This window comes from Scardinius erythrophthalmus, assembly GCF_964197995.2.
Source record: "Scardinius erythrophthalmus genome assembly, chromosome: 5".
Taxonomy (NCBI): domain Eukaryota; kingdom Metazoa; phylum Chordata; class Actinopteri; order Cypriniformes; family Leuciscidae; genus Scardinius; species Scardinius erythrophthalmus.
This window is the reverse complement of record NC_138225.1, coordinates 51,233,842-51,297,485: the sequence shown is the minus strand read 5'-3', so window position 1 is coordinate 51,297,485 and position 63,644 is coordinate 51,233,842. Positions and strand designations below refer to the sequence as shown.

General features: G+C 38.1%; 3 protein-coding genes across 11 annotated transcripts; 2 read left to right on the top strand and 1 right to left on the bottom strand.

The window, feature by feature from the left end:
* Nucleotides 1–13,179: 13,179 nt before the first annotated feature.
* Nucleotides 13,180–22,235, top strand: LOC308690239 (cytochrome P450 2J2-like). The gene is made up of 9 exons (XM_081364595.1): nucleotides 13,180–13,457; nucleotides 14,916–15,078; nucleotides 15,262–15,411; nucleotides 16,470–16,627; nucleotides 16,814–16,990; nucleotides 19,831–19,972; nucleotides 20,136–20,323; nucleotides 21,472–21,613; nucleotides 21,707–22,235. Exons 1-9 carry the CDS (start codon nucleotides 13,275–13,277, stop codon nucleotides 21,880–21,882), a joined length of 1,479 nt encoding a protein of 492 aa, XP_081220721.1. The 5' UTR covers nucleotides 13,180–13,274; the 3' UTR covers nucleotides 21,883–22,235.
* Nucleotides 22,236–22,582: 347 nt separating this feature from the next.
* Nucleotides 22,583–35,265, top strand: slc25a45 (solute carrier family 25 member 45). 2 transcript variants are annotated; one of them, XM_081367280.1, is made up of 7 exons: nucleotides 22,583–22,656; nucleotides 23,084–23,131; nucleotides 23,540–23,583; nucleotides 23,683–23,754; nucleotides 32,145–32,333; nucleotides 32,431–32,677; nucleotides 33,946–35,265. In XM_081367280.1, the coding sequence occupies exons 2-7, from the start codon at nucleotides 23,095–23,097 to the stop codon at nucleotides 34,227–34,229; spliced, it is 873 nt and encodes a 290-aa protein (XP_081223406.1). In that variant the 5' UTR covers nucleotides 22,583–22,656; nucleotides 23,084–23,094; the 3' UTR covers nucleotides 34,230–35,265. The 2 variants fall into 2 exon arrangements, with proteins under 2 accessions (XP_081223406.1, XP_081223407.1); XM_081367281.1 differs by lacking the exon at nucleotides 23,540–23,583 and having other exon boundaries at nucleotides 22,586–22,656; nucleotides 32,198–32,333.
* A 1,975-nt stretch (nucleotides 35,266–37,240) lies between these two features.
* Nucleotides 37,241–63,216, bottom strand: ganaba (glucosidase II alpha subunit a). 8 transcript variants are annotated; one of them, XM_081367273.1, is made up of 26 exons: nucleotides 62,950–62,990; nucleotides 62,723–62,785; nucleotides 62,542–62,628; nucleotides 60,328–60,436; nucleotides 58,780–58,907; nucleotides 57,430–57,609; nucleotides 54,680–54,745; nucleotides 52,599–52,656; nucleotides 51,429–51,510; nucleotides 51,207–51,303; nucleotides 48,936–49,116; nucleotides 48,578–48,731; nucleotides 47,715–47,950; nucleotides 46,660–46,786; nucleotides 46,500–46,579; nucleotides 45,906–46,046; nucleotides 43,848–43,944; nucleotides 43,656–43,757; nucleotides 42,310–42,553; nucleotides 41,150–41,214; nucleotides 40,990–41,066; nucleotides 40,645–40,719; nucleotides 39,904–40,017; nucleotides 38,994–39,106; nucleotides 38,293–38,393; nucleotides 37,241–37,792 (listed from the first exon to the last, which is right to left on the bottom strand). In XM_081367273.1, exons 1-26 carry the CDS (start codon nucleotides 62,967–62,969, stop codon nucleotides 37,683–37,685), a joined length of 2,907 nt encoding a protein of 968 aa, XP_081223399.1. In that variant the 5' UTR covers nucleotides 62,970–62,990; the 3' UTR covers nucleotides 37,241–37,682. The 8 variants fall into 8 exon arrangements, with proteins under 8 accessions (XP_081223399.1, XP_081223404.1, XP_081223402.1 ...); XM_081367278.1 differs by lacking the exon at nucleotides 62,723–62,785 and adding an exon at nucleotides 61,463–61,559 and having other exon boundaries at nucleotides 62,950–62,982; XM_081367276.1 differs by lacking the exon at nucleotides 54,680–54,745 and having other exon boundaries at nucleotides 62,950–62,999.
* Between the last annotated feature and the right edge of the window lie 428 nt (nucleotides 63,217–63,644).

The window sequence follows — 63,644 nt, the reverse complement described above, 5'->3', positions numbered from 1 at the left end:
ATTTTTCGAGACAGTCTTACAGTTTTTCTCAGTCGCTTTGGTGCATTTCTCACATCACTATTTACATTTGCACAACAGTTAGTTCAACCTCCACAACATTTAGTCATTTGTGCACATCATAGTAGCAGTTTCTCATTCCTTCCAACAAATTGCAAATGCTTTTGGGCATGCATCAATTGCTTTCATACAACTCTCTGCTGTTTTATAACATTAGCATTTGCTTATGTCATGTCAGTCAAAATTAACTATACTTGTAAATGATGAATAGTCATTCCATATAAAACTAATAGTCCTCATTTCATTGCTTGAGTCATTACATACAAAAATGTTGAACTAGTTGTCAAAATCTGTCATTTAAAAAATAAAACAACAACAAAAAATCCTGAAAAAGTCTCCTAAATTGAACAATTTGCAATTGAGCAAGAGATGATATTCGCTGGGATGTAGATTAAATTATGTGACCAGACAGAGAGGAACGTCTGGATGTGCATGAATGATTACAGTCCTATGTATGTTGTATGTTCAGTTCCAATACAGTATATAGGCCTACTGCAATATTGCGTACAGTTGTGCACAGCTCTACCCAAAGGGAGTTTATGTTTGTTGTAAATAATGGTGTATTTTTTCTTTTGCACAATGCTGTGAACAAATTAGAATTGCAAAGAGCATATGCAGTAAAAATGTGAAACATACATATTCAGTGTCTTGTACTCAGTTACCTCATAAATACAGTAATGTGTAACTTTACTGTATCTTTTCAAATGGCTGTGCAAATAGTATTTAGTGCTGTCTTGAGCATTTTCAGGTAGTCACTGTGTCACCAAGATCTGACTTTTATCATTGGAAAACATTTACAGAGTAAACTGTCATAATGAAAACATGCCAAAGCCATTTGACTATCTTGTTCATAAACGATGGTGTCAGGACTTTTCATCTTGATGACACTGACACTTTCATTGACATAAATACTTGCTTTTGAGGAGTGAACTATCCATTTTGAGCAAGTGACACGCTTTTGCAGGTTATCAACTAGGTTTTGCAGTTTGTACTAATTGTTTTGAGAACTGCATTAACTGTTGTGCAAATGTAAATAGTGTTATGAGAAATGCACCAAAGCGACTGAGAAAAACTGTAACATTCTCTAAACTGAGTTCAAGGTTCACAGCTGTTTGCTGAAACATCAGAACTCTATGGCATGTCTGAAAAACGTAGTAACTCACCCAAACACATTTAATTCATGCTTCAAAACCTAGTTATTGTGTCAGTTAATTGGCCGAAGCCACCAAAATAAAAAGTGTTTTTGTCATCATGTGAGCCACACTGGTCAAAATGCTTAGATGCTTTTTCACCATGGAAATATTTGTTATATACAAGTTTCATGTTTTTTTGTTGACTCCAACTGCTTTCTTTACTGTACAAGAATGTCAGTTCTGTCTGCGTAAATGGTTTGCTGACAGCACAATCACCACCATTTCTGAACATGGAGGAACATCACATCTCTGAACAACAGCAGCAACATCAGTACTGTATGAATACATTTGTGTTTTTACAGTACTTTTTTTCTAAACTAAAAATTCTTGTCATGGAAAAGCAATAGGAAGATAGGCTATGTAACGATATACTCTATTTTAGAGAAAGACATAATAGAGTGTGTAAAAATGAACAAGCAACTGCATATTCAGTTTACTTGTAACGCATTGCTGCAAAAATAAATGGACTTTATAGAAATTTTCTTTTTGTGTACTACATTGTTGACTTTTCACAGTCAATTTTTACCTACTCTCTGAATCTGTATTTGGGTGGTTGACATATTTGGCTAAAAAACAGTTAAAAAAAAAAAAACTCAAATGTAAGTCATTGGGTTATATTCTACCACCTCTTATATTTCCAAATATATATGTGGTCTTGTAGATTTTGTCCTGAAATTTACATTTATTCACTAGTTTAATGTCTTGGTGACTAAAAATGTCATATGGTGTGACATGAATGTTATTGTGTATTAAATTAAAAAGGGGTATAATGTGATAAGTCAATTTATCCTGATTCTTTATCACTACTTATATAAAAGTATAGCATTTCTTATGTGCAAATATGTTATATTTTGCATTATTTTACTTTATCAACACTCATAGAAAGACGTTTACTCGTAATCTTTCAATATACTTCAAATTAATTTGGGAATACCTTGTTAAAAAAGCACCAAAATGCTTGTAACCTTTGCTGGCACAATTCCCCATCTGTCACACTGATGATTGATTAATAACCAAAAAGCTTTAATTTCTTTCAAAATTCTGAATGTCACACCAAATGACATGGTGTCACGCCATATGATGTTTAGCTGCATTTAACAAACAACCAAACTTAGTTTGACAAGTGAATTATTGTTTCAGTTACAGGGAAAATCACAAAATTGTTTAAAACAGTGAGTTCAACTCAAAGTAGCAAAGAATCATATGTTTATAACACATTAATTAATCCACTGTATTCATTTGATGTTGCACTTTTTATTTTAATCTGCTGAATATTAACTACATGAATTCTAATAATCTTTAGTAAATCATTGAACATTTTTTTTATTTAATGCATAAATTCCTTTCAAAATGAGGATGAGTAAAACAATGACCGAACAGCAAGCTAATGATGTATTATTTCCTTGTTCTTTCTGTATTCGCCACATCTCGCCATCTACTGAAATCTACCTCAAACTGAAAAATAAAAAAATAAAAAAAAGGAAACATTTGAGTGACAAAATGCTGTAGTTTAACATGGATTCAGCTTGAAAATGGGATAGTAGGGAAGTAGGGATTCACCAAATTGAGTTGGTGTAAAGATATTAAATGTGTGAATAATATAGTATAAAAATGTGTTAAAAGGATTAAATATTCAATAAACTTAACTATTAGCTATAAAATATGTATCTAAGAGCATTATTTATGTATTTAAATGCAGTTCATATCATATTGTGTCACAAAATAATATGGTGTGACAAGAAAACCTTATGATGTTTCATGTACTTAGCATGACATTAAGCAATGTATAGTTAAATCACACACCTTCACCCATCAATACTGTCAGCACTGTGTATGTGATCTATTCCAATGAAGAAATCGGGTGAATTAATTAATTATCATCTGTCCATGCATCCATCCATCTATCCAGATACCATGATAAGCAGCACATGATGTAGGATTTAAGCTACATATTATTGACAAGTCCATCAGCTGCAGTAAGCATTATCTGCTCGAGAATTGATGATCGGGATGCTTAGCTCAGCAACGAGGACTCCTGGAAATGTCTTTTTCAGTGGCATGAGAGCAATGCACACTTTGAAGTGCTATAGGAAATATCAAGTTTCATTCATTTATTTATGTGTTGATAAAACATGTTTCAGTTCATGATCAAATGCACACCAAATCTCCATAAAAGGGCTGAGAAAACAGAAACGAGGCTAAATGCAATGTAAATAATCAGTTAAAAAAAATTCAAAAAGTTCAAAATCCTCATCTTACATCTTAAATCCTCATTTAAGATGTAAAAGGTGACTTGCCTGGCAAATATTAGAACACTAGGGACTACACTTAAACTTGAGCTGATGACTTGAGTTGCAATTTTTTTCATGGACATTTTCATTACTACGCCCACTCTTTCGGTTAAAGGGATATTTCACCGCTAGAAAGATGAATGTGTATTTAAATTGGGTCATTTATGTAGTAGAAATGTGAAATTATTTTAGGAGTTGGTGCCTTCTAGACTGAGAAAAGCCAGAAAATGTATTTTTGGCACATGTGGATGAAAGACAACAACTCCCAGAATGCACTTGCTTCGCTGCTCTATGAGGACACTCCTAAACCACGCCCACCGGTTACAGAGGGCAGTATCGGGAGAAATACAACTATACATACTAGGCTACTAGTCGACTCGAAACTGAAAAGACAGCGTTTTATCGTGAGATCCCTCTATGGGCGGGTTGAGGACATGCGGGATGAGCTCCCCCTACTGGCTGGAGTCTCTCGCCTCTGGACAGAAAAGCCTCCGATGAGCTAAATGATGATTTTTGCGTCATCAGAAGTTTTTTTCCAGACACACAATACAGAAATCTCTCGTCTCAGGGGGACATGAGGGAGGGAAGCACGGTCATTCGAAAATACTACCGGGTTTCTGATACAAAGCTTAATGCAGTGAAGTATCCCTTTAATTTGTTAGTGTGATTAGATAAAGTGTGTATTTTATTTAAAAGCACAATAAATTACTGACCCCAGTTTATTGTGCAAAGAGAACTATAAGTATGCCATTTATAGCTTGACGGGGTCCTAAACAGTGCGAATGCTGTGCAAACCCTATGGCACTTTCAAAGCTTTGCTCTGATTACTTAAACTGTCCAAATGTCACCTTTTAGCTCAACCAATCGTGTAAGTTTAGGGTGGGGTTACCTGTTTGCAAGTGTTTTTATATATTTTAACTCTATTTTACATCTTCTAATTACATTCAAACGCTCAGGTGTGCCGAAGCACTGTGGCACTGATATATCTGCTACTCAAGATATTATGAAAGGCACTATACAAATAATTTTGACTTGACTTTTGAGTCAGATTGAGAAATCTCTTGAAAGTCATTGTTTTAGGTGCACAGAAATTTACACATAACTCTGTCCCTCCACCCATTAGACGTCCAGAGAGGAGGAGTTGGATGTCATTTGACTCTGCAGTGAGCACTACTAGCTAAAATTTGCTTCATGTTAAAGGTAGGGTGACCATACGTCCTCTTTTTCCCGGACATGTTTCGAGATCGCCCAAAATGTCCAGGATTCAGCATTTGCTTTCTACAGTCGCCATTCATTATGTTTACGTGCACACCTTTTGTTTCAATCGGACTGAATTCATTCCGATTGGTGAATCTGAATGTAGTGTTTACATGAAAGCTAAACAAGTGATCGGTTGATGTGCATTTAGCATTGCTAAGAAAATTCCTGTGTTTTGTCTCGGTCGAGATCCGTGTGAAGCAGAATGCAAAGCTGGTACGTACGTGTCAGTGTCAAATAATGTAATAATGTAAACCTAATGACTGGCGCCTGTAGAAAGCAAAAGCCGAATCCTGGACATTTTGGGCTCGATCTCGAAATCCCGGCCGGACATGTCCAGGAAAAAGAGGACGTATGGTCACCATATTAAAGGCCCACTGAAGTGCTTTGAAACGCACAGCATTATTCCATATGTTGACGTAATTTCCACTGAAACAGGAAGACAGGGCGGGACATATCGATAGGCTCCGCCCCTTTTTAAAATAGCCAATAGCGTTTAGTTTATATCACAGCTCAGCCAGAGCCGCTGAGCTCGATAAAGCCGCAGTTTCCTCCTAATCTCTAACAGTTTCTCCTCCTAATCTCCTCCATATCGCTTTAAAATACAGCATTCTGTGCAGAACTCAAATGCTCTGTATATCGTGTCTCTGGACCTAACATAAAACCAAACGTCATTCGCCCCAATGGAAAGCATATTTACACTGTCTGAATCATTCCCTATCCCCTGTATAGTGCATTATGCGCCATTCACCATGTAGAAAATAGTAAATGTGGAACAAGTGACTGATTTCAGCTGCACAGGGGGCGGGGCTTCAGATTCTAGAGAGCATTTGATTGGACAGAAAATCTGATGAGAAGCTGAAGTGCAGAGTGATGTCCTCAAAATCATTGATCCATATTGGTGAAAGTGAGAAACTGTAAGTTTTGAATGCTTATATCTTCTAAATGCAAATGTTGTCATTGTTTTGGAGCACACTAGCTTATAGATAACAGCAAGCCAACATATTTTATGGCTTTTGTGAATATATTCATAAAAGCCAAAAAAACTTCCTTTTTGATTTCATGGGGACTTTCAAAGGAGAAAAGTATTTTTTTAATACTTTTCATGTAGGGCCTATTAATCTCCTTTTTATTGCCAATGTGTCAACAGCTTGAACGCAACTTAAAAAACGAGACATTTCCCTACTTCATAGGTTGTGAATAGGCCTCAAACTATCAGTGTAATTTTAATGAATTACCTCATCTGTCGACAGGTGAATCCCAGAGCTGGTGCAAACATATCCACATCTTTAAAAGTATATCGGTGCAAAGTTATTTACAACGTCTTTTTACTTCTTCTAATAATCGAATAAAGAAAAGAAATTTCCTGTGAATTCATCGGGGCCTTGAATCACGTTGAGTCTCTTCTCACGTTACGTGTGCACGAGCAGTATTGGGCTGGCTGCAATTCACTTAACGGCCACAGGTGTCGCTAATGACAAGGGTTTCTGAATTCTACATATACCCCATTTAAGGCATTATAGAAATAACAGTGTGACTTTCTATAAATCTGCCTTGAAATTGTGAGTATTATAAAAGGCACTCTACAAATAATTTTGACTGGCCTTTTAAACAATCAGATTGTGAAATCTCTTTTAAAGTCATTGTTTTTGGTGCACAGAGATGGACACACATCATGTGTCAGCAAGCATTAACTACTGTATGTGTGCAAGAATGTAACCATGAAAACAACAGTTTATTTAACAGGTTATTCAAGCTGGATCTGCTCCAAAAGCAATAAAAGTGCATTTTAAAGTCATGTCAAAGATTAATCGCAATTAATCACATCTAACATAAAAGCTTTTATTTACATAATATATATATATGTGTGTGTTTGTGTGTGTGTGTGTGTATTGAATACACACAGACATATATAAAAATAATAATAAATATATATATATATGCACACACACACACACACACACACACACACACACACACACACACACACACATATATATTTTGTAAACAAAAACTTTCATGTTAGCGATTAATTGATTTTACAGCATTATTGCAAACATATGCTACATTTGTGGCAACTCTGCTGCAAACAGTTTACCAAAAAGCTCGTTTCTATTGGATAATTTACTCCAATGTTCACTAGAAGTTTACAACAAGAGTTTGGTGAAACAGAAACACTGTATGTTTGTAACATTGATAACGGCAGCCTGCAAAAACCCACTGAACATTGCATATACAGCAATGTGCACCAATGCGACATCCGACTTCATCCATCATTTACAATCCTAAAGTTCTATAAAGTTAATTGTTAGCTGGCAACTGTCAAAAATGAAATGTGATCCACAATATGAGAAGCTGGACTTAACCACAGTAGTTCATAAAGAAGTTGCATCAACAAATGAAATAATAATAAATAGCACCGTCAGCATTTTGAACACGTACACATTTGTCTCTCTAAACCACAAAGAAAAGCATATTATGTTAAAACAAAAAATATGCATGTTTGCATTAGATGTGAAAATACATAATAATCTATTGGAAATTTTCACAATAATACCGCATTACATTTCGATTTTTGTGTGTGTGAATTGTACGTTGCAATAAAATATGCACCATTGCTAGAAGAATTAAAGAGGAACAGTGTATACAGTGATAGACAAGACAAATAGATGGTGAAAATGTCTTGCCCAAGGGAAGCACAAAGCAATAATTCTCCTTTAGCATATAAATCCTTCTTAAGGAGCATGGACTGCCAGTTTTAAAGAACAAGACCAGCTTTAAACACAAGTGAATGCATATATGTGTGTATTTGTGTAAGAAAAAGAGAGAGTATTTGAGAGAATGTTTGTTTCCTCAGAGGTTTTCAAATCACAATTTTATAGCAAACTGCACAAAACCTTGCAAAAACTTTGACTTAAATTGCACTTCGACAACTATATATCTCCTGTAACTGAGGGGTTTGGCTGAACTATGCTCAGATTAAGAGATAACAGCGTGAAAATTGACATTAGGAAACCCTTTGAAGCCGTTTCTCTCGGTATCAGTATCGTCGCAGTTGCTGCATTAGACAAGCCTCCACAAATACATATTCTCAAATCAGTCACAACTTTTAAGCAAGAATTGTGACTTTAACCACAATGGAAGTGTGAGCAATCCAGTGAGCGTGAGAAAGAATAGTGCAGAGGTTTTCAATAGCCTTATATTTAAGAAGAATTTGCTGGAAAGTTATATACGTAACATAAAAACTGTACATGTTCACAGTACAATCCTCGTGAGTTGCTGTTAAAACTTCATTTTGAAGGGAGATGACCCACTAACAGCCGGTTTGAAGTGCTTGCATTTGATTTCTGCTATTCAAAATTACTTTTAAAGCATCCTATGACTCAGAGTTGATACGAGATACACCTAATAAATATTGAAATGATGCAGTGTGGCAGAAACAAAACTATCCACTGCAGGTATTCAAACACTCGACACTGCGTTCTATACAAACATGAGAATGGCTATATGGTTATACGTGGCTGAAATTCACAAAAAGCTAAAACAACAATCAGTTATTAAGATGTATTAAACGAGGAGGAAGCATTCCTTCATCAGGAACAAATCACTCGGCCTATAGAACAGCTCATTTTGAAACTGGCAATCAAGCCGACAGCCAAAGAAGTGCTTTCTACATTGAACGCATGGAGAAAACAAGCAGGAGAAGGAGAGATCACTGATACCCACTGCACTTCTCAGCAAGGTGCTGTAATATGAAACTCTGCAGTGAAAATGCTCTATAAGTGTTAGAGCTCATGCACACCAGCAGAAAGAAAGTGCAACAAACCGTACTGACATGAACGTCTTTAGCAAGCACACCAGCCTAAAATACATCTCTGTTTGATTTTAGGAGAGAAAACTTGCAATCCTTTGTTTCGATACGCATGTGATTGATAAAATAGACTGGTTTTTCGCTTCTTTAAGTGAACAAGACTGTATGTGTATGTACTAAAGCTTAAAACTTACTTATCAGCACCTCTGCTTTATGTTATACTTACAGTGGATATAATTTTAGTAATTTGTATGGCACCTTTTTTGCTTTTTTTCAGCCCATTACAGATTTGAACGGTGCAATGTGTTTAAATGCATTTAAATTAATTATATTAATTTCAATAAAATGTTTGTGTTCATGTACATAATATTAAAGCCAATATGCAATTATAACAGTTATGGCAGTTATTTCTCTCTCTTGTTTGAGTGAAACAGTGTTACAGTAATATATGTAGGCTATATTCAAACCCTTGCAAGACTGAAGTGATGCTTTACTCATCAGTGAGGTTCTGTTGTTGTAGAGATAAATGACATATCTGCACCTTCCAAAAGTGTGTATAGAATAAATACAGTTTCAATTATTTAGTATAGCCTAAATGTATTTTAAATTCATTGCAATTTTTTTTTTCAGTGACAATACACAAAATATAATAACCATTCATTTATCTCCCATGTGATTATCATCATGCAGACTCTTGCTCGATCTCGGCGTGCTTCTCCTCACCTGTGCATGCACGTGTTAACAGCAGTGGACGTGTGTGTTATGCTTCTATCCCAGCATTAAACCCGTTCTGCTGTCCCCCTCCCTTCCTTCTGCTGTCAACTTATCTCTCTTCCCTACCTTGCGCTTTTTATCCCGCGAGCGGCTCCTTTTCTTCGCCTTCTCCTCCTCTTTCTCCTTCCTCTCTTGTTCGGCGAGAGCCTCTAAATCCTTGTTCTTGCGCAGATGTTTGGCGGCTTGTGCCATAGTGGCGTTGACAAGCTCTGGATGTCTCTGTGGCTCCGCTGATGGATGAAGCTGATGCTGATGCTGGTGTGGATGTGGTCTGTGTTCCTCTCATGCAGTCCTGCAGCACTGGACTGAGTGTGTGTGAGAGTGTGTGTGTCCCGTCTCCCTCTCTCCTCCGCTGCAGCACTAGTTAGTCAGGCAGACAGACCTGAGAAGGCTTCATTGAGAGGGAAACTGCTGCAGCACTGCGCACCTCTCTCTCTCTCTCTCTCTCTCTCTCTCTCTCTCTCTCTCTCTCGCCAGTATTCTCTTGAGTCTTTTCTATGTCGATCTCTCACTCTCTCGCCACTCCTCTTGTGGATACAACCTGCACTCCTCATACATGCACCTTCTCTCTGCTTGGTGTCCTATCTGAAGCAATTAACAAAAAAAAAATATTATGACAAACACGTTATGGAAGTATTTTGGTGGGCTGCATTCATTTTTGGGACCTTCATAAATCAATTCTGACAGCAGAAAACCCATATGGCATTACCAGCGACACGGGACACAGTGGGTTTGGTATGGACTTTTACAATTGAACTGAATACTTCAACCTAACATCATTTAAGAAATTATTCCACACACAAGTTAAGGTGTGAAGGGGGGTTTGCAGTAAGATAGAAGAACCATTTTTGGTTCGCCAAAGAACCTTTCAGTGAACAGTCCTTTAAAGAAACACGTGAAGATCATTTATTAATCTAAAGGAGCTTTTCCACTATAAAGAACCTTTTGTGCAAGGGAAAGTTTCCATGGATGCTTTTTAAGAGTGAACCAGTTTGGTGCATATTACGTAACTAAATAAAATTGTGACATATGGAGATTTATTTTAATATGTGCCTGGTCAGAGGATATAGGCTTCTCCGGCTGATTCTGGTTCCTTTCAAGGTTTCTTCTTCATCTACTTAAATATCTTTTCTTGTCAGTCTCCACCGTTTCGGCTTCTTTAGTGTCACTATTTTCTATAAAGTTGTTCTGAAACAATAAGTATTGCACGTGAATAGTAAACCGGACCTGACGTGATTAATACTGTAGGCATTGAAGCCGTCCTGCTCTTCACTCCACAGTCTCTTAAAATAAAGCATGTTTAAAACGCTCATTTAAAAGAACGCTCCCTCATTCCTCAGCCCCCTCCCTTTATCCAATAATGCAGCGAGAAGGAACCATGTGGAGACATGGATACAGGATTTGTGTATGTGTGTGCAAACAGGGACATTTTGTACAGAAATGGAACAAAACCGCGTAGGACCGGGACACAGAGCTGTTAGTGGAAAGGTTTCCTTTGGGATAGTCGAGCGGGGGGAGGGAGCTTCTTTTGTTTTTTCGATTTCAGACAGCATCTGCAGTGTGTATCCTGGAAAGCGTGCACCTGTTCTTTCTTCTCTCTCTCTCTCTCCCATAAAATAGCTCTACATCTCTCTCCAATCCTACTGCGATCTTGCGGACGCAAGCAAAAACAGGCTTTAATGACACACACACCCCCTTCCAAACGTTCAAAGCTCGTAAATAAAGGAATTTAAAAACGCAAAACCAAATTTAATTTAGACACACCAGAGAATAAGGTGAACGTGATTGCACCGAGTACAACGTATTCCTGGATCGACATCTTTGTTGATTCTGAAACAACATTCCAATCAACCAATCAGATTTGAGGGACAAGTTCACAGTTTCTGTCACTTTAGGGTTAGGTGCTTCTACATCAGTGTTATTCACCTATCATTTCCCTCTGATTTTAGGGATAACTTATGGGTAGGGTTAGGTTTAGGGGTTAGGACTACATTTTCGGTCCAGAATGTTGTTTTCAAACAAAGTTTGTTGATCCAGGAACATGTCTTGGCAAAAGCAGGTACATATCTACACCTCGATTTTTTTCCTCGTGCACAGTATTGGACATAAATATGGGTAATTGACATGAAATACATTTGCATGCACTATAATGTGACATGCTGAACTTCTAAAACATTTTAAAAACAGCAGTTTGCTCATTCTTTTATAATTATTATGCGCAAAACTCTTATGACCTTATATTAACTGAGAGACAATATGGAATATTTGTGCTTTAAAAAAAATTATTTTTCACTTTAAGATGATGAAGGTGATGAAAATGGAGAAATTCTAACCTAAAGTGTAAAATTTAGTGCTCTGTCATGGCCACAGAGGCCGCTCTTGCCTGTTCTGAGTTGTCATGATTGTGTATCTGTTTCGTGTGCTCTTGTTTTGTTTACTTTTAGTCTGACTCTGTTTTATAGTTCTGTAAAATCTTACTGACTCCAAACGACTGAACTGTAACTAACCCTAAACATTAAATTCACCTGCGATAAAACGGGTAAAAAAACAAAACACACACACACACACACACACACACACACACACACACACACACACACACACACACACACACACACACACACACACACACACACACACACACACACACACACACACACACACACACACACACACACACACAAACAATAGACCCCAAGAAGACCAGAATATCAATATATATAACCATTGTAAATATATTGATATCTAAATTGTAAACAGTGTTAGGTGTAATTAATTACTAAGGAATCTAATTACTGTAATTTAATTACTTCCCCCGTGAAAAAGTTAAGTGGCTACTTTAAAATTTTCTGTAATCAATTAGTTACTTCTGATGAAATTGCATTACTGTAAATAGGCCTACTGTATAGACAACAATTATAAAACAATAGTGGATTTAACATCAAAATTTATGTTAAAATGTATGTTTTTAATATAACCTTCTCAACACAATTTGGTCAGTTCAAGAATAATTTATGCAATTGTTTGTTTGAAAGAATCAAAAGTGCAGTTTTGTGTCTATCCCGCTTTGTTATGTTCACCTGGTTGAGGTTGATATGGGGTTTAGAAATTAATTATTAATAAATGCAATACTTTTAGAGAGAGTAATTATTACAGTCATCTAATTACACAGTTGAAGACAGGGCCGGAGTGGGGCCACTTTTCAGCCCGGGAGTTTCAGGCCCAAGCCCGGCCCACTTTTTTCATGGTGGAATTCCAAATTAGCACTTTTTCCAAACTGGATAAATGAAGCAACAGTTCAGCTCTTACTATTGTGTAGTTTTTATTAATACCATGGTTCAACAAATAATGTAATTGAAGATGTCATTAGTAGCTAGTAATTAATTACTTTTTTAGAGTAACTTACCCAACACTGGATAATGACCACTGAAATGTCATGGCAAGTAAGATTTACAACAAGACGAAACATTAAATTCCCCTGGCAGATAAAACAGGTTAAAAAACAAACAATCGACCTCAAGGAGACCAGAATATCAATAGGCCTATATCTAACAATTTTAAATATACCTATAAATATATATTTGTAAAACTCCTTACAGTTTATATAATAGCCTACCATAATTATATATACAAAAAAAAAATATTAATATTACTGTTTTGGTAACTTGGTGAGCTTAAATGTTTACCATTGTCACTGGCTTTGCTGTGAGTCAACAGTTTTCGCCTGATGGTCGTGTTGTTTCATTTCATTCATTCATTCATTCATTCATTCGTGTTGTTTGGCTTCACGGGCTTCTCTGGTCTCCATTGGTCTCGCAGTGATGCAGTCTGGTAAGATTGACGCGTGAACTTGAATGGACTTTGGAAGCAAACTCTGCCCAAATCACCACCATGCTTTTGATGTCATTACTGGATGTTTTGGATGTCAAGAGTTTTTTGGTTCTTATTCTCGTATCGTTACTCATTTTTGATTTCTGGAAGAGTAAGAATGCGCCGAACTTTCCACCAGGACCATGGGCTTTTCCGTTTCTTGGCAACGTTTTAATCGATTTCAACTATCGTGCGATGGATGAGGTGGGCTAAGTTTCAATCTTATTTCTTTCACACACGTTAAAGAATATCTGATAAAGACTCTTTCTGAAGCCGTGCTGATGTTATACTCGTAATGTCAATATAGGCTATCAGCCACGGACTGGCTCAATCTGACAGAGACAATAATAACGCTTTTTGCCAGACAGTTACATGATAGACTTCAGAGCAGTTGCGCTGAAAACAACCATGAAAACACTGATTTTTTTATCTTTGAGTTAGTTTGTTGGGGTTGAAGTGTTTCTAAAGTCATCACACACGCCTTTGTTTGTTTACACACGTTGTTTTGTGCAGTATTAGCGAAACGATTCCCTTGACACTGACAGTATAGGCCTAAACAATTTCACGATCTGAAAACTCATACAAAGAGCGAATTGTTAACAGAGGAACTGCAAATTGAACCTAACGTAACTCTTTGCAGCTGGATGCTATTGCAATTCATTTGCATTGTGTCATTGTGGTAAGTGACCCTTGTGAAAAACAAGCACCCTTATTTGTGTTCACATCAAATCATGAAGTACTGTACTTGTACTGCAAAAACTGTACTTGCAGATAACATAATATTTACATATACATGAATTAAATAAAAGGCCACTTAAAAAGATTACAGTTTCATGATTGCTTAATACTTCTTAAGTGCACTGTTATTATTTCAATTAAAAGATTTGGGTTACATTTTATTTTACGGTGTCTGTGTTACAGTGTAATTATACATTTAAGAACTGAGTAATACTAATTAACAACATGCACTTATAGGGTTAGGGTATGGTTAATGTTAGTTGCATGTAATTATACACAATTTATAGTAATTACTATAGTAACGACATGTAACGTGTAACAATGACATTGTAAAATAGTGTTACCAAGTTTTACTGTGAGTACATGTACAATCATTGTCTTATTTTTTTAATTGTAGTGTGTTATTCAGTATTTATTATTAGTACATATTTTATATGTACAGTGCTAAATTGCAATGTTATCATTGCAAATGTGTAATTACAAATATATTTAAACACTTGACATTCAAGTTTAATTTGAAATGTGTAATGTTTTGTTGGAATCAATTATTGGATTGTAGATCTCATTGCATGCAGTTTACTGAAACTAGAAGAAATACGCAAAATCAAAACATGAGAAAAACTACAGAGCAGTAACATAAAAGTTAACTTAAAACCAGATGCTAAACATATGAAACATAGGGCTATATATGCAAAGTGATAATAATAACTAAACTAGATAGGTATGAAGATAATCAAAACCATGGAAAAACAGGAAATGAAAAGAGACAGTATGGGACAAAATAACGTCAAAATAAGAGTCCATAGAAAATAAAAATGAAAACAAATAAAGATCCTACCAAAAAAAAGTACTCTAAAGTTCAGCTAATTGTATTTAAAGAAATTCAAACTATATACATTTTAATTTAATTTGATTATCATGCAGGTGGCTGCCAAATTTGGCAACATTTTCAGCCTCAGAATGGGTTATGACAAGATTGTGGTGGTATCTGGGTATGAATGGGTAAAGGAGGTTTTGGTGACACAAGGAGACTACTTTCTGGACCGGGCCATATCTCCTCTTCTTCAAGAAGTATTTCAAGGAAATGGTGAGTCTAGTGTTTCTTGTGTCAGAATTATAGATTAGAGCCACAACCAGTCTAAACATTGAAACCCAGTCACTCAAATATAAATACTCTTGTAAAAGTTTTTCAAATCCAGTGAATTATGAGGCTGCAAGCCATTAAGCTGGCAAATTGTTTAAATAACCTTGATTTTTATGAACTTTCCAGGTATTTCTATGAGCAGTGGATACAACTGGAGGAAGCAGCGGCATTTTATCGCCTCTCACCTGAAGGCCTTTGCTGAAGACAAAAATGCTTTGGAGCTTCACATTCAACAAGAATGCATCTTTCTGTGTCAGACCTTTGAGGAAGAACAAGGTGTGATGCTATATTTGCCCCTGTTTCTGGGACTGTTTGCCAAATCCACTGCTTAGTTAGTTGCTGGTTATGAAGGTAAAAGAGTAGCAAAACTCGAGAGCACGTACATGTGAATTTGAGAACTTGTACAATAAATATTCGTACTTGTACGCGAACATTTACACTCACAGCTCCAATGTGAAAACCTGTAAAATAAAAATCTGAAGTTGAATGTTGAAATTTGAACTCTCAGACAATAGTCACAAACCTGTATTCTGAATTTGAAGCTGCAGACAAGTAGTCACAAATGTGTAAAATGCCATTCACAAACATACAATGACAGACACAAACTTGTAATATATATTTGCATTTAATCTTACATTCACATTCGCAGTACAACCTCAATTAGGCACTTGCAACTTTTCAAATCTGTCACTGCAATTTAAAATTTCGCGCCTTGACTTTTGCTACTCTTTTCGTGATATATTAGGTGCAAAACTAACTTGTGCACTTGAAACTCAGTGGCGACGAGAGAGGAAGTCGCGCATTTTTTAAGCCAAAACATTTTTATTAAATCATTAAATTCACATTTTTTTAATTATTTCTAGTTTACAACACATATGCCATAATTAAAATAAATTTCCCAAAGAGTTGAGTCCGAGTGAGAAAACGTATATATAATATATCAATCGGCAACTTTGTTTGTTAACAACACACTCACAAAGCTCTGTAACAAGTCTTAAAGGTACAATTCTCACAACTTAAAATACTGCCTTTTTACTGACTCTTATATTGTTCCAATCATCACTATGCTGCTCTTTTTTACACCAAACGGTATTTTTTTATAGCATTTTCATGCAGTTATTTTCCGTGCATAGTGATTCATAGTGTTTCTCAAGCTACAAAAATAACTAATATATGATACATATTCTCCACTTTGTTTTCTAACAGGCATGTCATGTTGGTTATGACACAAACTACAACCAATGGCATTTTTGTGTCAACGATTAATGCAATTAAGTTTTGAGAGATTTGAGACATTACCCATTCTTTGCTTATAACAATATTATCCTTGACAGGATGCCCTTTCAATCCTCATGACACTCTAAACAATGCCACTGCTAATGTAATTGGATGTTTCGTGTTTGGGAAGCGTTTTGACCACAACTTCACTGACTTCCAGAACCTACTTCTAAATTCAGAATCCATGTTCATAGAAAATATTCCACAAATTCAGGTACTTTTTCACTGTTCCTTCTCTGAAATATGGAGGTTTCATTTTCCCCCAAATACACTTATTTGACCTATTCATAAATTATTAGACAGTATATTGTTTACCAGTGCTTACTAGCTTTTAGTTTGAATCAGATTATGTGAAATAAGTTGATGTTAATGCAAAATTTCTGTTTTAATATATTTTTAGTTTTATAATGCATTCCCTGGGCTTGCCGAACGTTTCTATGGATCACATAAAACTATTCAATCAAACTACACAAAGCTAACAGCCTTCATTAAGAAACAAATTGAGAAACAAAAGAAGGATTGGGATCCTTTTGATCATCGTGATTTCATAGATGCCTACATTGGAGAGATCGATAAGGTAAGATAATGAAGACTTTTCACTCTTTCACTAGCAAGCATCATAACTTCATATTCTTTCATTCAAAGTCAACATGAAATGGCATTCACAACCCATGTCAGGAGCTGAAAATATAATCAAATCAAAGATTACAAAGTCAGACAAACATTTTCTTTTGTTATGGACATGCATGAATTGTGTACACTAAAAACAGGAACATGCATAAAGAAAATGATACTGATTTCATGATTGATATTCATTAGTTTGAATATCAATCATGATCTCAACTACAGTTGTGCCCAAAAAGTGATGTCCGGCCTAGGAAAATTTACATCTTCACCCTTTATTCAAATATTATTAACAATTTGCTAAAAATTTATCAAAAAACAAGAGAGAACCAGCTAAATATTAATAACTCATTATTTTGTAGTAAATCTATGTTTTTTTATTTGTATAATAATATAAAACCTTACACTGCCTCAACCCAGCAACCGGAGGAAAAGCCAAATCCTGGTGCTCCCAACCAAGTCCGGTGGTCCCAGAGCTTGTGGTCCTGGAGGACCCGACTCTGGTGGTCTCAACTCCGGAGGTCCTAGAGATCCTAAGTCCGGTATTCTCGGAGGACCCGTCTCCTGTGGTCCCAAGTCCAGTGGTCCCTGCTCATCCAGCTGTACCAGAGCTCCCTGCTTTCCCAGTCACGGCCAAGGAGGCCATCCTTTCCATCTATACCACTGCCCTCCTGTGTGTTTAGGCCACACACACTTCCCTCCTTGCTCCGTCCACTCCAGCCCCTGAGCTGCCAGAATCTGCCTCAACCCAGCAAGCGGAGAAGGAGGGTTTCTCTCGCTTCCCGAATCCTGGGACTCCCAACTCCAGTGGTCCCAGAGCTCCTACGTCCCATGGTCCTGGAGGACCCGACTCTGGTAGTCCCATTTCCAGTGGTCCCAGAGCTCCTAAGTCCGGTGGTCCCAAGTCCGGTGATCCTAGAGGACTTGAGTCTGGTGGTCGGAATCCACCAGAAATCCAGAAATCTAGTGGATCTGGAGGACCTGACTTTGGTGGTCCCAAGTCTTGTGGTCCCAGCTCATCCAGCCGTACCAGAGCCGCCTGCTCTCCCAGTCACAGCGAAGGAGGCCATCCTTTCCCGCTATAACACTGCCCTCCAGTGTGTTTGGGTCACACACACGTCACTCCTGGCTCCTTCCACTCCAGCCCCAGAGCCGTCAGATTCTGCCTCAACCCAGCAAGCTGAGGAGAAGGAGGGTTCCTCTTGTTTTCCAAATCCTGGTACTCCCAACTTTGGTGGTCTCAGAGCTCCTAAGTCCCATGGTCCTACAGGACCCGACTCCCGGTGGTCCCAAATCCAGTGGTCCCAGAGCTCCTAAGTCCGGTGGTCCCGGAGGACCCATCTCCAGTGGTCCCAAGTCCAGTGATCCTAGAGGACTTGAGTCTGGTGGTCCGAAATCCAGTGGTCCCAGAGGACCCGTCTTCAGTGGTCTTAAGTCCGGTGGTCCTGGAGGAACTGAGTATGGGGTTCCAAATCCAGTGAAACTGAAGGACCTGTCTTCAGTGGTCTCAAGTCTTGTGGTCCCTGCTCATCTGGCCGTACCAGAGCCGCCTGCTTTCCCAGTCACAGCGAAAGAGGCTATCCTTTCCCACTATAGCACTGCCCTCCAGTTTGTTTGGGCCACACACACGCCACTCCTGGCTCCTTCCACTCCAGCCCCAGAGCTGCCAGATTCTGCCTCAACCAATGGTCCTGGAGGACCCGACTCTTGTGGTCCCAAATCCAGTGGTCCTAAAGGACCCGACTCCAGTGGTCCCGGAGCTCCTAAGCCCGGTGGTCCCGGAGGACCCGTCTTCAGTGGTCTCAAGTCCGGTGGTCCTGGAGGAACTGAGTCTGGGGGTCCCAAATCCAGTGGACCTGAAGGACCTGTCTTCAGTGGTCTCAAGTCTTATGGTCCCTGCTCATCCGGCTGTACCAGAGCCACCCACTTTCCCAGTCAAGGCCAAGGGGTCCATCCTCTCCATCCTGCCCTATACCTACTACATTGGCCCTGCCACCCTTGGGACAGTCATCTTTATGGGATTACACTTCATCACCCTCTGTCCCAACCTGCCAGAGCCTGAACAGCCTGGTGAGGTTGTCTGCCCTGGGATGACTGTCTCTCCTCTGCACTTTGGTCTGTCTTGTGTCTTGTTTTCTGTTTGAGCACATGGTGAATGAAAGTTTATTTGCCATGTGCTTTTCTGTCTTGTCTTGTGTATTTGTGTGAGCACATGGCTTTTGTCATGTTTCTTTGCCATGGATTTTTGTTTGTTTCTGTGTGCCATGTGTCCTTCTCATGTCTCTCATCTTGGCTCTGCCCCCTTGTTACCTTTTTATTAGTTAATTTGCCTTACCTGCTCTCGTTCGTTACCTTCCTCATTTCCTTCCCTATTTAATCTTTCTGTGTTCTCTGTCCTGTGCCAGTTCATTATGGTTGTTTCCCATTGTGGATGTTCCCACGTGGTAGTTTTGGTTCTTCTTTTTGTTTGTTTTTGGCACCTAAATAAAGTCCATTATCATTTACTCTGCGCCCGAGTCCTCGCCTCTTCCCTTCACCCAAACCTGACAAGTTTGCCTGTTTTTTGCCAGGGTTTTTGCCAACCCTGTTGTCAGAGAAATACCTTAACCAAGTTCAGTTTAAAAAATCTATATTACTTTCCTCATATTTTGATGGTTTAATCAAACTTGTAGGGTCATAAAAAGTTTTTTTAGGACTACTACTACTACTACTACTGTTTTATGCTTTGATTGAATTCTTGGAACTGAATATTAAATCTGATCACGTGTTGTCTAAATCATGGCTTTGTTTTAGAGAAGGAAGGATACAGAGGCTGCTTTCACTGTGGAAAATCTTTCCTGTATCACTGTGGACCTGTTGAAGACTGGGACACAGACCATGAGTGACACCCTACGACAGGCTTTACTTCTAATGATCAAGTACCCCAAAGTCCAAAGTAAGTGCACTTGAAAACATCTATTTTGTGATGTCGCTATTGAAATTTATATTAATAGACATAATATATTTCATGATGTGAATTTAAGTAATCACAATATATGGTCTGTGGTTGTTAACATAGCCACTGTATGCAGCTGTATGATTGTTGTAATTCTTCATAGAGAAAGTTCAAGATGAGATCGACTGCGTAATTGGGAAGTCTCGGCAGCCATGTTTGGTAGACAGAGCCAGTATGCCTTACACAAACGCAGTTATTCATGAAACTCAGAGAGTGAGCAACATCTTACCTCTGATTGCTCCCCGTCTGACAAGTCGAGACTCTGTGCTGGCTGGATACTTCATTCCTAAAGTACTTCTTCTCTAGTTTTGTACTATTGTTGTAATGAAATTTGGTATGGTTGCACTTCTTGGATTTTTTTGTCCTTTGGATTAATTGCTTTTGCTTATATTTTTTGCTTTGGGTAATTGGTAAATTGCATTGGGAACATACTGCATATTTGAACAAGGTTTGTAAGGAACAGTGTTCAAATGTGCTTAAAGAGCCTGATTAAATCTGTAGTTTGAAAACCCCTGATATAGGTTAATGCTTTTTGTAAAAAAGGAGGGTAACACTTTATTTTAAGGTGACATAGTTGCACGTTACTACATGTACTTACTATAGTAATAACAGTAAATTATGCATAATTACAAATAACTAACCCTAAACAAAACCCTAACCCAACTGTAACTCTAGTAAGTACATGTAATTAATTACTCACTTATTTGAGTAAGTACAATGTAACTACTTCACCTTAAAATAAAGTGTAACCAAAAGAAGTTTGCTTAATTGTATTGAATGTTTGTAGTGTTTTACAAATCTTAAAAGTACATTTTAAATAACTGTACTTGCAGATAATATGATACGTAAAGATAGTACACTATCATGACTGTTCTTTAAAACACTTAAGTACACTTTTAAAAAGTCTACATTTACATTTTACACTTTTTAAATCATGTTTTACATTTTTAAATCATGTTTTAATTAGTAATCTTTTGTCCTGTTTTAAAGAAGTATACTTGTGTGACTAACATACTAAAGTAAATGTAAAGTGCAAATTATTTAAATACACACAATTTTCAATAGAAATTACATTAAAGTATGTTTTAGTTTAGCATAATTTCTGGTGAGTACATTTTGCAGTACATTGACTTTAACCATTTCAAAGACAATAGAAATAATTATGAAATTACATATACAAATTTACTTAAAAAAAAGCACTCTAAAGTTCAGTTACTATTGATTATGAATTTAAATTATAATATATATTTTTTTAATTGCAAATAACATTAATATAAGAAGTATATTCTTTTAAAGCATATTATTTCCGTAATAAATACTTTTTAAATGTACGCTAAAGTTTACTTTTTTTCACAATGGACTGTATTTACAGATATGAAAGTTTTGCTGTTATTAATTGTAATTATATGAGTATGTTTCTCTGTTTCCTTTCACACAAGGGCACAATGGTGATTTGTAATCTCGGCTCTGTGCTGAAGGATTCATCACAATGGGAAAAACCAGATCAGTTTTATCCTGAGCACTTCCTAGATGACCAAAGGAGTTTCAGGAAACGGGAAGCATTTTATCCATTTTCTGCAGGTAGTCTTTCATTGTATTTCGCTCACACTTACAGATGATGTTTAATGTAAGACGATGTGTGCATACGTGTATCCTGCCTTTAAACTTCTCCAGGGAAAAGGTCATGTCTTGGTGAGCAGCTGGCACGGAATACACTGTTCCTGTTCTTCACTTCACTCCTCCAGAGGTTCTCATTCTCACCTCCTGAAGGACCAGAACCTTGCCTCGGATCCCAGGAAAAGGTCAAGACGCCCCCTAAACCCTTCCAGATCTGTGTGTCATTACGTTGATAGGAACAATAGGAATTACAACTGAGTTCTATTAATAGATTTTATGCTAATTCATGCAGTAAAATGCAGTCAACATGCAGTAGCCATACTGTTTATATCGGGTAATATATCTATGCATTAGAATGAATTTGATTCTGTTCAGAGATTTTTTTTATGGAAATAGTGATGAAGGCTTGTACATTTCTCTATTAAACATCTATGTACCAGGACTTATTCATGTCAATGTTGTGATCATTTTTTATTTTATTTAGAATGCAAAATGCTAATTACAGTGCAAATGTGAATATGAGGTTGTTCCAACTGATGTAAGATCCAGTTTATTCCCCGGAAATTAAAATGTGAAGTCTGTGAGCAAAAAAGCGTTTGTGATTAAGCATTTCATCTTCTTACATTAATATTGGTGGAAGAAAAAAACCCTGTTGACTTATTTTGACTCCACATTTTCCTGCATTTCAGTTTTTCAGTTATGTTGTTTTGGCTTTATTACAATTTCCTTTACACACACACACACACACACACACACACACACACATATATATATATATAGATATATACACAGTATATAGATATACATAAATAAAGATATTGTGTGTGTGTGTGTGTGTGTGTGTGTGTGTGTGTGTGTGTGTGTGTGTGTATAGATTAACAGTCGAGTTGAGCAATATACACATTATGTTAACAGTTAAGGTACATTATCACCACCAGACGGCAGTAGAGAAACTCTTAAAAACACACAAACTCTCATATCTGTTTCTGTTTAGCAACATCAATAAGGTAAGTTTCTTCAAATAATGTGGACTCGTTGAGTTCAGGAAAGGTCAGTGTCATTGCAGACAGTCGCTCGTTAAAATACAGTTACAGTAGCTAGTTTACTGAAGCAAGACGAGTTCTGCACAAAATGCTTGGCTCTGTGGGATAAAATGGACTCAATGTTATGTCGTGAACTAGGCAGAAGCTTGAAGATATCCGCGTTTGTGCTGGAGAATTATTCTATAGAAGTGATAATTCTGAATGTATTGTGCTGAAGTTCATATATCATCTCGCTGGCTGAACTTTGGCAGGACCTTCACTAGTTTCCCTTACGGTTAAGCTTTTCACGCGCATATAGAACACATGATATTTCACCTGGGATTAATGTAGGCCTATATGGTGAAAGTGTTATTTTTTATATATATTTTATTCAAATTGATATATTGTACAGGTAAATGTGCCATGCCGTTTGAGGAGTTCATCGCGGGATGGATTTCAGGTATGCTAATTCTTAACTTTGGCTTTAGAACAAAACTTAACAACTGTCTGCTTACATTAACGTGAAAAATATATATTCATTAATTGCTTTGACTTTGAATCTGCTCGATTTATAAGCAAAAAAAAAAAAAAAAAAACTCTTAGTAGACCTATCGTTTTCTTAACATCGTTTCTTACTCCATATGTATACCATGTTATCATTAAGTAGCCTACTGTATCGGAAAGAATACCATAGTGTTAATATCTAATACTATCTCTTAATTGTGATACTGCCACAATACTTTTTTGCATGGTGAAAAGAAATATATGAATTGCCCCATACTGTTATAAATACTAATATAAATGATTCACAGTTCCAGATTGCAAACTTGTAAATTATTTACAAAGGGTTAATCATATGTGGTGTTAGGTGCTGTTGGTTTAGTTGTCGGACACCCTTTGGACACAGTAAAGGTGAGTTTCTTTGACAGAAAAAAAAAAAGTATGCTGATTTGGTGATTTTCAATCACTGCCATTATTGATTAGTAGTTTATACCTTTGTTTTGGTCATAGGTGCGCTTGCAGACCCAGTCTGTGTATAAAGGGATATTTGACTGTGTGGTCAAAACATACACGCATGAAGGAGTAAGTCTTCACTACATTCATATACATATGTAGTATATATAGTGTGTGTGTGTGTGTGTGTGTGTGTGTGTGTGTGTGTGTGTGTGTGTGTGTCAAAGTCTTGTTTGTAATGCCGAATTCTGTGACCCACTGAAATCTGTGACAGTAGGGTTAGGATTAGTATTGGGATTAGGAGTAGGTCGGATTAGTTATTGTTATTACTCAGCATTTATGTAAATTCTGTACACAAATTTGAATACTTCTTTATGCTACATAGAGATAAACTCTCAGGCTTATTTATTGTATCAAGAACAAGTCAGTTAATTTATCATAATTCATTTACATATTTACCACAAGACAAAATATTAAGTTACCTCATTAAAAGTTTACATCCCTTTGGTTATAAATATTGTGTGTCACAGGCAGACAGAAGATGAGCTCAACATACTGATTATGGATAAAACACTGACAACACTTACATTTATAAAGACGGTCCTTAGTTGGCAGTGAGACAAGTATATGAGGAAACCAGATGGAGGACGCAAACACAGTAGAGCAGACTATGGAGAACGGACGTTGAAGGTTGATGAGAGTCCCATAGTCAGTGAGGAGAGATTCATTGGGAGGTTCGTTGGGGGCTGAACACATCCTTGTACAATTGCTTTTCTTTAAAGAATCATGAAATAGAAGCAGTCATTTCTCACCACAGTTTTGAAAAAATGCTACAAAAGTGAGCATGGTGAGCCACGAAGTGGAGTGGGAAAAAGGGAGAGTGACAACACAGCAACGGCTTCGATTCGGACAGTTTTATTTCACTCTCATTAAGTTAAAAGCATCAAAGCTTCCCACAAATGCTATTTACCATTCATCGGCGGTCACTCGAAGCGAGTATGACTGTCCTCTCTGTTGAGTCGTCTACTTGTGGGTCTTCAGATGGCTGTAGAGGCCAATCTGTGATCCACATACTTTGGTGCAGTGTGGGCAGGAGAAAGTGATTGTTGTTGGTAGCTGAGCTTTTTTGTCTTTCTCCTTGCGAAACTGTTGCTTTGACTCTGCGGCACGGCGGAGTTCTGTTTCATGGCGTGCTGCACCTTCCTGCACGGATTTCTTCCAGGAGCTCCTGTCCAGTGCAATGTGTTCCCAGTTGCTTGATGTCATATGGAATTTCTTCAGAATGGCCTTGATATTGTCCTTGTAACGTTTCTTTTGCTCACCAGTTGTTTGAGTACCTTCCTTCAGCTGGGAGTACAGGATCTGTTTGGGGAGACATGTATTGGGCATGCGGATGACATGGCCTGTCCATCGAAGTTGGTACTGCATTATTGTAGTGGTGATGCTGGTCATGTTGGCTTCCTCTAAGATGCTGATGTTGGTGCGTCTGTCCTCCCAGCTGATCCTCAGAATATTTCATTAAGGATCTTTGATGGTATTGTTCCAGGGCTCTCAGGTGCCTGCTGTAGGTGGTCCATGACTCGGCTCCATACAGCAGGGTGGGGAGGACAATGGCTCTGTAGACCAAGAATTTGGTTTGGGCTGTGAGGTCTCGGACTTCAAAGACTCTTTTCCTAAGTCTGGCGTAGGCTTCACTGGCACAACTCAGGCAATGGTTAACTTCAGAGTATATGTCAGCTTTTGAGGAAAGAAGGCTGCCAAGGTAGGGGAAGTGGTCCATGTTTTCAAGAGTGGTGTTGTCCACTTTTATGGTGGGCTGGGTAGCTGGCTGGTTGGGTGGAAATTGATATAGGACCTGGGTCTTCTTGATGTTTAATTTTAGGCCCAGGGCTCTGTATGCCTTGGCAAAGGTATTCAGGATGCCTTGGAGGTCTTCTTCAGAGTGTGCTGCGATGACGTTATCATCCACGTACTGAAGCTCTGTGATTGTGGTGAAGTTGACTTTGCTCTTGGCCTTGAACCTGTTAAGGTTGAAGAGTCTGCCATCTGTTATACAGTACATGATTGGAATCGCCTGTGGCAGCTCTTCACCAATGAGGTGGAGTATGGCTGCAATGAAGATTGCAAACCGGGTGGGTGCGATGATGCATCCCTGTTTGACCCCTGTTTCCACTGTGAAAGGCTCAGACTCGGAGCCACCATTGCTGAGCACTGTGACCTACATGCAATCACGTAGAAGCCTCAGTATTCTGATATACTTGTCATGACAGCCGTACCTTGATATTATGCTACACAAGGCCTGGTGGTCCACCATGTCAAAAGCCTTTGTCAGGTCTATAAAGGCCATGAGGCTGCCTTTGTTCACGGCACTTTTCCTGTAGTTGCCATGCTGTGAATATCATGTCTGCTGTACCTCTGGATGGGCGAAAGCCACACTGTGATTTTGGGAGTACTCCCTCAGACAGTGGTAGCAGTCGCAAGGACTTTGGCACAAAAGGCTTTCCTTTTCTTTGAGATGAGTTGTTCTATCTCTGTGTCATTTTCATCAAACCAGTCCTGGTGTTTTCTGGACTTGTACCCAAGAATGGTTTTGCAGGTAGCAAGGATGGTAGACTTTAGCAGACTTCAATGTTCTTCGATGTCATCAGGGTATTCTTGTCGCAGGCTTTCCCCAAGAGAGGCCTGAAGTCGTTGCTGGATGGCAGTTTCATCCAGGCTCTCCTTTTCCTCTTGAATTTGATTGACATTGTGGAGCACATGAGGTGATGATCTGTCCATCAGTCATCGTGATGTTCACATCACGGCGGTCTCTGGTTCGTACAATGACATAGTCAATGAGATGCCACTGTTTGGAGCGGGGGGTCTCCAAGATGCCTTCATTTAGTTTTTTCTGGCGAAAGAGAGTGTCAGAAAGTCCGTCCCAGAATGGAAAACAGGCAGCAGCTTCTGACAGACTGATATCATAGTTGCTACTTCAAGCAGACTGATGCAATAACCAGTTCTAGCTAGGGCTGTTGCGGTGAAGGATTTTCCCTTGCGGTAATTTTGAGTGGCTCAATAGCGCGATATGCGGTTTTACCGCATTTATTAATTTATTTTGATTTATTTATATTTATTTTTTGCTATATAAATAAGTGTCACGATGTGGTCAGCATGCACAAAAACGAGTACATTTTCAGTAACCAATAAACCGAAACTAAACGGCATCTCTGCGCATTGAAAGGCTGTCACTCAGCGCGCAGTTGTTACGGCAACGGACTGTCTTTGAGTGAGTCATTAAACCATTCATTCAACAACACGTTCAAAAACGCTGCTTGATTCATTAAAAGATAGTAATGAAACAAGGTTAATTATTTTTAACTTTGAGCTCCACTTTTCAAGGCTCAGCTAAACAGCAATGCGTCGCATGGGTAACGCTGAAGCTTCACTTAATAGAAACAAATGGCATTGATTCAGTGCGTGACTCACTGAGTTTTGTTTCCCGCGACCACGAGTTTCTCGCGCTGTGGATGCTGACCAGCGCTGTCGCTGATGCCATTCATGGTAAATACCCTTTATTTTAAACGTTAAAAGGATGACAGGACAAATATTTAACTTTCCTTAGACACGGCAACCTTTTCACAAATATGACTTGACCTTAAAGACAGACGCAGGTAATCGCACGCGCTCAGTCGATCTCTCTCATTCACTGTCTAGTGCAAATCCACGAAGCCTCTGTACAAATCACCATGATAAAACCATGATCGCCACGTCTTATTATCATTATTAACTTATTTAACATTCAAACATTCAATACACATGCACGAACTTCAAAACAAGAAGGGTATAGCCTTATGAAAAAAGAAAACACGCGAATATCGCGGTTGCTGCGGTTACTTGAATTCCTCTGCGGTTGGCTTGTCAGTAGCGCGGTACTGCAATATTGCGGTTATCGCGACAGCTCTAGTTCTAGCCGTGCCCCCGAGAGTGTTAGTGATGGTGAGGTCATACTGAGCACACTTGCTGAGAAGCATAACTCCATTAGAGTTGATGTTCCCGATGCTTTCCTTTCCTATAGTGCCCTTCCAGAGGTGTTGATCCCAGCCAACCCTGGCATTGAAGTCTACTAGGAGAATAATCCCTGGGAATTCTCGACAAAGTCTTATCTAAGCAGGAATAGAAGGTCTCTTTTGCTTCCTCTTCAGAGTCGAAAGTAGGGGCATAGCCGCTTACAGCTGTTGCTATCTGGTTGTTGGCAACCACCAGACGGATGGTCATGAGACAATCACATAATCCCCACAGGAAGTTCATAGAGGTGACTGATCAGCTGGTTCCTAATGGCAATTCCAACACCATGGATCCTGGCATATCAGCAGCTTTTCCTTTCCAGAAGAAAGTGTAGCCACCCTTCTCCTCTTTCATTTGTCCTTAATTTGTCCAAAGTTCATAGTTTTGTGTTTCTGACCACGAATGGTGATCCCTCTGGTAATCCAGTCTGGAAGTTTGAGGCAGGCTATTTTTAGGGCACTTTTTCTAGCCCCTTCCCCACGTGGGGTGAGCAGAGTGGATCCTAAATAGGGCTGCTCAGTCATGGGTGCAGCTGCCGAAGGGCTCTTTCTGCCTCGTTCCAAGAGCCCAGCGACTGAGTCTAGCACTCACCGCCTAACGTGCCAGTTTATGACTAGGGTTTTCCAGATCTCACAATCCTGCCCCCGTCGCCACATTCTGGTCGCCATAGTACTTAAACCGGGGTGTTTGGGTGATTTCCCAAAGAGGGCGCCTGTGCGTGATTTTGTTTAGTGTGGGGAGACTGGTTCACAGGCTGCCACCACACGGTCCTTGACAGATCTGGGTCAGAATCCAGTGGCATGGAGTCCAAGACGACTGGGGGCCCTTTTCTGCAGCAGCCTTCATCCGCCTTCCTAGCCGTTGTGATGCTCCCCTATGGCCAGCCATCATCCTTCGCCTGTTCCACCATTGAGGTCTTGGTTGGTTGGATTGCTTTTTGTCAGGGACCTCACCCTTGACCTTCCTGCCATGGGTGGCCCTACCAGGAGCATAGCTTCAGATGGCATTGCTCTTGGGATCACAGGACCACACAAGTCTTTCCACCACGACAAGATGGCAATCCCCCGTAGAAGTATTTCTCATTACTTTTAAGTATTTACCATTACACGCAACACAGTGTGATAATGCACCACAATATCAAGTGGATAACCGAAGTACGCTCTGTGGCAAGAGAATACCCATAATGCCCTGTCAAATCCTGCTTCTGACCAGAAGATGGCGCCACAGCTGAATCATCCATCCATCCATTTTCCAGACCGCTGGTCCAATGTGGCTACAGCGTAATATCATACAGTATAAATTCCTTTTTAATTGATTATTAAATCAAGGTTTATACATAGTTTCCATGACAGAGCTAGTAATCTTTTCATCTTTCTACAGGAGCTGCCAGTTTGCCAGTCAAATGATTATTAAACAGCAAGCACAAACAATGCAAAAGCGGCAGCCCTTCCGGTGCACTCAGTGTCCAAATTCACTCATTTTCATTCAATTCTTCAAGTCAACTATATTATTGGAGTGATGTAAGGAAGAGTGAATGAGGGTTTGGGGGGCGATTTCGGACACAGCAAATGTTTAGTTGTGTATGAATACCTCAGTTATCTTCATTGTGAAAACATGGATTTCAACAGCATTTGGGAAGAGCATTTGGGAAAAGCTCAAATGGTCAGAAGATGCTGGAAAACCAAATAATGTACAGGGCCTGGAGGATTTTTCTGAAGAACACTACAAACAAGGAACTCATGAATAACTATCATAAACCATGCAAACATTAATATAGGAAGCTACGCACCATAGTAAAAACCAAGGGAATATAAATTTGTGAACAGAATATATTGTGTACTTTCATGTATTATTTTATCCTGTGGCATATATGTAAATATCTGTTATGTGAAACCAGGGCAGTACAAAATACCACAAAATGCAATTTTTGTGATCCTTATGATCTCGCAATAAAAAGAAATAAAAAAAAAAAAGATAAACATTGTGCAGATTCTGCAAGGGGGGTGCAAACTTATGCTCTCACCTGTATTGCATTAGTTTGCATGTTTCACATTATGTTAAATAAGTACAAGAACAGCAACATTAACTCAAAATCATGTTCATTGTTATTACTCATCAGCACTATAATAATTCTGTACATGAACATTAAGTTTGAAGTTTGACACAAACTTTAATGCTTCTTTATGCTACATACACAATTGTTCAAAAGTTTGGTTAGTAATATGCTGTGTTGTTGTTAAAATAATGTAATGCTTTTATCCAAGGAAGCATTACATTGATCAAAAGTGACAGTAAAGGCATTTATAATGTTATAAGTAATAAGATTAGATATAATGTAATAAGATTTCTAGGTAACACTACAATAAGGTTTCATTTGTTAACATTTGTTAATTTATTAACTAACATGAACTAGGAAAATTAAATTGAATGTGGAGGATAGGGTTAACTATGACGAGATGGTCCACTCCAGTGTCGGCTCCAGCCCCTGAGTCCACTCCATTGTTGGCTCCAGTCCCTGAGTCCGCTCCAGTGTCGAATCTAGTCCCTCCAGTGTCGGCTCCAGCCCGAGTCAGCTCCAGTGTCGGCTCCAGCCCCTGAGCCTGCTCCAGTGTCGGCTCTAGCCCCTGAGTCCACTCCAGTGTCGGTTCCAGCCCCTGAGCCCGCTCCAGTGTCGGCTCCAGCCCCTAAAGTGTCGGCTCTAGTCCCTGAGTCAGCTCCAGTGTCGGTTCCAGCCCCTGAGTCAGCTACAGTGTCGGCTCCAGCCCCTGAGTCCGCTCCAGTGTCGGCTCTAGCCCCTGAGCCTGCTCCAGTGTCGGCTCCAGCCCTTCAAGTGTCGGCTCTAGTCCCTGAGTCAGCTCCAGTGTCGGTTCCAGCCCCTGAGTCAGCTCCAGTGTCGGCTCCAGTCCCTCCATTGTTGACTCCAGTCCCTGAGCCTGCTACAGTGTCGACTCCAGCCCCTGAGTCAGCTCCAGTGTCTGCTCCAGTCCCTGAGTCAGCTCCAGTGTCGGCTCCAGCCCCGCCAGTGTCGACTCCAGTCCCTGAGTCAACTCCAGTGTTGGCTCCAGCCCTGCCAGTGTCGACTCCAGTCCCTGAGTCTGCTGCAGTGTCGGCTCCAGCCCCTGAGTCAGCTCCAGTGTCGGCTCCAGCCCCGCCAGTGTCGACTCCAGTCTCTGAGTCAGCTCCAGTGTCGGTTCCAGCCCCTCCAGTGTCGACTCCAGTCCCTGAGTCTGCTGCAGTGTCGGCTCCAGCCCCTGAGCCTGCTCCAGTGTCGGCTCTAGTCCCTGAGTCCGCTGCAGTGTCGGCTCTAGTCCCTGAGTCCGCTGCAGTGTCTGCTCCAGTCCCTGAGTCAGCTCCAGTGTCGGCTCCACTCCCTGAGCCCGCTCCAGTGTCGGCTCCAGCCCCTGAGCCTGCTCCAGTGTCGGCTCTAGTCCCTGAGTCAGCTCCAGTGTTGGCTCCAGTCCCTCCAGTGTCGACTCCAGTCCCTGAGTCTGCTGCAGTGTCGGCACCAGTCCCTGAGTCAGCTTTAGTGTCGGCTCCAGCCCCTCCAGTGTCGACTCCAGTCCCTGAGTCTGCTGCAGTGTCGGCTCCAGTCCCTGAGTCTGCTGCAGTGTCGGCACCAGTCCCTGAGTCAGCTTCAGTGTCGGCTCCAGCCCCTCCAGTGTCGACTCCAGTCCCTGAGTCTGCTGCAGTGTCGGCTCTAGTCCCTGAGTCAGCTCCAGTGTCGGCTCCAGTCCCTCCAGTGTCGACTCCAGTCCCTGAGTCTGCTGCAGTGTCGGCTCCAGTCCCTGAGTCAGCTTTAGTGTCGGCTCCAGCCCCTCCAGTGTCGACTCCAGTCCCTGAGTCTGCTGCAGTGTCGGCTCCAGTCCCTGAGTCAGCTTTAGTGTCGGCTCCAGCCCCTCCAGTGTCGACTCCAGTCCCTGAGCCCGCTCCAGTGCCCGGATTCAGCCCCTGAGCCCGCTCCAGTGACGGCTCCAGCCCCTCCATTGTCTGCTCCAGTCACTGAGTCCGCTCCAGTGTCAGCTCCAGCCCCTGAGTCTATACGAGAATTCCCCCCAGACCAAGAGTCTGCTCCAGAGTTCAGCCAAGAGTCTCAAGGCAGACATTAAGCCAGCTAATACTCCTAATGTTCTCTTGCCAATCTGATCTGCCTGGGGTTAAGTTCGTCTGTTCCAATGTGGTGGTCTCCGGCTCCGCTTTGGAGGTCTTCAGGTCCATTGTTGAGATCTACAACTAAAGTTACCTTTGTGCTGTATTCTTTTGTTTGCTGACAGTTATAATGTTACTGTTTACTGTATTTTTGATCAAATAAATGCAGCCTTGGGGAGCAGAATAGATATAAAAAAAAATGGTAATGGTTGTGTATGGATAAACTCTCCGGCTCATGTATGGTTGTAATAATTAATAAGTTACCTTTGTGTTTATAAAAAGTTAATCACTTTAATGACAGATCTTCTTTTTGCTTTATTCTCCAGTTCCATGGATTTTTTAAGGGCATGTCATTTCCTGTCCTCTCTGTTGCCCTTAGCAATGCTGTGGCCTTTGGTTCCTACTGTAATGCCCTGGATTACCTGACCCGGTCCCACCGCAGCGGCTCTGACCAAAACAAGCGCTCGCCGCTCACAGCGGTGTTCTTTGCTGGATGCTTCTCAGGTCTAGCACAGGCATGTCTGAGGATCAAGCCTGCAAAACACCAAAACAATGGAAAAGAGCACATTGCATGTCACTAATTTGTGCTGTTTTGATCCTCTCCTCCGACAGTTGTTTGTTACAGCTCCGATAGACCTGGTCAAAGTGCGTCTGCAGAACCAGACGGAGGGCAGGCCAGGTGGGATTAAATACAGAGGCCCCATGCATTGTATAGCTGTGATCTTAAGAGAGGACGGGGTGAGAGGGCTTTTCAGAGGAGTGTGGGCTCTGGCCCTACGAGACGTGCCTTGTTTTGGACTTTACTTTCTGCCGTACGAGCTCATCTGCAGGATGATGACTGAGGAAGGGAAGCAGCCAGGTGATTGGGAATGAAGAAATTAATGAAGAAAGAAATATTCATACATTAAGTTTATATTTTTATGGCTGTATATTACATATATTATTATATTGTATGTATATTATAATATACATTAGTATTTTATATTTGCAAGTTTACATTTATGGTATATTTATGAAGAATTATAAAAATAAACAAATCTAATATTTATATTTATAGTATATTAATATGCATACAGTATATTATATTCATATTTTAGATATTAATGGCTGTATGTGCTATATATTAATGTATATTTATATTATAATATTAGTATATTCATAAGTTTGTATTAATGGCTATATATATATGTACATTTTGGGAAGTTTATTCATATGTAATCAAATATTAATGTATGTTTATGGTATATTAATATATACAGTATATACATATATATTGTATGTAATATAATTTATTTTAGGTTAAGTTTATATGTTTGGTATATTATTATACATACAGTATATTATATATATATTAAATAGTATATTACATAAATATATATATATGTGTGTGTATATAGAGAGATAGATATAGATAATATACATTAAAATAATATACAGATTATTTAGTCTTTTAAACTTTTGGGAAGTTTAATACAATGTAATAAAATATATGTTATATAGTATAATATTATATAATATATTAATAGAATGTATGTAATATTATAATTTATGTTAGTATATTTTTAAGTTATGGTATATTAATTTATGGGTAACACTTCACAATAAGGTTCCGTTAGTTAAGGTTAGTTAATGTATGACATATATATTAATGTTAACTAACAATGAGGAATACATTAGTACAACACAGTACATATTAATCTTTGTTAACATCGATTAACAAAAATACAACTGTTCATGTTAGTTCAGGTTCATTAACTAATGTTTACAGATACAACTTTTGATTTTAATCATGTATTAGTAAATGTTGAGATTAACATTAACTGAGATTAATAAATGTTTTCATTGTTATTCCGTTAACTAATGTTAACAAATGAAATCTTATTGTAATGTGTTTTTAATTTATGAAATATAACTATTACTATAAAACATTTTATGAGATATTCATTTATATTTCTAGAATATTCATATACATATAGTAAATTATATTTGTACGTTTATTCTGTTCTGTGAATTGTGAAGACTGGTTGGAACGACTTCTTGGCTTAATTATTAAAACGGCTTACAAAAGGCAGATCAGGAAGCCCAAACATGATAAACTGAGTAATATTACCATCACGTGTGCTTTAGGGAAGGACGCAGTGCTACTGGCCGGTGGAGTTGCTGGTGTGGTCACATGGGCCTGCGCTACACCCATGGACGTGGTGAAGGCTCGCCTGCAGATGTGTGGAGGTGGCGGTCGAGTGTACGCTGGCGTTCTGCACTGCATCACTGTGAGTGTGTGTGAAGAGGGCGTGCGAGTGCTCTTCAAAGGCCTTCTCCTGAACAGCGTCAGAGCGTTCCCTGTGAATGCTGTGACCTTCCTCAGCTTTGAGATGCTACTGAGAGCCATGACTGACTCCTCCTCACTCTGAGCGCTGCAGGGATGGTGGAGTTACAGGCCAACACCTGGAAACCTCTTTGTATTTTAGCACTGGTTCCTAAAGTCAGTGGGTTTTTGGTTAACATAAGCTCAGGATATTATTCCTCAACATAACATAATAATATTATGTTACGTAATAATAATAACGTAATACCCTCTTGTGATTTTTTAAAGCCCTAATTTGTGTTGCTAACAAGTGTCTAAATGGCACTAAACAGGTTGTAGACATTAAACATCATCCCATCAAACTCATCTACACACTTGTCACTTTCTGACTGAATCTTAATGGTGACGAGGTTGAAGTCATGTGACCGTGGTTCATTTTCATTTACTTCTGGTGATTGTTTTTAAGCTTCAAAATTAATAGAAGGTATTGTCATTTATGAAGATTATCATGATGGACAAAATGTGTAAGGATCATAAACTTTGTTGGTCACAGAGCTTATTTTCTGCAATAATCCAAAAGCCAATGGAAAAATCCCATTGGGTTTTTGTCGAGGGAACCAGATACAAAAATACATTAAGTGACTATTCATAAGCTGCTGATTTTCATTTTTCTCAGTGACTTGAATATTTTGATATTGTTCATCAGTGGTGTTTTAAAATATATATTTGTATATATTATCAAATGTACATTTATACAACGGTTACATTTAATTTTCTTGGTTAAATGACCATTTCAAAATAAAAAGAGACCATACAGTTCTATTTTGTATTTTTACACTATGTATTAAAACAAAGTATAAATTTCATTTACACTCCAAAATAATAAAGGCAATAACAATTTAAACTATATATATTATTTGTAAACAAATGTTCAGCTTTTCTTTTTGTCAACTTATTTTCAGCAGTCATCAAGCTTGTACACACTGTTCACAGACACGAAGATGTATTATTTCAACAAGCTGATCGTTCAATAGGATAGGATGTTCTCATTAAATTTACATAAGAATAAAGCGACTCTCTGACCCGTTTCACTGGATAAAATGCTTTTATTTAGCACAGAAAATAAATCTGTCTTGTACCTCAATCTGTGTGTGTGTATTCACTGCCCCACCAAAAAAAAAAAAAAAGTTTCTGTTTGGATTTAAATACAAGTGCTTATGAGTCAATGACTGGATCATTATTGCTGTAATTATGATGTTTCTAGCATGTTTGGTAACAGTTCTTTTAATCCTAATTGATGGAGTGTGTCGATCTCTTAAACAACCATGACCATATAGGTGTAAAAAATACTCAAAAATGTTACTCAAGTGAAAGTACAAGTAATGAGGGAAAATTGTACTCTGTTAAAAGTAAAAGTATCTGGCCAGAATCGTACTTGAGTAAAAGTAAAAAAGTACCACATTAAAACTGTACTTGAGTATTAAAGAAGTAAAAGTAACAGCAAGAATGAAAACTAGAGATTCTTGTTTAAGCTTTTAATCTCTAAAAACATGAAGTGAATGAACCACATACAAGGTTTTATCCTGCTTTAGAACTGTATTTCATTATCAAACTATAAGACTTCTTTCTAATGCTAGTATGCAACATGTTTTAAACAATCCACTAAACATGCTTTTACTGCTAAAAGAAACGAATTCGCTAAGGGACGGCCACGGGGGTGCTCTTGATCCTGTGGCTGATTATGGACTGTGTTCGCGGCTGAATCACGTTCTTCCTCCATTTTCTTCCACTGATTGGCGGTTATAATCTCTCTAATTTCCAGGTCAAGGTGCTGTGCATTGTGGTAATAGATCCGACATGACGTCACTTCCAAAGGACCAATGAACATGTCTGACCAATTTCATGGAATGTGAAAACGAATCTCATTGGCAGAATAAATAACATTGAAATTAAACTGGGCATCAGCGCAATTCAATTGGTTTGGTAATAGCAAGGGAAAATAGAATGAAGTGAACTCCAAAAAAGAAGTACTTTTTGACTATAAAAAAATTGTAACTTAATAAGTACTTTTTTTTTCTAAAAATAAAAAATGTAAGTATTAATTTTTTTTTGTACTCAAGCAAAGTAAAAATCCTCAAAAATAATGCTTAAGTACAGTAATGAAGTAAAATTACTCAAGTTTTTTACACTCATTTTAGACTCATCAGGCTCAAACAGTGAAATAATGGTTGTGAGGAGGATGTAGAATCATTTCCACACATGAATCGGCTCCTCCGATTCCTTAAATTCACTGAAAGTGTCTGGGATGTGCTGGAGGAGACTTTACAGAGTGCTGGACTCTTGCATTATCAACACAAGAGCTTGACCAAAAACTGATGCGCATCTTGATGGACTGTTTGTACATACAAGAACACTTACTTTCTCTGAAACAAAGATTACGCTTATTTCATCGGGTCTTTGCTTCCTGAGCCAGAGATGTTTATTTCAACCTTTATTACAAGATATTTTCTTTCTGTTCACATTTCCTTGTCCTTCGTTTTCTCAGCCTTTTTTCATTAATTCACACCAGTCTCAATCCTTCAACAACAACAACAACAACAAAATAAAAACCTAAGCCTGCTCAATGTTGAACAAATCAGGCAATTTCAGACACCAGCAAAAAAGCCTCAGACACTTCCAAGGGCCTTTCCTTGCTACTAAATACTTCATTTATGGCTTTTGGGCTCTAGGAAACAAAGATATATTAATACATTTTGAAATATTACCAACTAAACACTTGGTCATTTGGTTTTCATTGGTCATGTATTTTTTTCAAATGATTTATCAATAGTCCAACCAATAGGGTCGGTTTCAGAAAAACACGTCATATTTCCTTCCTCTCTAATTTATACACTTTGTCATTGTTGATCAGCACAAAGCCTGATAAAATGTCCTACAAGATCTATGACGTGGCTTAAAAAAAAAAAAAAAAAATTGTAAGAGAAAGAAGTGCCATTCTTGCATCTCAAAAATGTTTTTGTTTTTTTTACTATTCATAATTTTAAGCTATTGCTTTCTCTAGTGAACAGATTTAACCTGCCCAGTGAACACCTAAAAATGAAAACACAATACCATATCTTAGTGCAAACAGCATTTCTGGATGTTAAAATTTATTTTTTGATGCCAAAATACTTCATGACCTGAGATGAAAAAAGAAAATTCTAATTTGTACAAACAATAATCAACCTCCTCTATGTTATTCCTTAAACATTCAACCCATTATTAAATTGCTAACTGACATATCTAACTGAAAGAGTTCAGCCTGAAATCACACAATAAAGTTTAAGAGAGTGTCATCACACACGTCTCTTAATTTCCTGGTCCTGTTCATTCAAACAAACTAAATTTGTTTGCATTCATATTGATCAACACATACAAATATCATCTTAAAAACATTTGATTTCTTAATTTCCCTCTGCATGATCCCATTCTCGGTTTGGTCTCATTTTGTGATGCGTGTGTCTGGTCATGTGACGTTAAGTGCCGTACTTTCTTCTGATGTTTGCGTGTCATCCTTGTGTTATCGCAGAAGCACAGTCCAATCTGCCGCCGCGTTGACCGCTGGCTTGCGTAGAGTCAAAACTGCATGTGTAGAGTCAAACTCAAACTCTAACGTCGACTCAGTACCATCTAAAAATAAATAAATAATAATCATCCCATATGTTGTGCAAAATCTTAACTGGTTTTACGTCTGGACCCAAATTTACTTTGGACAACAGCACCAAAAGTGAACCAAAACGCCCTTAAAAAAAGAATCAAATGTAAAGTTATTTGTTTCAACATGAGCTGGATAAACCCAACAACATGTCCATTTGTAAATGCATAAACAACAGAAGTACGACTGTATAAATGTTTGGTTTCTAAATGCTGTCAGTGGCTAATAATTGTTGACTAAATCATTATCGGTAGTGAATCGGTATTTAAAAAAATTCATATGATTTGTAGTTGTCGTGAAGTTGGCTAACTTCTACAAAATGACGTATGCCATTTAAATTCATTGTTTGAGATCTCATTTTATTGATTGCAAGGCACTGGATATTAAAATCAAAAGGATATGGCAAAAGGCAATTTATCAAATGAAAAGCAACAATATCATGGTCATATATTAGACTAGCAACAGTGGCACTGACCTGCATTCCTCAGAGTAACAGAGGACGGCTGACTGCCTCCGATGATCACAATCCTCTCTATCCAGGAGCCAGTGGAAAACTGGGAGTCCGGGGACAGATTCCTGACAACACAAGAGATGAGACACAGCATGGCAGTGATGCGTGACTGCACTTTTCTGTCCACAGATAACTTTTCACTCTATTTATACATTTCTTAAACACCAAGAAACGCTGCGAAGGCTGTGACGCACCAAGCCGACAGTCGGCCCAGTTCTTCAGCTCAAGCACAAGCCAGACCCAATAATGTTTAACCGGTTTGTTTTCCACCGTCGGTGAGCTGTTCTGTCATCTTACCTGAGCATTTCAATAAGTGAATATTTTCATAACGATGGCCGTCTGGAGTGAAGAAAGTGATCAACATGATTCATATTCAAAATGGGAAGCAATCACTGCTTCTGTTTGTACATCCACAGTCCTAGTTCGGGTTTCCTATTTTACATGACGAATATAGACCATTGAAACCTGCTGATATAGACCGTTATTCGCATACATAAATACTAGTTTTCCATTGGCTGTAGTCTGTGCTGTGTGTTCAAGCGCTGCTTTTTTTTTTTTTGGCCCGGACGCACACTACACAAGCCAACAACATAGTCGGCTTTCATCACTAGTTCTTTGATGTCGGTTTGGTGTCACAGCCTTAAAGAAAAGGACAGCAGACTAACCTGGAGGACAACATGTTGGCAGAGAAAGACAGATGTCTGTGGACAAACTGCTTTGCTGTTTCAAAGTTGAAGGTGTGGAAGTCATCGATGTACAGCTCTCCTTCAGCAGAGCCCTGAAGCAGAAGACCGCAGTGAACGTGGAGCACTGATGGACCGCTTACAGCTGGGGTTAAGATGAGTTGTGGTCGATCAGATCACAAGTGGACGACACTAAATACTGGTGTAAACGGGGTCTAAAACGCTTAGAGCTTGTCTACTTTCGAACACTTCCAGAGGTCGTGGAAAACACATTCAACCGGATTGCTTTCGTAGTGTAAACGCTCCTGTGGTCGAATGTGTTCAAACCGCCACAGAAGACCGTCTACTCTCCGTCTACTGAACTAATGCGTGAACATTATGGGAAGAGCTCTAGCCAGACGGGATTTAAACTTTGTCGGCTGGAGACTCAAGTTTAGTTTGAAGAGGAAAAATGTACCAAGCACAATGTTCTCTCAGCATTCCTGATTTCTAACACACACTCACAGCGTTCGGCGTGATCTTGCGTCTGTCAGAGCAGAAACTAAAGCTGATGCTCTCCGTATGTTCTTCAGTCGCCTCCGGTTGTGTTCATATGTAAATTGCGTGAGCTTATTTTGTCCATTAGACCGAAAGATCTAAAAAACCCATACATTTACCCACCCATAGAAGAAATCAAGACAGAAGTGGTTGAAAGTGGAGAAAAGAGACGGATTAAAACACCAGGTGTAAACGGGAATGTGTCTCCTCGTCTACTTGTGATCCGATCGACCAAAACGCATCTTAATAGCAGGTGTAAACAGGTTAAAAGATGAAAACAATATCCATGTATACCATCAAATTCTGTTTGGATTTTACTGCTTCTTCACATACAAACCAGGATACGATGAATTACCTGAGAACTGAGAGCGACATAGAGACTGTATGGATCATTCTCCATACAGGAGGAAGACCTCCTAACACGGTCTTTCCTGCAGATAATGGACCCTCCACGCTGGAAAACTGGGATCTGGAACAAGAGACAGCGGAAGTGCAGACAGAAAGGTAGGATTTAGTTGTTAGATAAAGACCAAAACACAAAGTATAGTTGCAGGAATCAATTATAGAAAACTATCCCTGAAATAAAGTCTATAGGAAAACTGTTTGGAATATAAAAATACATTTGACCTGTCATGGAAATGTCTAAAAATAATCTGAACCAGTGTGTGTATTTAGTATCATTCAGATACTACTATAGTTATAAGTTAGTCATTTTTGTTGTTGTCATTTTTATGTAGTTTAAATATATATATATATATATATATATATATATATTTTTTTTTTTTGTCAATATAGTTTTTATTAATTTTTATTTTAGTTTGTTATTTTAGAAAATTAAGTTGAATTAAATGAAAATGAAATTGTTGCCTTGGCAACTAACTTAAATAAATATTTTATTTTAGTTGATGTTTATTTTATTTAAAGCAACAACAATGTTTTTTATGGTTTCAGTTAACTATAATAACCCTTATCTGAACCAACCCTGATTGAGCAATGTAAAAAACAACAACAACAAGAATACTATGTTTTGGCTCCTAATTTATGCTATCTTCACACACAAATGAAAGGGTCAATAACAGAAAAGGTCAGGGCTTACTGAGCTCATAGTGACAGGAATGTAGAGGCTCTGATCCCCATCATGCTTCTGGAAAGTGTGAACATCGTACCAGACCTAAAGAGCAACCCAGAGGAAGTGTTTGAGACTTCAGAGAGACTCAGGGTGTGTTCACACTTGTTCAGTTCGCTTGGTCCAGACCAAAAAAACCTGAACCATTTAGTCCTGGTTCATTTAACATTGAACCTAAACACACTTATTCACACAAACAGAGCAATCGAACCAGGGGTTGTTTTAATCCAACCAAACATGCCAAGTGTGAACACACCCTTAGAGGAAATCAAAATGCATTCAGGGTGTGCCACTCATTGTTGAGAAATACATTACCTCGCCTTTCCCGGGCAGAAAGGCAGTAACACCACTAGCGCCCTCATCTGTAACGGGGTGCACCAGTAAATCCTTCCCTATGAAAAGAAATAAACCTGTGTTAGCCTTCTCTGCCACAACAGTTATTTGGGATAATCATAATTCATGTTTAAAAACTCACCAATCAAGTACTCATCCTCAATTGAGAAAGTGGCTACGTCATCAGGATACTCTACCCATAAAGGTCTATGAAAAGATTGAGTCGATCAATGATATGATCCCTTAACATTGTTTGCAAATTGCAGTTTGTTTTTAAAACCTAATCCTACATTTGGTGTTTTCAGTGTTGACTAATCTAAAGGCCTCTGATTGGACATTGCATTCATAAGCTCAACAGAAATGTGTGTGATAAAAGCACAACTCTGCAAAAAATGTGTCAAAAGAAATCTGATGCAACAGCCGTACATGCGCTACCGAGAGAGTCGAGTTCCGGCGGAAGGGTGACCTCTGACCCGACGTATGACAAAGGCGTAAGCATAGGTGAGGTGAGATTTGACAAACAGATGTGCAGAGGATAGAGCAAAACAAAACACTGGTCACGAATTAGAAGTCTAAATAAGTTTTAAAGAAAAATGTCCTAGGATTTCGATCCAAGAGAAGAGGAGCTACATCATACGTCGCGTCATACTCGACTGTACGGATCAAAGCATGTACGGCCGTTGCCAGAAGCTAGTGATTTTAGTTGAAGTGAAAAAATATCCACATTTAAAACTTTAAGTCTTCAGAAGGCCTTCATTAACCCCCTGGAGCCGTATGGATTACTTTTATGATGGATGGATATGCTTTTAATAACTCCCATTGTGTTCGGCTAAAAGAAAGTCATATTCACCTAGGATGGTGAGTAAATTATGGCATGATTTTCATTTTTGGAAGAACAATTCCTTTAACACAGGGGTTCTCAAACTTCTTTGGTCACGCCCCCTTTAAAACTTTCACAATTCGCATTCACAATGGCAGCTTGTGATACAATCCACTGAAGAGGTGCTTTTCCATGGTGAGGAACTTCTATGTCAGGCTTGTTCAGACGGTGACAAGTCAATGATCTGAAGAAGAACGACTCAGTGGAATTGGTGTTCAGTGCTGCTTTATAAAGGCAGAGCGCCAACTGCTATTCACACAACGGCTGTTTTCTGCTGATCTCCAGCAACCCACACTTTGAGAACCACTGCTTTAAACGCAAGAGCCGTAATATGTTTAGTTTAATTGTGCAGGGCATTTTTTGCCACCTTATCTGGAATTTGGTGTGCATTTTCATCCCTGAGTGTCACTGTGCCGACTCACCTCATAACAGGCTGTCCGGTGCGGTGAGCGTTGTAGAAGAGCTGGTACCAGTAGGGCAGGAGAGCGTATCGCTGGCGTACCGCCTCCCGAATGAGGCCGGTGTTCTCTGGGCCGAACAGCCAGGGTTCCCTGCGGGGAGTGTCTATGTGAGCATGTGCACGGAAAAACGGCTGGTAAGCTCCTGCCTGATACCATCGCACCAAAAGCTCAGTGCTGGGATGTTTGAAGAAACCGCCAACGTCGGCTGTGGAACAGAAAGATAAAGATAAGCATGCGAGACAAAAAGAAAAAAGCTTTTTCCACTTACTTTACTTTAATGATTTGCAATGATTTCCTGCCGGTCACCTTAAAGTGCTGCTTTATAAATGTAATGCAAATGTAATGTACACTACCAGTCAAAAGTTTAGAATAGTTAAAAATGTTTAATGTCTTTAAAAGAGTCTCTTCTGCTCACTAAGGCTGCATTTATTTGATCAAAAATACAGTAAAAATTTAAATATTGTGAAATGATCAATTTTTTTTTGTATTTGAATCTATTAAATCCTGTGATGTAAAGCTGAATTTTCCGCATCATTCTTCCAGTCTTCAGTTCAGTCAGTGTCACATGATCCTTCAGAAATCATTCTAATATGAGGTTTGGATGCTTAAAAGAACATTTCTGATTATAATCAATGTTGAAAACAGCTGTGCTGCTTCACATTTTTGTGGAAACCATGATATACTACCACTCAATAATAGGCTTAATAAGAAAAAAAAAATACTTTTAAATCAATGATGCTTTAAAATGATTTATAAAACAGATTCAAAAACCGTTCTATTCAAAGAAATCTTAAAAAACAGGCAAAAATCATTGTTTAAATTTCTAATTTAAAACAAATGTATTTGTACTGCAAAACAATGAGTGAAAAATTGTAAAAATGAATTTAAGAAATTTTATGCTGAGCAATATATTTTTTTTTACGTTAATTATTCAACTCTTTCCTCGCCGGTTCTTATATTATTTGTCAGCATTTTTAATCATGTTCACAAAATTCTCATGGCCCCCAGAATATTTATTAGTATGAATATTTCTGCTTCATCTTCACTTGTTTTTTTGGATCCAGAAACTCTGTACTCTTTCAGAAGATGTGTAGTAGCACCCGCAACCATATAACAGTGAAAACATGGATTGACGGAAAATTCTGTCACTGGCAGAGAAATGGATAATTAACGAGAGATATTAACAAGTTAACTTTTGGCAGCCGTTATCTAAATATGTGTGCAGTTTTGTTTACCCACTGCAAGCACTGTACGTCACTTCTCATTTGCATCAGCGTAGACAGAAGGTCACTAGAGTAACTGCTCACCTCCACAGAAAGAGATGCCCACTAAGCCCAGACTCAAGCACATAGGGATGGAGATCTTCAGATGACCCCATTCAGCTGCGTTATCTCCTGTCCACACCGCACCTGAGCCACACACAGAGGAAGAGGAAGTCATCACCAAACACTTCGTTACGAACACGTGAGGATCGCGTCCGAAGTGAAGGCGTCTCTCACCGTAACGCTGAGATCCTGCAAAAAATGCTCGGGTCAGAACGAAAGGCCTCTCCACTCCTCCTGAGCGCTGGATCAGGCCGTCTGCTGTCGCCTTTTGCTGGGAATACAGATGTATTGTTGAGAGAAAGAAAGAACCACTTTTCAACACAACAACTGTCTTTTTTGGCTCTTCATTTTCCTTCACTCTATCACACATGCCTTTCGGGCGCGTTCACGTCCTCCTAGAACTGTTAATTACAACTTGGTACAACAAGCTCCGACTTGTACCATCTGACCGCTGCAGATTCATGTCGAGTTGAATGTCACGGGTTGTCATCTTACGCCATGGCATCTTTTAATACAGGGAATGTCTCCTTTTAACGTTTTATTCATATGATTTCTTAGAAGACCAATTATTTTTATATATTTTTATATAAGTGTTGGATTCAACTCCACCTTTGTCGAGTCCGAGTAAAGTCTGATTCCAAAAGGGGCCGAGTCTGAGTCGAGACCGAGACCAACTAAATATTTCTTTATGTCATTAAGTTCATCTCTTACACTTGTTTTAACCTTGTTTTTTGATTTCATATTTCATTATTAGTATCCTGCTGAGCAAACCACCATGTAACATAAGTTAAGGCCCGTTCACACCAAGCACGATAACGATAAAGATAACTATATATGTGTCCACACCAACGACCGATAACAGTCTTTTTATTCTAAGCACGCGCGCGCCCGCGCTGCGGTTTCAAAGTAGCGAAAATGGATGACCTGCTAGAATGGATTCTGATTGGCTGTCAGTGTTTTATCGTTTGACAGCTGGAAAAAAATCGTTCTGAAAGTGATCCCAACGATATCGTTCCTCATATCTTTATTGTTATAGTTGTGGTGTGAACTCTGTTATTCTTTAATATGGAGAACGATTTTAAGAATTATATCTTTATCGTTATCTTTATAGTTATCGTCCTTGATGTGAACGGGCCTTTATGGGTGACTTGACAGCTTTTTGCATGTGAAAAACTACAGGGAGGGCCTTCTCTACAAGAAACATCAGGTCAGAGCAACCTGTTACACTGATAGCAGGGCAAGATGTCATGTGACAAAATATCCAACCTCAGCAAGTTTACAAAACATATTTTTATGCACTTTTTGCATGAGCCTGGTTGTGAAAATTTCAAAACGCAAGAATTAAACATCTTATCTACACATCTTTGCAGATTTTTTGGCTTTTTCGAATCAAACAGTATTTCATACTATGATTTTCTCATCAAACCAGGTTTATGTGAAACTCACCCAGGCAATAATGTTGTCAATGTTTTTTCTTTGTGTGGAAACAACACCTTAAGGCCCCGATATACTTCAAAATAGAAGAATGAACAGTGACATCATTTCGAACAAAATCAGTCCGAAACGAAGTTCGTTTCAGGAGTTCAAGACAGCTTGCCAAAGCGAACTTTCTGCAAAAGAATCATTGGACTTAGTGGCGATGATGTAATAGGTAGGTGTGGCTCTGAGGCTCCGCCTTCTTTGATATGTACATCTTCATTGGTTAATTTCTTCTGTGCAGTCAGTCGAGGTCAGACGCAAGTTAAAACATGAACACACTGGAAAGTTGCTTTATAGTAGAAAATGAAGTTGTAATTTTAATTGAAAGTGATACCGACATGTTTACATGTTTAATACTGTGCTTGAGTTTAAGCAAATCTATTGTGCAATATAAATAAATGCTACGTGACGTGACTGGAGAGCTGATGCAAACATCCACATCACTATGATCAGATGCTTTCTTAACTGTGGTTTTCTCACCGCTGTTATTTTTGCTGTGTGCTTATTTTGTTATTGAGAGGAAAGCGCACGCAGCATATTTACATATTCATCTAATTAATGCTCTCAACAGTGTGGGAGGCGTCGGGATGTTTGCTAACAATGTACCGCCGCAAAAGTATTTCTAACTTTTTACCCCCGAAGAATAAAATAAAATACCCCGAAGAATAAAATAGAACTTTACAGTGAGTATATCAGGGCCTTTATGTGCCTATAGAAAAATGGAGGAAAAAATAAAAAACACTGGTCTCTCACCACATAAAGGCCATAAAGGTTGTGAACATCTCTGTGCTCCCAGACACCATGAAGAGCATCTTTGTGCATGGTCACCTCAGGCCCATTAAACACCGACGGCTCGTTCATGTCATTCCAGACGTACTGGTTCTCCATGGATCCCTGGACAAAGGCAATTGGGATTTAACAAACTCACAATACTAAAATTTCCTTGAAAAAAAATCCTTTATGCCTTAAAATAGCTTGAATGTAACTCTACATTCTTGCCTCATTTAGTATACACAGTTCTATGAATATGCAACTGAGCCCCGTCTCCACTTACACAAACTCAGAGATCCACTCGTTGATCTGATGATCACAAAGTAGTTTGTGACACCAGAAACACCAGCGAACAGTGTTTCAAAATGTCTTAGGTTCATTGCAGTTTTAAGGAGAAAATACTCAGCAATGCTCTCGACTTATGAATTTGCACATGGCTTGTCTTAAAGCAACTTAAAAACACCACATAGACACAAACAACATAAAAAAAACTTGATTTTCACCACAGGGGGACTTTAATAGTAAGAGAGAATCTAATAAACAGTCAGGGGTATCCGCTGTTCAGAAACCCCTTACCTCATACTGGTCATAGGCAAACATGCTGGCCCACCAGGCTCTCATCTCAGGGTTCGTGAAGTCAGGATAGCCAGAATTCCCTTCAGCAGAAAAAAAAAGTGTGTTTCAGCACTCTGAAGAGCTTGATTTTAACAAGACAGCTGGACAAGTAGCTACACACCTGGCCAGCACCAGCCTTCATAGTCTCCTCCATCTTTGTTCTTGACGTAAAAGCTTTTCGAGCGAATCTCATTGTGAATCTTGTAGCCACTGTCCACCCTAATGTGAGGATCCACGATGGCCACCAGCTGAGGAGACAAAACGTCACATGACTTTTGTTAAAGCAAGGCCAACAACGGCTATTTCAGTTTGAGCTGGGTAATAATATATGTACTAGGGGTGTCCATTTGTACCTGAATACAGTTAGATTTACCTGAAAAACAAAACACTACTTATTTCATTTGTACCTTTGTTCTATTTTATTTATCTATGCTTGTAATTTGTTTATTGCAGATGCATTGCAAAATCACCCCAATCAATATAGAATGATTCACGTGCAGCCCTAATATATACACAATGATTTTGCTGCCGATATAATTCAAAATAAGCAACATTAAATATCTGGATGATTTTAGCACACTTTGGAAAACATAATGATCAAATAAAGTGCTTTTGCATTACTTGACTTTTTTTCCCCATGTCTTGCAACTTTTCAAATAAAAATAAATAAATAAAAAATAATTATAATTTTGTAGGGAAAGTCTTTTATCTTTATATGTGGTTGTTGATTGGATTGTGAAAACATTGCAGATGTTTAGGACTTTTCAATAAAATACTATATTGAGATATATCATCAAATATCAAAAGGCAAATTCATTTTATATGTGCTGGGCAACGATTAAGCGTGATTAATCGCATCCAAAATAAAAGTTTGTATTTACATAATATATTTATGTGTGTACTGTGTATAATTATTTTGTATATATAAACACACATGCATGTATATATTTAAGAAAAATGTGTTATTTATATATAATACAAATTATGTAAATATATTTACAGTATATACTTATTATATTATATATATATTTATTATGTAAACAAACTTTTATTTTGGATGCGATTAATCATTGCACTAACTAACTAAATATATATATATATATATATTTCGATTTATTCCAAATTCTTGACCGTTTTTTATTTTAGCTTTATTACGCAGGGCTTAATTTGTCACACCTTGCGTTTTTTGTCCATCAAGCCCTGCAGCATGTCTTTAGGTTGGGGGAACTTGCTGGGGTCCCAGGTGAAGTAGCGCTTTCCATCTGCATGCTCAATGTCCAGCCAAATAAAGTCATACGGGATGTCGTGCTCATCAAAGCCCTGATCAACAGCCTTTACATCCTCCTGGTCATTATAGTTCCAGCGGCACTGATGGTACGCCAGCGTTGAGAGAGGAGGAAATGACTGAGTCCCTAAGGAAGAGAATGTTACGTTTAGGAGGAATGAAAAAAGCATTCAAAATGCCTTAAAAACAAAGAATAAAGGACATTATATGACTCATAATGCATTCAAAATCTGCATATGATTTTTGCATTCCTGGAATCTGTTCAAATCCTGTGAAATTTAATTCCAAAAAAAAAAAAAAACATTATAACTTATTAATAACTTCTCATTAATAAGTAAATAAGCAAACGTTTTATTACTACATTTACCCCTTTTTTGGGGGTTAATTTTCACGGTTTCTCTCTTTTTTTTCTTCTTCTTTAAATTATACATGATGACAGCACAATCCAAGATAAAATATATATACATTTATCAATAATCATGATAAATTCTGTTTGAATATGTAATTTTAGTGAACTGAATTTTCATGTTGGAGAATCACTATTTTTTATTCTCCTAAATGAATAAGAAAAAGCATGAATGAGATTTGAGAGCAAAAGACTGTGGAAAGCTCTTAAATTTCATAGTTTTGAAAAATATTAGGGCGCGTAAACAACGACAAAAATAGCATGAAATATGTTATTTTCATGTTTAGCGCAGACTCAGTATGAAGTGAAATGTGCGGTGGCACTTCCTTTCACCGTGTGTTTTTGTACCTGTAAGTGAGGCGTACTGAGTGAAGACATCGGTAGGTTTTGGTCCCAACATGATAAAGACATCGATGATACCGCTCTCAGATATCCAGCGTACATCCGTCTGAGGAGCTTCACTAGAAACTTGTACGAAGTCCAGCATTTTTCCAAACAGTGTCTGAAAAATGGACACACTTTTAAGGGAACTGTGCTAAAACATTTGAACTACGAAACACAGAAAATCTGCTTTTAACACCAAACTAATGTTAAAATCAGAAAATACTGCAATGCTCTCCGATATATTGTGCTTCCCTAATTTGAACATTACGGTTCTTTATTTGCGAATGCTTTTGGTTGACAAGGTTCAGTTTGTCACACTCACCTTTCCTGCAGTATTTGAGCTGATGTCCACCCATGTCTCTGCTGCATTGAGCCAGAAGATGCCCATGGTGCGCTCAGTGTTATGAGATATGAGGACGGGAACTGCCCCGTAAAGGGCCATTGGGTTGTGTAGCTCATACTGAAAAACATCCAAGTTGTACAGCCGATACGGGTCTGACCCACTAAGAAAAAAAAACACCACAACAATGGGCCAATGAAACACTATTGTCACTGGTTTAGTGCTGAAAATGAATGTTGTCACATAATGTTTCAAATGGTTCTTCATTTAACAATGTTCAATATTCAGGCTAGTTTGTCTTGTTCCTAAATGAAGTATACGTGTGGTTGGTCAGAATATGTTATGCTGGTTTGCTGTGGCCCATTTCTTGAAGGATGTTAGCTTGAGTTTAGTTTGAGCAAAGTCGGGTTTAAGACGATGGATTGGTTATTAGCGGTGTTAATCACTGTGGTATCTTACACTACAACGCTAACCGACTCCAGAGCAGGTTTTATTCTGGGCAAGCCAAAACTGGACCAATTAGCAGACATAAGTCACTTACCTTGTATCTCTCTTGCTCCAAAATAAATTAGTTTCACAATAAAAGCAAGCATAGATTATCCAGATTTTGCTGCTTATTATTTATTATGTAGTTTTATGTGAATTATATACATCATATCAGAAATGCTTTACACATAAGCAAATCTAGTTTGACAATATTCCACTTTTAAATGAATATATTTAGAACTTTTAAAGTCCCCCTGTGGTGAAAATCAAGCTTTTAAATGTTGTTTATTTGTCTATGTGGTGTTTTTAATATGCTTAGACAAACCAAAAGACGTTTAAATATGTCATTTTGGCGATCAAAGGTGAGTTTTAAGGGATAAAATGATTGACTACAGGGGGACTTAAAATCTTTTAAAATGGCTTTTAAACTATTTGAGAATCTATATAAATTAATAAATTCAATTGATTCACATGCATTAATATAGTCAGATATTTTATTTCAGCTGCCTTCTCAAACTTTCATGTCATCAGCAGTGTTTGGTCCTGCCTTGGAAATTAGTTAAGAAAGTCAGTTGATTCACTTGCATTAAAAATAAAATAAAATCTATTGCAATTTAAAAATCCATGCATTGCATCCAAATCAAATAATTCCCTAGTATATAGTATTCGAAAAACAGTAGACGGAAAGTCCTCGGATGACCTTCAACTTCCGGTGAGATTCTGAAATGCGCATTCGATAGACACTTTACTATCCCATGATGCCATAGGAGAGGATTTATGAATATACACAACTGACGCTGGTAGGAAACAATGTGGTGGATGTAGTAATTCTGAATTTCATTCATACTACCCATATTTATATGCAGGCGTAATGATATGACGCAGCGCCTGAAAATAGTCCCCAGCTCGGTAACTTCCAACGCTCCCTGTGCAAGCAGGCTGTCACATTGGTTATGTTGACGGAAGGTGGCCTATTTTCAGGCGCTGCGTCATATCATTACGCCTGCTGGACTCATGGTACGGCAGTAAAGTTTCTGGATTATTACGCAGGAATGAGAGTATAGTTCCTAGCCATATCAGCCTAGAAAATCGCAACTTTACATTTTCCGTCAATCTTAGTGCACAATGTAACTACAGAAGAGTCAAGTTTTAAATAGGAAAAATATCGAAACTCTTTGGTCATTTTTTTGAGAGAAATGCTAATGGTCTTGTCCACTTTAATGATGTATGCTAAGCTATGCTAAAAGTGGTACCGCCAGAACCGGAGATCGGCTGAATGGATTCAAAAACGGTAAAACTCAACTGTTTAACTCTGGGGGAGTTGTAAAATGAGCCTATTTCCAAAAAAGTGGAGTATCCCTTTAACAGTCGCAAAGTGAACTCAAATTCAAACGTATTCACACAGACAGAACACAATTTTGGACGCAGCAATGACATTTTTCATGAGCAGAGAAGGGAACTGTTCTGAATCTCTCATGAAAAGTGAATTAAACGACCAGGCTCGATTTGTCTGGTTTTAACCCAACTCTGAATATCAAAGTTTGTTCAAATAGACTCGTACTGTTCACATCAGGTTTCTTTACAAGCTTAACTTCATTTATCAGTCAGCCTGAACAACTAGATTTGGCTGGTGAACAGCGTGGCTATGCGCAAAACCAGTAATAATCACCCTGGACCAGCAACAAAATTCAACCTATGTGTGAATTCACATTAAAACCCCTCCTTTGCTGGTTGAGCTGCTTGTGTGTCCTGCATATCATAACTCACTCAGTGTTTTTCAGTTTGAGCGTATCGGCGTGTTCGGGAATGCCATAGACATGTTCCACACCAGGCAGAGAAAAATCTAAACTAATAGATGATGGACCTGAATTCAAATGGAGATAAAAAATAAAGTTTAAACAAACAAACTTGACTGAGTTTATCTCACCGATATTTTTCTGATCATGTTATAGAATAAAATGGGAAAGATTTAACCAGATTTCAATGTACCATTGGGCTTTGAATCACTATGAGATTTAAAGGTTTCCTCCCACATGCCCGGTTTATCCTCTTCTTCTTTGATCTGTCCATCCTAAATGAAGAAAAGAAATAAAGAAAAAAAACAAGTTAAAATTAAAACAGCTAGGCTTATATTTTAACACTAATACAAGGAGTCTCTTTCAGGATTTGTTCACTCCAGAATAAAAATGTCCTGATAATTTACTCACCCCCACATCACCCAGTATGTTCATGTCTTTCTTCAGTCGAAAAGAAAATAAGGTTTTTGAGGAAAACATTATTTTTAAACATTATTTTTCTCCATATAGTGACTTCAATGGGGTCCAGTGGGTCAAAGGTCCAAATGTCAGTTTCAGTGCAGCTTCAAAGTCTCGACACGATCCCAGCCGAGGAATAAGAGTCTTATCTAGACAAACCATCGGCCATTTTATAAAAAATATAATATATATACTTTTTAAATCACAAATGCTCGTCTTGCACTAGCAGTGATGCGCCACACATTACGTAATCACGTTGAAAGGTCAAGCATGACGTAGGCGTAAGAGACGACCCAGTGTTTACAAAGCGAACGTGCAAAGACTAATCAAACGTTATTTACAAAACAAACAAACAGGTAAAACAACGATGTCGGACGATTTTGAAGTTGGAGGAGAAAATAAGATGGAGCTTTTCGCCCTACCCTACCTTTAACCAGAACACGCGTGATCTTTTCAACGTGATTACGTATTGTGGGGCGCATCACAGCTAGTGCAAGATGAGCATTTGCGATAAACGAAGCAAGTATATACATTTTTATTTTTTTTTCTAGAAAATGGCAAATGGTTTGTCTAGATAAGACTCTTATTCCTCGGCTGGATCGTGTCGAGACTGCACTGGAACTGATATTTGGACCTTCAACCCACTGGACCCCATTGAAGTCACTATATGGAGAAAAATCCTGGAATGTTTTCCTCGAAAACCTTCATTTCTTTTCAACTGCAGAAAGAAATACATGAACATCTTGGATGACGTGGGGGTGAGTAAATTATCATGAAATTTTTTTTCTGGAGTGAACAAGTCCTTTAATGCAGGCCTCAAAACTAAAAAAATAACACACTTTACATTATCTATGTCTAATAAATCTGCATGTTAAACAGTTCAGTTATTGAAACACACACACACCTCGTCGGATTGCTTCTCCACACTCTCCTGTCCTGTCATTTCCTCCGACTCACTTTTACTGGAAAGTAGACACAGATTCTCTTAATAGGAATACTTAGTACAAATACAAACATAAATCTTGTAAAGGGGGGTGAACTTTAATAAGTTCTTGAATAAGAGATGCATCAATCTGACTCACTGATAATCAGACCAGTGCAGAACCTGTACTTGATATCACTTTGCAATTAGATTTTTTTTAAGCACAAATATATGGTGATTCTACAACAAAACAAGCATTTGTTGATTTTTGTTTTACCATTTTTGTTTGACTGGCCATTGCCATTAAAGGGATAGTTCACCCAAAAATGTAAATTATGACATTAATTACTCACCCTTACATAAACATGCATAGAAAAGTCATGAGGGCGAGTAATTAACGACAGAATATTCATTTTTGGTTGAACTAACCCTTTAAATGCATGTTAAACAGAGCAAGTGTCAACCTGACTTTTCAAATAACAATCTGGTTCAACCTGAAAAATGTAATTGTGTAGGTGACAACACTATTTACTAATGGTTGTAATAGACTATCTGAGCAATGGTATGAGGAGTGAGTAGCCCCTTTCACACATACAGTCTTTACTGGTAAATCACCGGTACCTTTACCGTTAAAAGATCACGTGTGAACAGGACCAAATTGGTTTTGGCAAGTTACCAGTATGAGAAGTTAATTTCCGATTTAGCTGTATTTTGGTGCTGATGTGTGCATAAAATCTTAATTGTAAAAAGCCAGAAACACCGTTGCTTGTGTGAACAGCATATGTGTGTATTTACCGGTAAAGTCATTCTGTTAATTTTACGGTAATTTACTGGGATCACTGTGTGAAAGAGGCTAGTGAAACAGAGGGTTGGCTAATTTGCACAATGTAAACAAAAATTGCCTAATTAAAGATTATATTTTGGCATTATATAGTGCATCTTTAAATCTTAATAAAGAAAAATGGATAACTAATTTCTTCACAAAACATTCTTTTCATCCATTATAATAAAGGAGGAAATGTTTGTTGAGATGCATGTAGTGGGGTTTAAGTGAGAAACAAATAACATGATAGAAATTATGTTATATATAAGGTTTGAGATTAACATTTGTCAGAAGCAAATAAAAATTGACTTTGGTAAATAAATAAAACATTTAAAATGCAAAAAATGCAAAAGACATGTTAAATTTAAACTTTGTTTAACCAAATACATTTCCATGGTCAGTAAATGTTTAAAAGGTAAATTTGTATGATCCACCAACAACTGACAGGTGTGACAAAGTACATTTTGAACCCAGCAGTTTATGCTTGTAGATGAAAAGTCTACGAAATGAATGGCCATTATATCAAAATCAATGTACTCATTGATGACTGGTACACTAAAGATAACACTATTTTAGGTAGCACAATTACTATTTCAATCTAGAACACACATCTTTTTTAATACTAAATCAAAAGCAAATAGCATACTATTTGATTAAAGTGTACAAGCATGATTAATTTGGAGAACTACAGATATTTACACTACTGTTGATTACAAAAAAAAAATAGGGATGCGTTATATATCGGCCACCATATTGGTATCGGCCGATATATGATAATATTTAATGTTATTGTTATCGGCCCGATAAGAAACTTTGGCCGATATATTAAAGCCGATAAATAATGGATTATTTCCTTTAGCTGAAACACTTCAGATGCGCACTGTTCACCATGATGGTTCTGAATTGCTTCAAAAAGGAAAATACAGTTCAGTGCAGCACAAGTCTGTCATATAGGCTATATAAAAATATAATGAGAACATTATAATTGTGTGGTTGGGACATGGCTTTTAATGGTGAGATTTTTGTTTTTGTAATCAGGCTCTCAAAATATATCGGTAATCGGCTGTAAAATATAAAGAGTTATCAGTATCGGCCAAAATTTTCATATCGGTGTATTCCTATAAAAAAAAAAAAAAAAACATTGATAAATGTTAATCAAACAATATGTTTAATGAAGTAAATAAACTATGAGGTAAATCTACGATTTTTTACAATCAAGAACTGGACAAATGGATGTTACCTAGAGAAAATGCTCTTGAGCGAGTCCCACATGCTACCAACTGTGCTACTTATTTTATGAGAGATACTGCTGAGCGTGACAGAAGAGAGGAAAGTTGAGAAAAAGAGGGGAAGGAAAATAGAATGTGATGAGAATTTCAGTAAAAACATTTACAAACGTATTTCTGAATGAAATATCTGACATTTAAAATGATCAGGTTTTATCTAAAAAGATACAAAACCCAGAACCCAATTTTTCAAATTAATCTGTCATTTTTAATGTCAATTTTGCTGTGAAAAAAAATTAGATAAGATCACGATCATAAAACACCACAGTACAATACCAACCCAAATTGTGACCGTATGGACTGCACCAGTATGGTTAAAAAAAATTCCATAATGAGTTTTGTTAATAACTTATAAATCTTTCAAGACAAACCTACCATGGATCCAAGGTTGTTGGAATAAATTTTTGCAGCCATTTTCAAAATGTTCCCATGCATTTATACTGTATTCTTTATAATTATACATCAATGACCGCTTCTATTTAGCAATTTCAAACCTTATTGTCATTGCTGTTTAATTCACATCAGTGGTTGTTGATCACAGAATTTGATTTGGCTCAATACTTTATTGAACTCTTTACTAAAGATTTTTTTTGCAAATTCACATGAATAAAATGAATGGGAAAACCAGAAGTAAGGTCACTGAAAAAGTGGACGATTTTTGTTGTGCTCTATTGGTCTAAACTGCAGTCCTGCTTCAACAAGAGTTAGTGTGTAGCGAGAGAAAGACGGAAATGAAACGAGAAGCAACAGCAAGAATCAAAGCAGAGCGTGTGGAGAAGCTGTGAGAGATCTTAACCCTCAGATCTTAAAAACAGTGAAACAGTGAACAAAGAAAAGGCTATAGAAATATTCTTTTCATTGCATGCCAGGAGCAGGAAACCCCTTACAAGGATAGTTCACCCCAAAAACATTTACTCAACCTCATGTCGTTCCAGGCCCGAAGGATTTCTTTCTTCCGCAGAACACAATGTTTCCACAGTTTTTGTCCATACAAAGTCAGACACTTTTGTGTGGACAAAAAAAAAAATTCTTTATTAAGAAATAAGCCATAAGAGTCTGTATGGATATGAGGGTGAGTAAATGACAGAATTTTCCCTATCCATCAAGAAAATCCTTTTAACTAAAGGCTGGAATACACTCCATGACTTTTAAAATATGAACATCATACACTTAGAAAACCTGGGCATCACACCAAACTCAGGATCACACACTACCAGAGTCATTCTGAACACAAAAACTCACACAGAAACACACACCTCGTTGATAGGAGATGCAGGACAAAATCAGCTCAAATTATCAAACATGTTTAAAGTGCCCTTATTATGCTATTTTAAAGACTCCTAATTGTGTTTCGGAGGCCTCCTACAATAGGTTTATATGCGTAAAAGGTCAAAAATCACTTTAATTTTCTCATAATATGCATTACAGCATCACTACTTTTCTCACAGTGTCTGAAACGGTTCGATTAAGGATTCGGTCCCTAAACCCCGCCTTTCCGAGAGCCTGCTCTGCTCTGATTGGTCAGACTGCCAAGTCTACTGTGATTGTTTGACTGCTTACAGCACGTGTCAGAAACTGAATGTCCATTACCATATCTAAATATTCATCTCCAGATCTTTCTCAACACTTGATACACAGCGATACGAACAGTAACGAGGGCATCAGTTTTATCGTATCAGTGCAAGTCTTTAGCGCAGTTCTTGACATTGCGAACCAAACTCTTCCAGTCTCTGCTACAACTACAGTGTTTGAGGGTCAAAGTAGGCGTTTGCAGGCAACCAATGAAGAGCATAGACTGGCATTATGCAAATTTGTTAAATTACTTCTTTCTTCTAGGAGACAATAACTCCATTTATCTGCACTTTGCTCTTTGAAACTTTGCAGACCTTTTACATTCACAAACAGCGATATTACAGACTACATGAAAGATAATGTCTGAAAAATATAATAGGGGCACTTTAATATCCTCTGACTGAATGGAATCATAGCTTGAAGCTAAAAGAGCTTCTACTCCCATCATACACTGTGGAAACCTGTCTGGACAATATGGTTTGTTTTAAAAATCCTAATTGTCATGGAAATTATGTCAAGATGTAAAAAAAAAAAAAATCTTAATTTGTGTAAATAAAATCTTAGTTTACCCTGATTTTGGGGTGAAATTTGACCAATACATTTATTGACAAGTTTTTCTGAGATCGCCCTTATACTAATTTGTCATATTTATATTTAATTCATGTAAAACTGTGTTACTGCTGTGCCGTATTGTTCTGTCACGTTTAAATGCCCATTGACACCAAGGAAGACAACTATAACTATAAAACATGAGTGCCCGATAGCCAGTGTTAAATCCACTCTGGAAAGTTTTAAATCTTGACAATTTAAACATTCAGGTGATTTAGGTGAAACTATATCATGCGTTGGTGTGGATGCTAATAGTTATCATTAAAGTTATATTTCTTGGTGTGAACGGGCCTTGAAGTGAAAACTGTGCACCTATGAGAGTAAGGACTTATCAATACAAAGGGAAGAAAGAAAGAGAAAAATTATATAATTAATCAGAAATGCAGCCCAAGAAAGCAGTGTGAAATATTTTTAGTATAAAGTATTATTGGTTCAGCATTGTCCATTTTAACAAGAGTCAATATCTGTAATAAACTTCCTGAGTGAGACGCCCTTTCTGTCCGATTTGTGTTGCTGTACTCACGTGTCCTTGCGTGCTCGTAGGTGCTCGAAGGCCAGCAGGCCCCGGGAGTTCAGTGACACGAGCACTTGAGGACCCTCAACGATGTCCAGGCGAAACGGCTGAGCGCTTACGATGAGCCGCCGCTCGTTCCCACCCAGACACAACACCAGACTATTCTCATCCTGAGACACCACTGACAGCCTGAACACAGACACCAGACATTCAGCTGTTAATCAGGACTAGAACAACACCGCTCAGTGATGAGAATTCATATAATGGGGGAAAACTGACCCAAATTATAATATGCAAAATGGATCCTTTACTAGTCAGATAATAAACACACTAGGAAACACAAGAAGCTTTTAGTGGCCGAAAACAACTGTTTTCTATTTGAATATAGTTTAAAACATGAAATAAATCCTTCTAATATGCTGTTCAAGAAACATTTCTTATTAAAAACAGTTGTGCTGCTTCATATTTTTTTGTGTGAACAATGATACACAACAATTCAAAAGTTTAGGGTAATTAAAAAATAAATTATTTCTATTCAAACAAGGATGCATTAAATTGATTCAAGTGACTGTAAAGACATTTATAAAAGATTTAAATTTTAAATGCTGTTCTTTTGAACTTTCTATTCATCAAATATATCACAGTCTCCACAAAAATATTGATAATACTTATAAATGTTTCTTGAGCATCAAATCAGCATATTCAAATGAGTTCTGAAGGATCATGTGACACTGAAGACTGGAGTAATGATGCTGAAAATTCAGCTTTGAATCACAGGAATAGATTTATTAATTTTAAAATATATTCAAATAGAAAAAAGTTCTTTTAAATTGTAATAATATTTGACAATATTACTGTTTTTACTGTATTTTTTAAATCAAATAAATGCAGCTTTGGTGAGCAGAGACTTCTTTCAAAAACATTTTTAAAAATGTTACCAATCCCAAACTTTTAAATGGTACTATACTATTATTTATAATTTATATTTTGGTGTATAGGCCTATTATTATTACCATTAAATCGCTTGCATATAATTTAAAAAGCATGTAGCTGAATGCCACAATATACAAGTTAATATTATACAAGATTTTTTACATTAAACAAAAAAAATCTAAAACCTTTTATAGTAAAATCCTACAAAACAAGCCCTTAAGGGCAGCATTATAATTGTGTGCTTGAGACGTAGCTTTTAATGGTGAGACTTTAGTTTTTGTAATCAGACTTTCAAAATGTATGTAAAAATTGGTCAATTTGTGTCGATGTAAACCACTTAAACACCCGATGTCCTCTGAGCGCCCTCATTGAGAAACACTATTGTACACACAGTAAAAGCCGCTCTGATGGTGTGAGTCGACTTACGGTTCAGTAAGGGGATCAGAGATGAGCACATCTGGAACCTCGTAACGGGGCTTAAGTGGTTTGAGTTCATTAATCTTCACCCGAGTCATGTTCCCCTGCAGTCTGTACAGCTCAAGCAACAAGCGAACCTACAAACAAACACAACAGTCTCAGTTCTCTCACACTTAGTATGGAGCACAACACAGGGCTGGGCGATATTATCACAATATTTTTTCCCATATCATACAATATCGATTTTTATCACGATATTCATTTACCATTGTTGGGGAAGGAAATGCTTTCCACATATTTTTAAGACCTTGAGAATGAATGTAAACATGTACATTAGTTTGTTCACAATTAAACTCCACAGAGTAGCTTTTAATTTAGGGGAATCCTTAAAAAGATAAAATCGAATCGAATCGGATCGTGAAGTGCCTAAAATAAAAATTCTACATCTTACAAATGGCATGACATTTTCTGGATGTTTTCTTCCACATTGTAACGTGTATCTGTGAAATGGCTTCTCCAGCGGGAAAAACATGTAGGGCAGGATTTTGTCCATCATAAAATTATTGGAGCATTTTCTATTTCTGCGATGTCATGTGAGTGACAGGCTGTTTGAGTGATTATCGTCCCGCCCTCGCACATCACTCCAAGGGACAGGAGACTTCGATGTCTTTGATTAAAGATTACGAGGGCACATGCATTTAAAAAAAGAAAGAAATATGCATGACTAAATTTACAAAACACTGCAATATTGTATCAAAAAATAAGAATGGTCAATAGAGACTTTAAAGGGTAACTCTCACTTTTTTGTTAATCTATCCGAGGCGAACGAAAGATACACAGAGTTCGTTTGTGTACACAGAGTTTACTAAAAAGAAAGATTTTGATCAACTCACTGTAGCTGTGTCCGCCGGCATTTTGACAGTCAAAAATAGTCGATCTCCGAATGTGAATGAACTGACTCTGAATTTTAGTATTGTTTCTTATATGAGGATCCTTTTTCAAATACAAGGTCAATATTGATTTTCACTAATGACAAAACAACATTATCCGTGAATTTATATGGAACTAACTAAGCTTTAGGAGCTTTCCATCTTTACTCTCCTCCCTGTTACATTGCATTCGGAGATCAACTACTTTTGACTGTCAAAATGCCGGCGGACAGTGAGTTGTTCAAAAACTTTCTTTTTAGTAAACTCTGTGTACACAAACAATGTTCTCAATGCTGGAGTTCATGTGTAGAGCCCCTGGTGAGACTTCCAACAAAGTTTCATGTTGTGTCGAGCCTTCATAGTGTTTTAAAAATAAAGATTTTTGATGCCATCATGGTCGTGCCCCATTCACTCCCATTCAAAAGGCAATTTGACTGAAAACGAAAATACGGTCAAACTTAAGTGGCGTTTCCATCCTAATTATGCTTTTAAATTAAAGTTTGCCTCGGGTAGATTAACAAAAAAGACCCTGGGTTGCATTTTGCCGAGAGAGTTACCCTTTAACCCAAACAACCAACTTTGAGATGAAGTTCTCGGTTAACAACTCTGCTTTGGTATATTTCGTGACCTTGTTGTTGTCATTGATGAGCTGCAGGGTGATCCTGGAGTCGCTCAGCTCCAGCGTGTCCAGCAGAGCTCTGTACGGAGACTGGCCAGGCTTCAGCTCCCTCTGACGCCTACAAACATACACACAGAGAAAACATCAGACATGTGACATCTCATTTTGAATGTGGACTCAGTGTGGATAAGGCGAAACATCGTATCTGATGAAAAGGCTTTGGCAGTAATATTTTCAATTAGACATGTCATTGTTTCCTCAGGGGACTGACTCAGCATCGACTGCTTTATATTATGCTCTTTCACGGGAGTCATGCACCAAGCAACTACCATTGAAAATAAAGCTGCAGGCAGCAATTAACGGGGTTCAAGCGCTTTAAGGCCTTCAAGCACATGCGTATTAGGTTATATTTAGTCAAGCAAGCCTGTAACCATCTAGATCAGAGATGGAAAAGATCATTTACAGCCAATACAGGAAATTTACCAAGGAAATATATTATTTTTAAAGCGTTTTAACAATTATATGTCCTGATCTTGATAAAAGTTTGCGTGCTTCTTTAGAATCATGTCGCATGTGCTCACCTAATTTTGTGAAGTTCTACGTAAATCAAATTTCTATGCAAAACAAAAAATTTCCAATTTCCATAGCTAACTTCATTGGCCGACGGCTGCCGTGTTTTTCGAGATAGGCGAATATCCTCAGAGCCAATCATGGTAACTCTGGCAAAGACACTGTATGCCATTTTTAAAGTGGATTGGTCTGACTGTAGCGTAGCTATAGCCGAATTTGTGTTTTTTAATAGCGCCACCAAGAGGCCAGTCGCAGCGCCCTTTTCCATGTGACCACAGATAAAGCCCAACATAGGTGTACCAAGCTGGGTGAATTTATCTCATTACGTTCAAGAGTAATAGCTGTTTAAGTAAAAGTAGCCCCGCCCACTTCAAACGTTTTGGTGTCACGAATATGAATGGAAATTGAGACCTTTTCCTATAACTATTGACATTCAGACTCCAGAGAATTTTTCTGCACTGGTTTGGTTGTAATCGTGGTTTTTCAAAAAAATGTTAGAGAGCAGATCAAATCCGAGACATGCGTTTTGTTCGTCCTGCGACAAGCGGTTTATGAGTTATGAGCGATTTCATACTTTTGATTGCTGTAGCACCACCTCCAGGCCGATTCGGGCAAGCCTTGGTGACGTTGTAGACGGCGAGGGTACTACCATCCTTCAAAGTTTCAAGTCTCTACGACTCACAAAAAGGTAATTGCAAGTTTTTATCCCACAATTCTGACTTTTTCCTCACAATTGCGAGTTTACATCTCTGATATAAAGTCGAAATTTCAAGTTATAAAGTCAGAATTGTGAGATATAAACTTGCAATTCTGAGGAAAAAAGTCAGTCTTTTTTTCCTTAGAATTGGACTTTATAACTCACAATTACGAGTTTATATCTCACAATTCTGAGAAAAGATGTCAATTGCGAAATATAAACTCGCAATTGCGCGGTTTAGTCAGTATTGCGAGATATAAACTCACAATTGTGAGAAAAAGTCAGAATTGCGAGAAAAAAAAGTGAGAATTGCGAGAGAAAAAAAGTCAGAATTGCAAGAAAAAAAAGTGTTCATATCTCACAATTATGACTTTATAACACGCAATTGTAACTTTATATCACGTAATTCAAAAAATAAAATAAAAAAATTATAAAAAAAGAGTCAGAAATACGAGATCTTTATCATTATCATTATCTTTCAAAATGTTTTATTCTGTGGCAGAAACAAGCTTCCATACTTTGAACCCCTAAAGAATAAAGGATAGCTTACACCAGATATTATAGAACTCCTTTGTATCAAAATTCATAATAGTGTGGAAGCAATGATGCTCAGTTTCATTAATAAGTCTTCCTGCAGGGGGCGCATTCTGGCTCAGTGAGTGAACTCTTCTATTGTGTGACATTGTTTTTCTATTAAAATTGAGATATGCAAACTAAAAAGTTCGACTATCCACGTGTATTAATTTCAAAGATTGCCAACAAATATAACAGCAAATGAAAAGGTCCTAGACGATTTTTTCCGTCACAAACAAACCACTGATTGGTCCATCCTGAGCAGCGCTTAGAGAAGTAACACGCATCACATGAGAACACCGCACAAATCTTTTCAGAAATCCTGTTTCATGCTAATTCATCCCGCATATTCAGCTTTTATTCAGTGGACTCATCATACTCACTTGCAGAAGGAGCTCTGGTCGCATGTTTTAAAGTTGCTGCGATCCACAGCCTGAGCGCTCAGACACAACAGCAGAATCAGCAACAAACTGAAAGACAATACCATGAGTTCACAAAGGATAAAAAACAGTAACCTGTGCGGACACTGTTGCTAACGCTTTTAAATATTAAAATCAGACAAACCCTTTACTGTAGATAAAACGACGATTCATCACTGTACCATGGTACCACAACAGTAACGTTAGTCTTTTGTAAGGAGAGATTTTAGACATAGTGAGGAATAACTCACAAAGACCGTAAAGCGATTTAAGTATTCAAATCACTCGAAAAGTAAAAAGAGCATTTCAAATAGCTGCGTCTTTGATTTTATTTACACATAATCCTATTACCCTGCCAGAGCAATACAATACCTGTCACAGGAAGCCGCCATCTTGCCTCCGTGTGAACTTTGCCCTCCGCGCGCGTCAGTCCAGTCAGTTCGAATGTGTCGACTTTATCAGAATTATTTTGGCGGTATAGATAGGTATGGCTTCATTGGCTTCAATATTTCATCCGCTGTCTTAATAATATATAAAAAAAAAAAAAAAACATTGAGAAACTTTATTTGATCATGGAATAGACAACGTGCAGCCCGAAATCGAACAAAGGTCAAATCGAAAGGTAGACCCACTGCGCCTGCGTTGTCACGTGATACCCGTTACATTTTTCTGCTTTTTTCTACGCTGCTCTGCTCAGAGTGGACAGTCGTTTGTGGTTACTGCATACCGTCAGAGCCGGATTAACGCAAAGGCAAACTAGGCACGTGCCTAGGGCCCGATTGGCGGGATGGGGCCCAGACAGAGGGACAAAAAAATAAAAAATAAAAAATAAATAAATAAATGTACAAATGTCCTATCTACAATTTATTTCAAAATTTATTAATTAACTAAAAATAGTGACGATGTTTATCTTAACCATAGACTGTTACATTACGTCACATTAACGCCAGCCCATGACTGTACAAAAGTCTACATAGGCACGCAAAGAAGCACAGCTCGTAATGCAGGTCATCGATTTTGGAGTGATTGCAATGTATTTTAAATATAAACGTGTGGGCTACAGTAGA

What these genes read in the sequence shown, in the direction of transcription:
- ganaba (XM_081367272.1), bottom strand. Translation starts at nt 62,811, where the DNA reads ATGTCTAAAATCTCTCCTTACAAAAGACTAACGTTACTGTTGTGGTAC. An exon ending in TTGCCTATGACCAGTATGAG is followed by an intron (nt 46,047 to 46,499) that starts GTAAGGGGTTTC and finishes GCCTTTGTCCAG; the next exon opens with GGATCCATGGAGAACCAGTA. An exon ending in GGGCATCTCTTTCTGTGGAG is followed by an intron (nt 42,554 to 43,655) that starts GTGAGCAGTTAC and finishes TCTGTTCCACAG; the next exon opens with CCGACGTTGGCGGTTTCTTC.
- slc25a45 (XM_081367280.1), top strand. Translation starts at nt 23,095, where the DNA reads ATGCCGTTTGAGGAGTTCATCGCGGGATGGATTTCAG. An exon ending in ACCCTTTGGACACAGTAAAG is followed by an intron (nt 23,584 to 23,682) that starts GTGAGTTTCTTT and finishes TTTTGGTCATAG; the next exon opens with GTGCGCTTGCAGACCCAGTC. An exon ending in TGAGGAAGGGAAGCAGCCAG is followed by an intron (nt 32,678 to 33,945) that starts GTGATTGGGAAT and finishes CGTGTGCTTTAG; the next exon opens with GGAAGGACGCAGTGCTACTG.
- LOC308690239 (XM_081364595.1), top strand. Translation starts at nt 13,275, where the DNA reads ATGCTTTTGATGTCATTACTGGATGTTTTGGATGTCAAGAGTTTTTTG. An exon ending in ACTATCGTGCGATGGATGAG is followed by an intron (nt 13,458 to 14,915) that starts GTGGGCTAAGTT and finishes ATTATCATGCAG; the next exon opens with GTGGCTGCCAAATTTGGCAA. An exon ending in CAAGTACCCCAAAGTCCAAA is followed by an intron (nt 19,973 to 20,135) that starts GTAAGTGCACTT and finishes AATTCTTCATAG; the next exon opens with AGAAAGTTCAAGATGAGATC.